General features: G+C 42.2%; 5 protein-coding genes across 14 annotated transcripts in view; 4 read left to right on the top strand and 1 right to left on the bottom strand.

Annotated features, from left to right (window-relative positions):
• The window catches only part of LOC141940595 (glutathione S-transferase 3), a 10,043-nt gene extending 3,728 nt beyond the window's left edge, over window positions 1-6,315 (top strand). For all 4 annotated transcript variants that reach the window (XM_074861712.1, XM_074861711.1, XM_074861713.1 and 1 more), the window contains exons 3-7: window positions 855-906; window positions 1,666-1,798; window positions 3,542-3,683; window positions 4,852-4,983; window positions 5,527-6,315. In XM_074861712.1, coding sequence (XP_074717813.1) covers window positions 855-906; window positions 1,666-1,798; window positions 3,542-3,683; window positions 4,852-4,983; window positions 5,527-5,670 — 603 coding nt within the window. In that variant the 3' untranslated portion in view covers window positions 5,671-6,315. The remainder of the gene's footprint in view (window positions 1-854; window positions 907-1,665; window positions 1,799-3,541; window positions 3,684-4,851; window positions 4,984-5,526) is intronic.
• A 4,231-nt stretch (window positions 6,316-10,546) lies between these two features.
• Window positions 10,547-24,126, top strand: LOC141940594 (glutathione S-transferase-like). Of its 3 annotated transcripts, none has more exons than XM_074861708.1 (7): window positions 10,547-10,567; window positions 15,514-15,620; window positions 16,337-16,388; window positions 19,868-20,000; window positions 20,336-20,477; window positions 21,477-21,608; window positions 23,837-24,126. In XM_074861708.1, the coding sequence occupies exons 2-7, from the start codon at window positions 15,534-15,536 to the stop codon at window positions 23,957-23,959; spliced, it is 669 nt and encodes a 222-aa protein (XP_074717809.1). In that variant the 5' UTR covers window positions 10,547-10,567; window positions 15,514-15,533; the 3' UTR covers window positions 23,960-24,126. The 3 variants fall into 3 exon arrangements, with proteins under 3 accessions (XP_074717809.1, XP_074717810.1, XP_074717811.1); XM_074861709.1 differs by lacking the exon at window positions 10,547-10,567 and adding an exon at window positions 12,756-12,840; XM_074861710.1 differs by lacking the exon at window positions 10,547-10,567 and adding an exon at window positions 12,826-12,843.
• Window positions 24,127-32,024: 7,898 nt separating this feature from the next.
• On the top strand, window positions 32,025-37,890 carry LOC141941736 (glutathione S-transferase-like). The gene is made up of 6 exons (XM_074864712.1): window positions 32,025-32,143; window positions 33,082-33,133; window positions 34,911-35,043; window positions 35,901-36,042; window positions 36,923-37,054; window positions 37,385-37,890. Exons 1-6 carry the CDS (start codon window positions 32,057-32,059, stop codon window positions 37,502-37,504), a joined length of 666 nt encoding a protein of 221 aa, XP_074720813.1. The 5' UTR covers window positions 32,025-32,056; the 3' UTR covers window positions 37,505-37,890.
• Window positions 37,891-39,733: 1,843 nt separating this feature from the next.
• Window positions 39,734-51,722, top strand: LOC141940593 (glutathione S-transferase). Of its 3 annotated transcripts, none has more exons than XM_074861704.1 (7): window positions 39,734-39,843; window positions 44,332-44,438; window positions 45,517-45,568; window positions 46,539-46,671; window positions 47,761-47,902; window positions 50,385-50,516; window positions 51,370-51,722. In XM_074861704.1, exons 2-7 carry the CDS (start codon window positions 44,352-44,354, stop codon window positions 51,490-51,492), a joined length of 669 nt encoding a protein of 222 aa, XP_074717805.1. In that variant the 5' UTR covers window positions 39,734-39,843; window positions 44,332-44,351; the 3' UTR covers window positions 51,493-51,722. The 3 variants fall into 3 exon arrangements, with proteins under 3 accessions (XP_074717805.1, XP_074717807.1, XP_074717806.1); XM_074861706.1 differs by having other exon boundaries at window positions 39,753-39,825; XM_074861705.1 differs by having other exon boundaries at window positions 39,761-39,878.
• Window positions 51,723-55,362: 3,640 nt separating this feature from the next.
• On the bottom strand, window positions 55,363-63,812 carry TMEM14A (transmembrane protein 14A). Of its 3 annotated transcripts, none has more exons than XM_074861702.1 (6): window positions 63,786-63,812; window positions 62,390-62,475; window positions 60,558-60,659; window positions 56,973-57,060; window positions 56,692-56,790; window positions 55,363-55,976 (listed from the first exon to the last, which is right to left on the bottom strand). In XM_074861702.1, the coding sequence occupies exons 2-5, from the start codon at window positions 62,463-62,465 to the stop codon at window positions 56,715-56,717; spliced, it is 342 nt and encodes a 113-aa protein (XP_074717803.1). In that variant the 5' UTR covers window positions 62,466-62,475; window positions 63,786-63,812; the 3' UTR covers window positions 55,363-55,976; window positions 56,692-56,714. The 3 variants fall into 3 exon arrangements, with proteins under 3 accessions (XP_074717803.1, XP_074717802.1, XP_074717804.1); XM_074861701.1 differs by having other exon boundaries at window positions 62,390-62,523; window positions 63,786-63,811; XM_074861703.1 differs by lacking the exon at window positions 56,692-56,790 and having other exon boundaries at window positions 62,390-62,523; window positions 63,786-63,811.
• Window positions 63,813-69,455: the final 5,643 nt, after the last annotated feature.

Raw genomic sequence — 69,455 nt, 5'->3', positions numbered from 1 at the left:
GTCAAACATTGGCACTGTATTAGCGTGCCTAATCTTCTGGAGTTTCCCTAGTGTAGCAAGTCTTAATTATTAACATAAGTAGCACAGGTGTTCTGAGAGATGTTGACTGAGGAAGGATCCTTGGGAGTGCATAGCTAGGCATCTAGGGATTGGCAAGCTCAATCGTTTTCTAGTCTCCATGGTCTGCACTGACTATAGACCTGTATGGCACATGCAAACATGTACATGTAGACATCTAACTTTGGTGTCTTAATCTTGAACTTAATTCCTCTGTAAGTAGTACTGATTGGACCAGCCATCCTCAACCACATTGACTATAACTATGTCATTCTGATCACAGTCAATTCTGTGTCTTTTTATTTCTCATCTAGTGAATGATTCATATTTAGGTGTCCTAAATATGCTTCTGTATTAAACTTCCTGGGGGCATGATACTTTTACATTATTTTGTAAAAGCTTTCTTTTAACTTTCTAAGAATTTGTTCCCGTCTAATCAAAATATCCCACAGAGAGCTTTTTTCCACATACCAGAAAGCATTTTAAGGACAGCCTAGTCTGCATTGTTGACTGTCTCACATTAAATTGCCTGTTCAATGCTAAACAAACCATCCTTACTCCAGTTCTTATTGCTTTTCTGCTAGGGTTGCCTTTAGCAGCATTTGTCAGATATAACAACAGTCCAAGAGGTTTTGGCAGTGCTTCTGCCCTTGATATTTTCTCCCTTAGAGCCATGTAGAGCCAATGGAAGGGACATGATGTATATTCTCTTCCTTTTATGATGCTTATAAAGTTTATCTGTTCTAGAAATGTGAAAAGACACTAATTTCCTCTTCTTGGTCATTCTCTTTTGTCAGTTTGAGGAAGAGTTTTTGGAAACTCGAGAGCAGTATGAGAAGCTCCTGCAAGGTGAGTCCATGTGAAACCTCAAGAGGAGTGTGATCAGACTTTACTTAGTCTCAGAGAAGATGTGGGAAGAGAAGACTTTAAGACTTTATGTGACTTTCTTTCCACACAGCAGAGAGGGGAGTAAAACTGAGAGCTGTGAACAGCTGCAGAGGCTGATTTTTTTCCCCCGTACGTGGACAGATGCAATTGAAAATTGCATGTCTTTCCAACTGGAAGAGTTTTCCAGGCCTCTGGGTTGTTCTGTTCTCTGTTTGTCTACATGTCCCACAAACTTACCCTGGGCTTCAGTAACTTGAAAAAATGTATCCTAAAACTTCACTGAATGTCCTGATTTAGCTTAAGATATGGGTTATAAGAGAAATTTGGGAAACTGACATTTGCTTCAACTGTGTTTTAAATAATGGACCAGAATTTTTGAAAATGTATTTAGAATTAGACACTTTGTACTCAGTTGATATGTTTAGTGTGATTGTCTCCACTGTACTTCAATTTCAGCATAAAAGCTGCTGTACACAGTCCTGACTGCAACTTCAGTGATTTTTTTTTTTTTAAAGCAAGGATGCTAATCCACAATGATAGTGTTCTGCAGTTTAATTTGTCTGCACCACTGTAATTTATGGTTTGCATAGAAGAACTCCAGTTTAATGTAATGACTACTCACAGCATGCTCGCCGTAAAAGTAACAATCTTCTGAAGACAGCAAGAAATCCAATGTGGAATTACTAGATCCAGTAGAATAATGTGTGGCTTTCCCCTTAGGTGGGTCCCTGATGTTTCAGCAAGTGCCCATGGTGGAGATCGATGGGATGAAGATGGTGCAGACCAGAGCCATCCTCAGCTACATAGCAGCAAAGTACAACCTCTATGGGAAGGACGTGAAGGAAAGAGCCCTGTACTGTAACAGTACTACTCTTTGTGAATTTGTTATAGTAGCTTAGATACATATAGAATTAACTGCATACTTCCATACCCAGAGAATCACCTGTGTGCCTCAGTGACACACAACTTGCACTGAGACTGGCAGGCCACAGTTAGATGCAAGCCAACTGATTCGATTATTTTTGCATAAAAATATGTGAGGCAGGGATTTATTGTGCTTTAGTAAGAGATTAACACAGCTTGACACAGATATTTGAGAGGTGACTGGCCTGTAAATGTTGACCTGCTTTTGTAAACAGAAATTTTTTTGTAAAGCGATGGTTAGTTTTTAACTTTTGGCTGCAAAATAAGATCTGTCATTGATGTTATCTGTGATTGCATGATGTTCCACAGCAAAGTGCATGGTTTAGGTCTTTGGGAGTTGGGGAAAGAACAGCTAAAAGCTGTTGAAAAACTTCTGGTTTCCTGTGAAATTAAATCCAGGTCTTCATGTTGTGTCTGTGTGAACGAGAAAAAAAATGTGATTGGGCTATCTCAAGATGTAGCATTTAAATGTCCATTTCCTATTGTTTTTCAAAAGAAGGAAAACTAAAGGTCAACTAGTAAAGCTTCTAACTTTAATAGATACTTTACAGTAAACTGCCATTAACCGGTGCAATTGAAAGAATTAGCTGAAGCAGATTCGGGGAAGTGACAAAAAGAATGAATATTCAGACAGGAGCCTCAGTCTTAGCTTATCAGGTTCTTTGTGTTGTTAATAAGTCATCATTTCCTGTAGCTTGCATTCCTTGCATACCCCTTCCTTCAAATAAAATTCTCTTCCATCGAGCTTTAGATTTAGCCCGGAGTCTATTCCTGCTGTTTTAGCAGCAAATATAAATGAAGTATATTTTTTGATTTGTTCTTGGGCAGGGGGAAGGAAGCATCAGTGTTTCAAGGAAGACTTGCTGTGATTCGCTCCAGGTTTAAGTGCTTTGGATAGCTGGTCTTGTACAGTGTGGAAGTGAAGTTTTGGAAGGCTGGATAGATGCAGGCGAGAAGCTGGCATACATTAAGGCTTGCAGGAATATCTGATAGCTTCTTACTGCACATAACATGTCTAATCCTTACAGAGGCTTTTTCAAGAAGCTGTTGCCTGACAACAAAAACTGCATTAAACCTTATTACACAGCAGGAACTCAAATCTCTTATGACACAGAATGGTTAGAAGACTTTGTTAGACGATTTTAGCAGATATTTTATTCATATTCTTGAGGACTTAATTAATTGAGTCTTGTCTACAGTACAAAACCTTCTGTCAGAGCTCTGGAAAAATGGACAAAAGGGATGATCTGAAGAACTGCTGTACTAATAATTTAGCTAGATGTGGAACCTGGTACACTTCAGATTTCACATTATTAACCTATTTGGTACCACTTGGACTTTGGATGAAATCCTGAAGGTGGGATATATCTGGACAGCTAAGCCAGTTGTGGTGCTGTGTGTTTCTTTGGTGATTCTGACGTGACCTCTAACACCAAAGTTAACCTTTTTTAACTTCTGTACAACCCTGTTTAATCCTGCACAGTGAGGCGAGTAAAGCCCAACAACACTACAAATATGAGGGAGACTCAGACTGTGACTATTTTTATAACTGCAAAAATAATTTTTATGAGGGGGGTGGGAAATTCAACTTTTACTGTCACAACACAAATCTAAGAAAACTGCTTATGAAGGTGCCTTCTTATTTAAGGTTTTTGTTTGCTTTGGTTTTAAGGATTGATATGTATGTTGGAGGAACTGATGACCTCATGGGCTTCATTTTGATGTTCCCATTCTTATCAGCTGAGGATAAAGAGAAACAACGTGCTGTTGTTGTTCAAAAGGCAACAAGCAGGTATTTCCCAGCATACGAAAAGGTACGTAGGAGGATCATTTCCTAACATTGTTCTAGAAGGATAATGTCCCCCTGCACTGCTGGGGGTGGAGGAGGTAGAGAAAATGGGGAGAGAAGTTGAGGCTGGGAAGATGGGAAGGGTGGGGGGAGGTGTTTTAAAATTTAGTTTTTATTTCTCATTATCCTACTCTGATCTGATTGGTAATAAACCAAACTAATTTCCTCAAGCTGAGTCTGTTTTGCCGTGACAGTAATTGGTGAATGTTCTCTCCCTGTCCTTATCTCTACCTACGAGCCTTCTGTTATATTTCCTCTCCCCTGTCCAGCTGAGGAGAGGAATGATAGAGCAGCTTTGGTGGGCACCTGGTGTCCAGCCAGGGTCAACCCACCACTGGAACTTGCATTGCAAAGGCAATGCCATTTTAGAATAGCTAATTGTCAGCTTTGTTTAACATTTCAAATACATCTATATGTTTTTTTAACCACAGTAATACACAGCTATCGCTGCTGTCTTCTAGTCTGAGTGGTCTGCTGCTTAAGCCATACTGGAATCTTGGTGTTTCTCTAACTGATCCTTTGAGAGATAGGACCCAAGAGGTGTTCTCAATGGAAATTAATACACACAGACAGGATCATCTGGCAGAAATAGCTGCTTTTCTGTTTTAAAGACTAAAGGGAAGACAGTTTCCCGCTTAAATACCAGCTCTCCTATAGATGGCTGCCAGGGTTCATTCTGCCCTAGATTCCACTTGTTGCATTCTAGCCCCAATGCTTTAGGCTGATCACTTCTCCTTTACATTCTCTGTTTTCCCATTGAAGCTGTAACTACATACAGAAAAATTCAAGATTTATTAGGCTGAAAAGGAGTGAATACCAAGGAGGTATCTAACCCTGTAGTCCAGTACATGGGGTTACCTAGAGCTATAGGAAGGAAGGATGGGTAAAAGAAACCCTGGGATTCTAGATTGCCACAGTGAGGACTGCTCATAGATATCCCGTAAAATGATCAGTGACTGCAGGCACTGGGCCCACATCCCCCATGCAATTAGTATCCCTAGTTGCATGGGAGAGAAAGGTGAAAGGAAGAGGAGACAGTAAGTATTGTCAAAGAAGATGTGCCTGTGCATTTTGAAAACATCAACCTCAGCTGGCTATTCACATCCGAACGTTTTCATTTATGACACTTCTAGGTTTTGAAAGACCATGGGCAGGACTTTCTTGTTGGCAACAATTTTAGCTGGGCAGATGTTCATCTTCTTGAAGCCATTTTAATGGTAGAAGAGAAGAAGTCAGATGTGCTCTCAGGCTTTCCTCAGTTACAGGTACCTTACACTAACAATACACTCATATGTCTGGAAATGTGATAAATGATATTTCAAAGTCTATTGTGTGTAGGTAATTCCACAAAACAAGAGCATTTGTTGCTCCTCTTTCACTATAGTCTTGCTCTTCTAGCTTTGGAAAGAACCTTGTAATATGTTTCATCTAGAGAATCTGTTATTTTCTGGAGTAACCCCTGTACAGATCTGAAGAAATCCACCCTCCCTTTTTTCTCTCCCCTCCCCAGTTCTGTGATACCTTTAAGCAGAAGATATTTGCTGGATCACAAGTAGTGATTTGAGTCAAGTACACATCTAAAACCACAGATAACTGTTTCCACTTCATCCCATATCAATACAAGACATATCAATATCCCCTATCAAGGTTGGAGTGAGGGGGAGTAAAATTCATCCATGGCTAAAAACTGTATTTCCTGTCTTGCCTCCACGTACTTGTTAAAGGATGTTACACAAATCAGTAAAATTGTTTCTTCTTGTGTTACTTTCTGTTCTTTAAATACCATGTATTTACTGTTTACCTTTTAGGCATTTAAAGCAAGGATAAGCAGTATCCCCACAATCAAGAAATTTCTAGAGCCAGGAAGCCAGAGAAAACCTGTTCCTGATGATAAATACGTGGAGACTGTGAGGAGAGTTCTCCACATGTATTATGACATAAAAGCGAATTAGTGTGCCTGGCTAAAACAACAGCTGTGCTCGGTCTGAGTGAACTATCAGATTGCACATGTGCAGAGAGAAGGTGAAGGGGTGTTCAAAAGGAGTTTCAATGGGCAGTATCTCGTGCTCTCTCATACAAAATACAGTAGGCGGGTATCTTTTATAACATTGTACTACTAGCCTGGGGTTTTTTTCTTCATTCTTCTTGAGATTTTTCTGGTAACTTTAAGCAAGTGAAATGGCAGCAAGCATGCTGTCCTCCTGGACACTTTTTGGAAGAGCAAAAAAGAAAGAAATGTGAGTTGCTGACTGACAGCTTCAGCATGTTCTGCTACTTCTGAGGACTTTCTTCTGAGATCCAGATCAGATTTTTGTATTATGATTTCTTCCAATTCAGACCTTTATTGTTTTTAATATCACCGTAGGCAAATGAAACAAGTGGTTTTTAAAAGAAAGTAGGAGGGAGATATTTCTCTTGCCAGTTCTATTGGACATCAGTGACTTCTCTGAAATGTCAGCATTGTGCCTTTACAACTAAGCTGCACTTTTCTTTTATTACTGAATTAGGAAACAAAATGACTGCCAAATGACTTTTTTTTTTTATGTAACTGCTGTATCTAGATGATCTGTTCTAATCAAATAAACTTTTTATTTTTATGTGGTCATGTTGTGTTGTGAATGAAAATTGGGGCCTGCAAACTTCATTTCTCCTTTTCTTGGAGGATAAATTCTTTATACTTGATGTGAAGGGGATCCTTGTTAACCCATATGCCTCATGCATGTAAATTGTGAAAGGCAGATTATCCCACCACAGATCGTTGCATAGTTTTATACCTTGCCTTGTGGACTTGTACCACCTAACTTGCACCTACTTTTCTTTGAGGTTGTAACATCTACTCCTAGGAAACTGCCTCCTCCCTCATTATCAGCCCTGAGTCACCATCTAATGAAGCTGATTTTACAGGCTCGTGTGGGCTTGTCATTAAAATTTTTCCCACCCCTATCCTTAGAAATTGCATTATTTTCAATTTTAAGCTTTTAAAGCAAGAGTAAGTAACATTGCCACAAATAAAAAGTTCCTCCAGCCAGGCAGTCAATGAAAGCCACCACCAGATGGAGAACCTGTAGCATTAAAAAACAGGTTTTTTGACCAGGAAATGAAGCCAGGTTCCATCTGCTGTAATTTTTCAACCACTTTTCCTACTTAAACCTTGATTTTTGTTCTCCTAGATTTGTACAATCTTGTACATGCAACATGAACAAATGAATCTCATGCTGAAAGCATCATTGGAGAGCAAGCCAAGTTACAGTTCATAGTTATATGTTATGTGGAAGAAAGGTAAATGTAGAGTTAGAACATTACTCATAAGTGTCTTTAAAACGCATACCTTTTATAATTTTGAACATGCTACCAAACAGTGAATAGTGTCTTAAAAGTGGGGTAGTATCCCGATCCAATGTCAGGAGAGGTTTTGACTTGCGGAAACAGACCCTACAACTCGAATAGAGTTATAAAGCAGGTATGTTTACTCCGATGCCAGGGTGCAAGGGGATTTCTCCACAAAGCTTGCACACCCACCGCACATTTTACCAAAAACTTATAGAGTATGGATATACATATTCATTGGATTACATAACACAAACATACATATGCATGAGTAAGGCTGGGTTAGTTCGAAAGGCTGGTGTCAGCAGTTTATGTTATCTTTGCACCTGTGCATTGCCTCCTAGGGGGGCGTCTTTGGGTTCTTTGGGAGGAAGGCTCGTAGTCTTTCTCACTTTGTACTTTTCCCCGGAGCATGCACAGATTCTCTCGGCCAATTTCTTGAATAACAAGAGTGTTTTTCAGCCAGTTTACTCATTCTATCTAAGAGAACCAATGGAACTTCTACCGTCCATATATGGCTATCTTTACTCATTACCAAGACCCAACTAGTTAGAGCACGTCTGTTTCCCAAGGACAAAAACATGATATTTTGCTGAACACTGCAGTTCTTGGTAGATTTTCACAGTAAACTGCTTTGTTTCAATGAACACAGTAGTCCTTGGTAAAATTCCACAGAACAGCCTGGGCAAGCAGGATTCTTAGCAAAATTCAAAAATACTATAAGTAATACTATAAGTTGCTATAAGTAAGTAAATAAGTTGCTAAGCAGTTTGCTATAAGTAAATAAGTCTCAAAACAAGTAATCATTTGTCTGTATCAAACAAAAAATGTTTTACAGAATGAGAGCTGATTTTAAATTTTTTCAAGTGACCAATTTTTATCTTTCTTTTATTGCAAAAAACCCCTTTTTTATGGGAAAAAAAACCCCAAATTGTTGTCCAGCTTTTAAATTAGTCAACATCAGACAAAAATAAGATTGAAATTTCTGCTTTACTTCTTTATACCCTCTTTTGAAAATAAAAAGATTCTTTAAACCTAAGCTTAAATATTAGTTTTAGTTGTAACAGTGCACATAAACTGAGAGTCTTAGAAAGTTTCACAGCACACACCAGAAACCAAATAGAGGAAACATACACTTACAGAAGTTTCTATCAAATATGAAGTAATTTTAAAATATTAGTTATTTAAGATAAATCTTTCACAATAAAACTTGTACTACTAAGGTTATTTTTCAGTTGGCTTTGAAGCCTTGATCTTGCATATCTTGTGGCTATATAAATCAATAAAGACTAAACAATCCTAATAATAACATTCTGTAAACTGGCTCTCCATTTAAGCTCTCCTCGCCAGCAGCACAATGGGTGTAAATCAGAATTAGAATTACTGTTTTCAGACTTTTCTGTGCTGGTGATCTGGATAAATGCCAAACAGCTTACAGAAATGTGACTGAGGGTGAATAGAGGCTTGGTTAACCTTGTCCTTGGGTGGTCAGTAAAGCTTCCAGGACAGAACCAAACAGTTGTTGAAGGTTTGCAGCAAGTCTGGGCTTGAGTGATGCATGACTTCTTCTAACTATTCATGAGGACTCTAATTTTTTATCACACTGGTGACATGCTTCAGTTTAGGAGCTAGATAAGCAGCATGGGGAGACTTCTCCTAACCCCCCTTGTTTAATTCTCTAGTGGCAGTTAGTTATATATCCTGGCCCCACCTCTGAGAGGGTGCTACTGGAAGCTGGAATCAGGCATGGTCCCCCAAGCCAGCTGCTTAGTGGTTTGTGAGGATTGCAGGCAGGTATGTTTCGAGAAGTTTGGACTTGTCTAAGCTACAACACAATGAAGTGTGTCCACAGAGCACAGTGGGAACTTGACATGCCAGGGTATGGTATATGTGCTATTTAAAATCTGACTTTGCCCAACCCAAGATCACTTAAGTGGTACCTGGGCTCCATGCCAGCTGCCTGAATACTCATGGGCATGGCTTAACAAATTATTTTTAAAAGAAACTTATTTTCTTTCCTACTCTAAAGGTTTACAGAACAGCTATTCAAATTATAGATAACAGTAACTTCATTGATACAATATCTTTAAATGTCAAAGGAACTTTATAATCACATTATGAAAGGCTATGCTGGAAGTAAAATAAAAAGAGAACAAGGGGGAAAGTCCTTCTGGCAAACAGGAATGTGTGGAAGGGGAACAACAGTCAAAGTTGGATGTGGCCATGTTCAGCAAATTCAAAAAGCATCGGAACACTTTGTTTGCCCACTCATCCCTGAGCCTCAAATGAAAGACCTCTTCCCCCCCTTCTCTGCCATCAAGCCTATTGCTGCCACTGACAGCATTTGAGACTGCAGAAAGGACAAAGAGACCAGAGTTACTTGCATGCACTTCTGTTGTCACTGTTCCTGAACCAACTCTTGCACTCAGGTATGTGCTGATATGAAAGACCTCAGAAGCAGAAATAGATTAATTTTGATTCAATGCTGCCAGCATGGACAGGTATGAACAAACGCTCCTTTCTAATTCAGCTATCCCTTCCTGCGTGTTCTGCACTCCTACTGTAGCCACATCTACATTAGTGGTTCAGGCATATGGGGACCATTGGTTGGCACTGCTGCCAGCTAGCGTGGTACAGCATGCATTTACACCACACTCCTAGCTTCCAAAACAGGGTGCCATACCCACACTGCACACTGGGAACAGTTCTGGGCCTATGCTGCACTTCCAACCCATACTTGGGAATTTTCTGGGGGGTGGTAACCAGGTTTGACATCGAAACAATACAGAAGCATATATTTAATGCTGTGCTTTATTCACTAAAGTATGAACCTGAGAGAGAGTTAGAACTAGGCAAAGTGTAAAGAAGCAACATACAGTTGTTTTTTGCTGACACCATCAACCTCTGAAGCACATAAACACAAATTTGCAAGAAGCCTCTAATGGCATCCCCTAGGAGAGAAGCATCCTCTAGGAGAGACTGCCAGCAATTGCCAGGCAGAGAAACCATAACAAAACTCCAACTGTGAGGAAAAAAGAAAGTAGCAGCTTTGTGGGGATTTCCTCAAGATAGTTGCCTAAAGATTTTTGTCCTGAGATCCCCCATCCTGAGGTGCTGTGTTAGTACAGCCATGGCTTTAGACTGATAAATACAATTTTAATAACAGCATGGGCTCTATGAACAGATCTGCAGATTAGCTGTATTGACATCTGCTGCAGGGGTGTAAACATGTGGGTCTATGCTAGAGGTGAGAACTTGATCTTTGGCACCCAAATCCCATTTCCCATCTGCTATGCCATTCTTATGTCTGTTCACATTCACTTTCAGTTTTGGTATTTTCACCTGAAATTACTTGGATGGCAATTTTCAGATGTATGTCTTTAAACTGAGTAGTGCCAGCTTAATAGCAATGAGAGATTTTCTCTCTAATTGGGTATGGCTGGAAACTCCCCCAAACTCCAAAGTTTAAATAACCCTGGAGAATCTGCCTGTGCTGGGTGGAGGCTGAGTTAAGGTCAGAAGGTAAGTACTAACTTAAAAATTCCTTTTTCTTAAAGTGTTTGAGCAGCTATAGTGAAGCTACTTACAAATTTATTATGGCATCTGCTAGGCTAATGTAAATTCTCTGCTCTGTTTAGTTCATGTGCCAGGTAGACTAAGCATGGCTCAGTAGTCACTCACCAGGTAGAAGCTGCAGGAGAGAGAAAGCAAGAGAAAGACATTTTTTAACCAGGAAATGAATTGTGCAGTGCAGTTCAGAGCTGAGCAAGGCAGCTGTGAAACCGCTGAGGGGACAAAATGTGGGAAGGCAAAGGTAGGTGGGAGTGCAAGCCTCTAGCACCGTGATGGTTTCTTCTGGATTTGAGCAGGAAAGCTGGCCCATTTGGCACGCTGGACTCTGCTCCCAGCTCCAGGGCTAAAGGGCACTTCACACTGAACGCAGATAATGCTCTTTCTAAAAGACCATCCCCTCTTGAACAGTTCTTGCATTGCTGAGAAGAATCCTCGGAGAAATTCAGGACAGGCATGTCACTAAGGCTCACTAGGAAGTAGGAATGAACTATGGAGTTTAGACAAAAGCAGTAAAAACATTTATATATAGGCATATTTTGTGTTGAGATCTTCCCTAAATATTAATTAAGGCTAAAGGTAGTGCATGCAAGATGTGATTACTTATTTGGCTGCAGTATAAATTCCTGGCATAAACCAATTCTTCAGCAGTGTCTGGGCTACTGCAGCAGCCCCAAAATACCCTGGATGGTGATACATTTTTGCTATGGGAATCAGGAATTGCTTAGGTAAAATAGGAAGGTTATCCATGTCTGCTCTCCATATTCTCTGCAAGTCTTTGGTTGCTTGTACCTTTTGCAAGAGTCAATTTCTTCAGCAGGAACAGTCAAACATATCTTTTCAGGAGCAAGTAACATCAGGTCAGACCGCTGGACTGCTTGTAAGCCCAGTGGTTCATACGGCTGTCATGCTGTGGCTTTAGCAGCAATATCTGTTAGACTATTTCTTACCTCTTCTTTTGTCCTTCCGCTGGTATGGGCTGGCTGATGAATGATAGCAAGTTTTTCTGGTAATTTGTGGAGCATTTGATATTTTACTTCCACAAGAAGTTATAAACCCACGCAGCTTTCATAACTGCCCAGTAGCTTGGCATACTCCAAATGCATTTTGAGAATCAGCATAAATATTTACAGTCTTTTCTTTGGCCAGCTGATAGACCTTTGCTGATGCAATTAATTTGGCTGCTTGTGCACTTGGTTAGAGACTGAGTGGTGAAGCCTCCACTACTTCATTCACAGTAGTTATTGTGAACCTGGTTGCCATTCAGATAATATGAGGACCTGCCAGCAAATAGTTATAGACTGGGATTTAGAAATGGCACATCTGTTAAATCTTTTTGAGTCTTTTCACAGGTGCTTACTACACAGTCATGATGTGGAGTTCCTTCCCCAGGTGAAGGGAGTAGAGTAGCAGGATTCAGCATGTTAGTTACCATCCCAGAGGCTATTCCTTGCCCTTCTTGTACAAACAAGGTAAATGGTTTACTGTAGTCTGGCAGTCCCAGGTCAGGTGCAGCTTGCTTCAAAAGCTTGAATGTTGTCCAATGACCTTGTCTGTTGTTTAGTGAATGGGTTTTCCAGCATCTTGAGCATCAGTTGGTATCAGGGGTTTTGCCATTTCCTCAAAAGCAGCTATCCAGGGGTGGCAGAATCCTGCAGCTCCTAAAAAGGCTTACATTTGGTTTTAGTAACTGGTCAGGGAAGATTATGAATGCTTTAACATGGTTTTCAGATAAACACTGCTCCTCTTGTTGGAGAATGTAACCCAGCTATTCTACACTTCTCTTATAAAAATTGTAACCTCTGTGGAGAGGCCCAAGGGCCCTTTTCAGCTAAGGCGAGCAGTAAGGAATGGGTGTCAGCTATACAAGATTCCTTGTCTATTAATAAATCATCAACATATTTGTCACAAACTCTTCATAAACAAGAAACTGTTCATAAAGAGGATGTCTCAAACAGCTCGAGTAGGATGCCCTGTGGGGGAGAAGCAGAGCGAGCTCTGCAGAGGTGGGGCGGTGAGCTGTTTCTCTCCCTCTCCCTCCTGTTGTTGCCCAGAGACAGAACTTGCCTAACTGCACAGGTACAAGCCAGAGGAAAAAACCTTCTGGAGCAGCCTATTGAGCATGCGTAAGAAAGATTATATAAAGACAACACCCCATGCGTGTCTGTGTTGACCCATCACCTACGGACCAAGTTTGTTACTCTAGGACAACGCGGGATCCAAGGGTGGTGATTCCCCTTTTCCTATCCCCTCTTCTTTCTTCTCTTTCCTCTTTCTGCTCTCTCTCTCCTGCTTACATATATTCATGTATATAAGTTTTGTATGAGTTGCAACAGGTTGTTAGGAAAATAGTCTCATTGCCAAAGTGCCTTTATTCTCTTGTTGCCAAATTGTCTCCACCCATTCACTAAAGTTGTCAGTTAATGAAGTTATCAGCAAAATTGTTCCTCTGAGTCATTGTTGTGACTTGACCCACCCTGTGGCTCTGCCGAGCAGAGACAGGCTCTTCCACCTGCAAGCAGGCTCTTGAGGAATTCAAAAGATTCACCCCCCTCCTAACCCACCATGTGGGACGAGACAAAATTGTATCAAAAATGGATCAATTTTTTTTTTAAACACAACATCCTGCAAATCTTTTACCAAAATTTTAGAAAAATAGTGGAGGACTGAGTGAAGTCCTGAGGGAACCTTGCCTTAGCTCCACCTTTTCCCAAATAAATGCAAAAAGGCATTGAATAGGTATACTGATTTAAGGTAGAAAAAGTTGCCCTATCTCCAGTAAGTCGAGGGTTGTATCTGCCCACCTTTAGGGAATCTCAAGTGTCAATAGACATATAGGAATGGGCAACTAAACTGAGCCCTCAGGGCAAGACTCAGGTCCAGACCCAGGCACCTGAATGTATGTGAGCTACATGTATCAGGTCCCTGTATAGTCAGTGGAGATACATTCAGTGGATCTAAAGACTGAGGAGATTTTATCAAAAACCAAGGGCTTTTTTCTGTCAGAAGCTTAAGACAATTAAAATCTACTTAGAGCTGACAGTTATTCTTAAATAAAAAAGAGATAGGTTTTTATTCTCCATTTGTCACTGTTCATCCCACATAATTTAATGCCATATAGAATTTCTTGCTCATGTAAAATGAGACCTAAGGCTTTTTACTCCCTCTGCTTTTGTTCTGCAAACAATAGATAAATTTTCCAAGAGGTTTAAGTTTCATATTCTTGCAGTCTTTGGCTTTTTTAGTTAAATGAAAAGTCTTACTGCGAGTTTCTGCACATTACAAGTTGGGGCGATGTGTGTTGAAATGATATGGATGCAATGTATCTGAGAAATATGATAATAAGAGGCACTAGTTAGCTGTTGTAAACTACATAGATAAACTGCACTGCCATATAGTGAAAGCTAGTCACACAACCTGCAGAAACTAATAAAACCACTGTCTTAGAGGCAAAGCATTGTAATTAGCAACAGCTATTTGTACTTTAGAGCTGGAGGTGATAATTTTTTCCTCTATGTGTATTTGGATTATACTGTCTAAATAACCCAAAATATCCCTATTTATTGTAGTAACATGATTCAGTTCTTACCAGAATTGCTCAAGGGAGAACCTTCAATCTGATTGCTCTTTAAAATCAAGTTTTGGCAAAATATGTTCCAAATGTACTTTGTTTTAAGTACACTTACACAGCACTGTGACTTGAAGAAAATACATCAGTAGAGCATACTGAACCTGATTCGAATGGGAAATGTCATGCTGATGCAAAGTGTGACAAACATAATGTTGCAGCTTTGGCTTTTAGCTCTGAGAAAACTGGGGTTGTCTGTAAAATTATTTTTCAAATTGGGCACTCTACTCTGGTTTCTAAGTCATTAGGACATGATTAGAATACCCATTTTTAAGCTTTTTGTTCTCCCAATCATTAGTGCATGATGCTAACATCTTTGTGAAGGGGGAATGCTAGTCCCATTTTTTTTTAGTAATTAGGGCAGTGAAGCACAGGGAAATTAAGGCCTGGATTTGCAAACACTTATACCCAAAAGTGTCAGCACATACTCCAGCTGGTTGTCCCTACACATGAAGCAGCTCAATATAGACGTGCTGTCTCTGCCTCACACTCCGTTGCTCATGGTGCAGGGAGAGGTGCTGTTACAGCAAGCTGCAGACAGCCTCCGATGTGCCAGTCCCCTGGGCACGCAGGTCTCCCGTGCCCTCGGGGATGCTTTGGGGCGCACCTGAAGTCAATGGAGCTAGGTTTCAGATCGGGCTTTGAGGGACACCTCAAGGCTGCCGTAAGCAGCAAGGAAACACGCTGTAGCCATTCAGTAGGACTGCCAAGGAAGCTCAGCCTGTTTCATGGAATAAAGGGAAGATTAACAGTTAATTTGCCCCTACCTGAGGAAGGAAGTGGATGGCAATTGAAGATGCAAAATACACTCCTACGTCTGGCAAACAAAGTTAGACAAATTTTAGCCTACTAGTAAAATATGTTTTCCTTTTCTTCTTTTCATCTTTTCAATAAGGATGATGGGAATGGGGATGCGTAACTTCACTAAAAATCCTACCACATCCTCAGGGGCTTTGTATAATTGTCTTAAAATGCACCAAGGTTCCCCCTATAGCTTGGCACTCATGCCGCTTGTTTAAACCTGTCTGTGTTTGCTTATAATCATAACAAACCTTCCTAGTAGGACTGGGGAAGGCTTTACAGATCTGCACATCTTTCCTTTCCTAGCACATGCTGTGTGGTGTTACTGTTCTATCTCTCATTTTATTATTTAAAACAGATGGAGTTTAAACTTCAACAGGCATAGTGGGAACAAAAGGCTCTCTTCCCTCAAAATAATGCTACTGACACCAGTTTTATGAGACACTGTTTTCTGCTTAATATTCTTCAGGGAACCAGGAGCTCAGAAGCATGTCAGGGAAGCCCAGACTTACCTACTTAAATGGAAGGGGGCGAATGGAGCCTGTACGATGGTTGTTGGCAGCAGCTGGCGCGGAGGTTAGTTGACACTTGGTACAGCATTCCAGACTGGTGTTTTCAACTGGCTTCAGTAAGGAACAATTTAACGTGCACATGGAGGATAAATGGCTTCAGGAGGGTGGCTAAACTAATTTGCCTGGTGGCACTGCACGTTTGTAACTACCTTGTTTGGTGGTTAATATTTGGGATGCAAACTCAGTGGAGCTTGGAGTTTATTACAGCTAGTATCAGTTCCCTAAAGTAATTAATCATAATGGGTCAAAATGGGGATTTATTTAAAGGCTCTTAATTAATCTGAGTTTTCCAGCTGTGCAAAACCACCTTAACTCCGTCTTACTTAGTTTGCAGATACAGTGTGTATAAACAAAAAAGAGTGTTGTTGCCTTACACACCGTGGGGTAGAGTTAGAAATAGTTGCTTTACTTTGTGTTTCACTTGGCACTGGCTGAAACCTGTCTTCCTCCTGTAGATGTTTGTACTCTGTACTCTCTTTCCACCCACAGTTAGGCTATTTCAGAATTAGTGCCCTGAGGTAGCCAGGCTCTTCTGCTGCTCCTCAGCTGCGAGGATGCATGGGGGATCTTCAGGACATCTGCAGCCAAACAGTGCAGTTGAAGATCCAGCCCATTATCTTTTGCTCGGTTCGGTTATTCTGCTCATGGTTATGTGCAGTCACTTACAAAAGAAGAATGTTCAAATACAGCAATGTAACACTATCCTCTCTCCTTTTCCAGTTTGAAGAAAGTTTTTTGGAAACAAAAGAGCAATATGAAAAGCTAATCAAAGGTAAGAATCCCGATGCCTGAGGCTTAGTCCCTCAAAAAATTGCTCCAATTTAGGTAAATTTGTGGCTTAAAATTAGTTTATTTAAACCAGTGCAAACTTCTAGGTGCACACCTAGAATACTGAAATATTGAGTAACCTGTTCTTTCCAGTGCAAAACAACTCTTATAAGTGAAAAGCCATAGTTTCCATGACTGTGTTTATCGTAGTACATTAAACAGGGGTAGCAAACATTCCTATTTAATGCAACTTTTATATATGCTGTTGAACTGTTAGCATGGTTCCTGGTGCATTTTTGGTCCAGGGCAAAAAGCACTCCCCAAAGCAATTCCCAGGCATCATCTGGGAGTTGTCCTAGGCTAAGGGCCATTTCCAAGGTGTCATTTAGATGTGACCACCATGCTCTACAGTTAGAGGGAGCTGAATAGAGTGAATGTGGTCCATCTGTGTCAGCTGGTTTGAGCTGCTGTTGACTAGTATAGAGGTACCTGTACATTGGTTCTGAACATCAGTAAGATAAGCCTCTAAATGAAAGGCTGGCATGGGACCAAAATCCTCAGGAAAGCCTTTGTGCAAGGCTCTGTGTGAACACACTAAAGCAGGATAAGCCTGAGCCATGAAGCTTCCCCCAGTTAAAAAGCAGGGAGCCAGCAGGGAGACCTGTGAAAACTCTGGCATGGTCAAAGCAGCAAGCTACAAAGGCTTCATGTCAACCTTTGGAATGAGACCAGTTCCCAGACATCAGTGCATACCCCCACCCACTGCCCTTGATATTTTGCAAGATGAAATCCAGCAGTGAACCCCTCTGCAGCCACCCTGGAAGGAGAAGACTTTGCTGCCAGGGTGGAGGAGTTGGGACTATGAGGAGCGCTACAGGGTGCACCTGTCCCGTAGTTTACCTGCTGCCCAAGATGTGTAAGAGAAACCTCACAGCAGACTGAGCTTTCCAAGACATCCTAGGAGACTTGGAAAAGGACTTGGCTGATTTTGGCTGCTGGCTCAGAAATGAAAAGGTGTGTTTAAAGAAATTCTGACAGGAAAACTAAAATGAACAAAAATTTTTAAAAAGTGGTATTAAGAAGATCAGAATTAAATTTGCAGGTCTAGCTGGCTGGGAATCTGACAATATGGGAGTGCAGTGCGGTGTAAAGACACCAATTATAGCTCTAAATATGATAGCTCAGGTACCAAAAGCCCAAATCGGAATTTGCTTCACAGGACTAAGTAATCCAGACAGAGTGGTACAATCCTGGATACAGCATCCAAGCTTATCCATATCCAGAGAAAAGCATTAAATGGTGATGAAAATGGTAGTGAAGTTTTATAAAGAAGATCAAGGTCTCTTTTATATATATATATAAAAACCTTAAGAGGGTGACAACACAAAGAAAAAGGTGGGGTTTAATAGGGTAGGTTGAGGAAACACCAATTAGTTAACTGTTCAGATGAAGGGACCTCTGGAATGCTGCTGGTAATGAAGGCAGGACTGAACACAAATAACCCCACATTACACCTCCCTCTAATTTTTTTCTCTCTCTACCAACATGCTTTTTGCCAGGGTATCCTGTGTCTAGACACCACCACTTTGTTAGAATGGTCCAGGCATAACTTTGGCCCATGCCAGCTGATGCTCTTCTAAACAATGCCCCGGTAGTGTCCAGGATGAAGCCTGGGCCAGGGGCTGGCTGTTCCCAAGAGGCAGCTTGCAGACAGACAGCTGTTTTGGAGGCTGAGAGAGTTAAATAGCATCGGCCTGGTCATACCTGTACCCATTGGCCTGAGAGATGACTAGTTTGGCTCAATCTGTGCAGCCACAGGTTACCCAAGTTGCTACTTGGGTATCAACATGCTCTGCTGGTTGGTGACAAATAGTAGGTCTAGAGGATAGTTTTTTCATGTCTGCTCCACAGACCACCTTCCAACAGGACAATCCAATCTGCAAAATGACTGGCAAACTGCTTTTAATCCTGCATATATATTCTAAGATGTGGTTATGTGAAGTATTTCTCACTGTAAAGTGAGGAGAAGCAGTCTGCTACTGGTCATGAGAGAAATCCCTCTTTTCTGTAGATAAGAAGCAAAGCATGGATTCAGTTTACTCACATTTGCTGCACCACTTTTTGTCAAGGGCCAGAAAATCAGATTTTATTTGTCACTTCACATCTTTCTGCTGAAAAATATCCTTGCAGAGCTGTTAGTTTTCACATTCTACTGTGAGATACCAAATAATATTTCTTCCTTAAACTGCAGACGTGTGTTCTGGAAAGACATGAAGACACATGATCTTTCTGTGAATGTTTACAAGAAATAAACACAGGCTATTCCTTGCTGCAGAGAGAACTACTCTTTAAATTTAAACTGAATAATATAGAATGAGTGAAGAATGTTTATTAATTCTAGACTAGCGAAGTATTTTAACAGCTCTGTGGAGAAAAAAGCAAACAGACGTGTCTGTTAAAATGAACCCTTATACCTGAAAGAAGAATGCATTGAATAGATTAAAATTGAGCAATTAAAATAAATTATTAACTTTGAGCAATGCAAAGTGGCAGCTGCCTAGTTGGATTTTGGAGTTTTGCTGTGATTTTAACAGGGCAGGACTGTTCTCTGGATGCCCTTAATGTTATGTAATTGGAGGAGGGAGTATCTCCAAAGACAGTAAACTAGTCCAGCAGAAAACTGGTCTAGAAAAGATTGATTTTGCTATGCCGAATCTCTGTCAGCTTAGCTCTCAGAGCTGCCTCACTCAAGGCTCAGACAAATGCTCCTACCAGAACCAGGAGAAAATGGGACTACAAAGATGTATCTAAAGAGGCTTAAATTGTTGTGGAATGACAGTGAGGATAGGCCTGTAATGAAAATCTGTGGGGACTGTCAAACTCTTGTCCCTGGAGTGACTGTGTAAAGCTTACTTAAACAGCACTTGCTGTCACAGTCCCTGCCTCTAACTCTGTACCTTCATGACCTTTAAAGTGGCCTGACCTCTTCCTTTATCCCAGTTTCAGTCTTGCTGCTGTACTACCCCTCTCATTCTTTCAACTCATGTGTCTATGTCCCTGAGAGTGATCTGCACTCAAAATAACTGGATTTTTTTTTTTAAGTTCAGATTTAACACAGAACTTTATTCTCCCCCGATCCCTTGGGTAGAAAGTGCTGGTTCAGGCTTTTCCTCCCAGCATGAGACAGGGTGGGGAAGTGCAAAGGAGCAGGCGGTGCCAGCTCCCATCAGCCAGTGAAGATTTGGCAATGCTGTAAAGCAACGGCCCAGCTGAACTGTGATGACCTTGCTACAGAAGTGTGATGCAGACTGGTCAATATTTGATCTTTCCCACAATGTTAGTTTTCTCCATGGAGCTTTACAGTTAGGGCAAGACATCAATGATCTCCTACACTGCAAAAGAAATGTGCTCAGTCTCTTGGTCTCCTGTAAAGCTAGTAGCCTAGGAGGAACTGACAAGCTTTCCCTCAACTTTCCACCCTAGATGGAGTCCTGATGTTCCAGCAAGTGCCCCTGGTTGAGATCGATGGGATGAAGATGGTGCAGACCAGAGCCATCCTCAGCTACATAGCAGGGAAATACAATCTCTATGGGAAAGACTTGAAGGAGAGAGCCCTGTACCGTAACACCTCCTTTCACTTAATGAGCAATCTGTTATTTGATAGCTGCATTATATATAATAAAATTCAATCCTGTTAATCCAGTAGAAAGGTTAACACAAAAAAAAGCTTTTGCTTAGGTTTTAACCACTGCTTCTGAAATGCTGCTGAACAGAAACTGGCTTTTACTCCTTTTAAGAAATATTTAGCTTTAGTTTATGTTTAGTTTCAGCTGTGAAAATTGGCACTATGGTGGTGTGGTAACATAAAATTCTAATAAGTTGCCTTAGTTAATTGGAAAACAGATGAAATAACTTCTGTTCTCTTTTCTGCTGTCTTCCCCTCACCAACAGGATTGACATGTATGTGGAAGGAATAACAGATCTGATGGAAATGATTTTGATGTTTCCTTTCTCTCCACCTGAGGCAAAGGAGAAAAATCTTGACTCAATTAACGACAGGGCAATTAACAGGTACTTCCCAGTCTTTGAAAAGGTAAGTGACAGTGAGGATGTGTCTGTAAGACTTGTATTTACAATTATCAAAAAGTTTCCCCAAAATAAGATGATGTTTGTAGTGCAGGTCAGTTCCAAATCCTCAGCTTTCTTGGCTCTCTCAGAGAAGGGGAAATACAGCAGCAAGTTTTCTCTGTTTGTTGGCTTGTGTTGTCAGGGCTGTGGTATCTGTACATCTACAAACCAATATGTTCTCAGCTATACAGCAAAACTTTTCACTAAAATAAAAGCAAGCATGTATGATTTCTTTTTCCCTTGAGGGGATAGTTCCACACTTATATTTGTTTAGAGCACATCGCTCTGCTATACTTAATTTCAGTTGGAACATTTTCATTAGAAGAATGCAAAAATCTCTTGCAAATAAATCAGGTAGAGAGGTCAGGAGTATTTTAGTAAAACAGTCATAGATTTCTGCAGATCACACTTCTGAAAACAACAAACCAAACCCATATGACTCAGGTGTCTGACAACATTTCTCACTTTTGTAACACCTAGTTTTGATGGAAAATGGTAATAAAGGCTAAACATCCTAGAAGTTCTTATGACTATAATAACTTTTTCCCAAAGGCAGGGATTTTCTTTGGTTAGCTATTGTAATTCTGCATTTCTAAGTTTGCTTCCTAGTATCGATGTTGGACATAACTTTAAACTAAATACTTAAATGGCAATTTTATAAATTTTCCAAGTTACTATTTAGTTCTTCCATTATCCCTACTGTTACTAGTCTACTTAAGAGTGTGGTTTTGTCCTTGTTCCCACTGCCTATCATCATTCATCATTACGGAGTGACTGTAGCTTGTAGTTTGTGTACTACAAGAGTTCAGATTTTTTCCCACTCTTCCAGTTTCCAGCTGAAAACTCCACCCTGAAATTTCAGATATAATTGCTGTGCAGCTTTACAGTTGTGCTGTGAGGCTTAGCTGCCAGGCATCGTATGTCCCATTCTCATCAGCAGCCCACATTCTCTTGTATTCTACAGGTTTTGAAACAACATGGCCAAGACTTTCTTGTGGGCAACAAATTCAGCTGGGCAGATGTTCAGCTAATTGAAGCTATTTTAGCAGTGGAGGAGAAAATACCTGCTGTGCTGTCCGGGTTTCCTCAGTTGCAGGTAATTTTGTTATTGAGCATGCCTGTATTCAGGAGCTAGAGGGCAACCCTGAGGTGATCATCTCTCCATGCTATGTAAATCAGGAGTCTGGGCTCTTGAGGAACTGTCACTATCATATGTTTGCTTAACACCAAGCACAGAGGGAATTGATTTAGTTGGTTTGTTGTAAGGCACTGTGTTTCTGATTAACCCTCTTCAGGTATGCCTATCCCTCTTTGAGTGGTATATGCCTCCTCAATAGAAATAAATTAATGTCCCAGGGAAATCACTCATCTAAGATGCTCTGTTTTCATTTCCCTGCTTCCTGTCAGTAGATGCTATCTAATCCAGCTAACAAATTAAGTCTGAGATACAGTTTGACACGTTAGAATAAGGTAGTGTGCCATTTTCTGTACTGGATGGTATTACAATTTTAGGATCCCAGTAACCTCACTTCACTTCTGCCTTCTACAGTATAACTAGAAACTCAAGTCTTAGCATTAAGCCACAGGTTTCCATCAATAATCAACTCGATAGAAACGAGGATGAATTCTCTGCCTTTGTGCCATGTACAAAGTCTGAAACCATCAGAAGTGAGGCACTTCTGCTGTGAGACTTGACCAGAAATCAGAAGCCTCCAGGCATGCAGCATGCTATAGAGCACAGTGCATGGGCAAGCCTCGGGCATGACCTGCAGGAATCATTAAGAGTTGAGATACAGTGGATCCAAGTAGGAAAAAAGTAGATAGTATTCAGTAGTCCTCCCACGTGCCTGTAATCATGGTAGTAAAGCAGTGTAGGCACTGCAAGTTCAAGTTGATGATGCAAGGCTTGAGGTCATGCTTCTTTGTCCTTATAAACTGTTGAGAGGTGCACTCAAAGACTTTGGCTTTATTGCCACTAACAAAAGAAACAGTTCAGCATTTGACTATCACAGTTAGGTTTCTCCCTGGAACTGATGAGGTAAAGGGCTTTGATTTTTTTTTTTTTAATTACTATTTTTAACTTTTAAATCTCAACCCCAACAGTTTAAGCCTGAATTTAGTGTGACAGAATGAGGCACTTCAGCCACAAAGTGGGCAGTAACATTTGTCAGATTTTATTCCATATGCAGTTTTGCAGCCTCAGGTGATTCTTGCCTCTAGCTTCCATCTTCTAGCAAGATATATTGGCCACCAGGTGTGGGCACAGTACTGTTGAAGCCATGCCTTGAATTATGGAGAGATTCCTTCAATGATAGAAGGGAAGAAGTTTCTAAAATTGCTGGTTTCTTATTTCACAGTTTTTACTTTTCTTGCTCCTTCTTGTACTTCCCCCTTATCCTTCCAGTGCCTGTAAGGAAGAAGAAATTATGTTCATACATCTGCCAGCAAGAACTGGCTGTCACTCTGTGAAGCTCCTCTGCCTTAGCCCCATTGTTAGAAGGTTCTTGTGTATCTAAGATTGCTCAGCTAACTGTGGGGTCTCCAGCTGCTTGCAGTCTTTATCAGTGAGTCCCCTCTGACTGTACAATGAGATGTCTCAGGATCCTTGACTCAGTTGCCTTGACACAGGCATCTCTTGCCTAGATGCCCAGCTCTTCCCTAATCCTAGTCCTGGCTGCCAGCCACTGCTCCAGAAGGGAACACGTCTCCCTGAGGGGCTGTGTTATATCTGCCAGCCTCATGTAGATATTTTGGCTACCCTAGGCTACAACACAGTATGAGAAGCTTCTACTGAGTTGAGCCAAGGACAATTCCAGCCATTTCACCTTTACCCATGCAATCCTAGAAATGCTGTGACAGTGGGACAACAGTGGCCACGTTAGATGCAAAGAGAGCTTAGATACTTACATAATGTAGTAAAAATGGAAATCATGTTAATGCGTGGTCTGTGCACATGGTAGTTTGCACCATCAGAACCAGCAATTAAAAGAAAAAGATCATGAGCTGGGTTAGTGTATTTGTACCTTCAAAACTATCCCCTGGTGCTCCTGGATATTGAATTTTTGCCTTCGGTTTCTTTCAAGCAGCAGAGATTTAGATATTGTCTGCTCCAGTACTGCCTTCATTGGTGTAAGAACAGGCTTTCTGTTGCAGCTGGATCCTCCTCCTGCTGGACAGAAGGAGACTGAGTAGATGGCATGCGATCTGAATGAATGTTAGGATTTCTTCTAGCAGCAGGGGGAAGCAGTTGTTCTGTGCAAGGAGCACTGTTTGCTACTGGAGTAGCTGGAATTTCTCTCTTACTCTGTTGTTTTTATTTTTTAGGCTTTTAAAATAAGAATGAGCAATATGCCTACAATTAAGAAGTTCCTGCAGCCTGGCAGCCGAAGGAAACCCCCACCAGATGAACGTTATATAGAAACTGTGTTGAAGATTTTTAAGAAATGAATGCCTTGTTACCTTCAGTGAGACCCAAAATCCTGAAAAAAAACCCAACGAAAAAACCCAAACCCCGAACCAAAGGAAATAGGGAGGTCAGTAAATTAGATCATTGTAGCTAAAACCAATGTTAAAAACCCCAAAACTGAAATAAAGCATTCTGATTACTCTGGCAATGTGACAGCAGATTTGTCTTTATTGATATCAAATGCTTGTTAAAACATGAAAACAAAGAAGTATGGAAGCAAAGAACTATTTGTAGGGTAAGGAATTTATTAATTTGGAAAAAAGACCGATGCAGTGTTAGTATCATCAGAATGTAACTTCTTGAAGAGATATTTTCTGGATGAAAATAGACTTCAGAATAAGAGCTATGGAAGAGAAGAAAGAGAGAAGACTCACTGAATCACTTATTCTTTAAAGTAGGCTTGTTTCAAGAGCAATTTTGGTGAGTAAGTACTTACATTACATTAGTTTTACAGTATTGTGTGAGCGAAACTTCTAATTTAGTATGTTTCCTTGGTTGTTACCAAAGCCAAATCTCTTTGGTTTCTCACACTCCCCAGGTCTTGCCTAGGAACCAGCTCTTATAATGTTCCATTATTTTCTTCCTCTACATTTTTGATGTGATTCTTTCAGGCACCTTAGTTCATTGTTCCCAATACATTGGAGTCTGTGCACCTCTTCATATGATGAACCTCTTCAAAGGATGGGGAGGGCAGGGCCACATCCTCAGACAAAATGATCACTCAGTTCAGTATTTGTTCATGCTTCTTTCTGTACATTCATCTGCCAATTTGAGGGACTCTCAGCTGCTTTCTAGCACCAGTTCCAGACACCAACAGACAGCTACATCTTTGTCCTCATAAAACAAGAAGCACCAGGCTCCCTTCCCTGGCTCTGAGGCCACACACACACTATTAAACTCTCTTATTACCCGAAGCTGTGTAACCACATCCAAACGGCCTGTTGTGGCTGAGCCCTGGCATAGACTGTCTGTGGCTGGGAGCCATCTGGGCGAGAGCAGCGGGAACAGACCAGTAACCCCTGAGTGAGCCCCTGTTAATTCAGTAACACAGACGGCGTCTTCCAGTGCCCACACCCTGTCACTGCCTCATGTTTGATGTGATCTTTGGAGAGCTCCAGAGGGAAAAACCTGAGCCTGAGCTGCCACTTGGCACGGAGTGAAATGGGGGCAGCCTAGGGGTGCTGCTGCTTGGGCAGCACTGTGGGGCACCACCTGCCCTTGAGACAATGCGGTGGGACCGGTGACCCCAAGGTGGCCACAGCTCCTCCCAGCGAGGCCTGTTTGCAATGGCGGAGGCGCTTCACAGTGGTGATGGGGAAGGGAGGAGTGGGGGCACAGAGCAGCACAGGCTTCATGGCTAGGACAGCTCAGGTGCTTTAAAGGTGTAATAAAGTTCTCTAAATTTCTCTAAGCAATCTCACCTTGTGCAGGTAAGCTCACTAATAATTTAGTGAGTCATGTTCATTATCTCTATCCTAAAAAAACTATTTAAGGTTTCTCAACAGCAACTTTGGTCCAATGTGACCAATGAAGAATATGCCATTCCTCCATGTCTCTCTTATGCAGCAGACTACAAAAGGACATTTCTTTATTTATTTTTCAGCATTTTGTCAGAGGCAACTTACTCTTTTACTACTGTGTCTGATACAATTGTGTAGCTTTTTGGCTATGACCTGCAAATGCTGAAACTCATCTTCGCTCATCTGAGGGCAAGTGTGTGCTTATGCACATAACTCAAACAGTGAGTGCAAGCGAACTGTGTACTAAATGCACCTTTATGCTTCAAGCATAAATAGAACTGAAGTAGAAAATATTGTGAGTTATTCACATGTGTGTGTAAGATAGGGCCCTCCTGTAAAATTTTATTACTTTTGCAACCAGAATTTAAAAAAAAAAAAAGAAGTGTGTCCCTTAGTGTTGGCAAGCTAAATGAGAGTAAATCTTCTGAAAATAAGGGTGCTGGAAAAAATGCTAGCATACCCTATTTGCAGCTTAACCCTGTGAGAGGTACAAAAACCTGTTAAAAACAATTGCATTTCCCACTGGTATAGGACACACATTGGCTTAAACTGTAAGGGCAGAGAGCACAAGCAGTTTAACAATCCATACAGGAGAAACAGCTAGCAGAGTTAAGTGGCTGGCATCTCTTACTCTAGGATAGTGCAGACCTGCAGGTCAGATGTTGAAATGGTCAGTGCACCTTCACATTAGGCCATAAGTGACCTTAGAGTGGAGTCATGTTGGTTTGTATCATGTTATTGCTTGAGTGGGCTTGGAGGGATACTTGCGGAGGAAGTTAATTCCTTAACCCTGCTTTCAGAGAGGAGGAGTCTGAAATCATTACTAGTAGTGATCTAAGAATCACAGAAGTGTCTAGGTTGGAAAAGACCTCGAAGATCATCCAGTCCAACCATTGACCTAACACTGACAGTTCCCAACTACACCATATCCCTAAGTGCTAAGTCGACTTTACTCTTAAACACCTCCAGGGATGGGGACTCCACCACCTCCCTGGGCAGCCCATTCCAAAGCCTAACTACCCGTTCTGTAAAGAAATGCTTCCTAATATCCAGTCTAAACCTTCCCTGGCACAACTTGAGGCCATTCCCTCTTGTCCTATCACTTGTTACTTGATTAAAGAGACTCATCCCCAGCTCTCTGCAACCTCCTTTCAGGTAGTTGTAGAGGGCGATGAGGTCTCCCCTCAGCCTCCTCTTCTCCAGACTAAACAACCCCAGTTCCCTCAGCCGCTCCTCGTACGACATGTGCTCCAGACCCTTCACCAGCTTCGTTGCCCTTCTCTGGACACGCTCGAGTAATTCAATGTCCTTTTTGTAGTGAGGGACCCAAAACTAAACACAGTAATCGAGGTGCGGCCCCACCAGTGACGAGTACAGGGGTAAGATCACTTCCCTGTCCCTGCTGGCCACGCTATTTCTGATACAAGCCAGGATACCATTGGCCTTCTTGGCCACCTGGGCACACTGCTGGCTCATGTTCAGCCGGCTGTCAATCAAGAAGAAACCCTTGAATTTCTGTACATATTAGGATCCTTTCTGTGCTGGCTGATGGAAAACTGAGAAAAGAAGAGGAAAGATGCTAAAGAGAAGGTTTTCGAGTGTGAAATGCTCTGAAAGTACTGACATTGCCTGTCTGTCAGTGGCATACTACTTTCTATTCTTACACACTGACTGTCTCCATGGGCAGAGAATCACATCCAGAAAGGAGAAAGGTGCAGGGGCTGGAAGTGTGAAGGAGAAAATAGGGAATAATCATGGGCAAGTGAGACAATTTGGAATTTGCCAAGAAGACAGAAACTAAGATTACAAACTAAGCATGAGAGAGAAAGGAAGCCAACTAGAGGGAACCAGAAGGAAATCTGAAAGCTTAACATGCTGTTATGTGGAGAGATAGTTCTAAAAGCAATGGTGAGCAGGTAACACCCCACTCAGAACCTTCTCTTTATCTGCCTCATATGGAGATGGCAGGAGCTGCTGACGTTAGCCAAAAAAAGATGACCACTAATTTTCACTGAATATCACAGCGTTGTTTTGTTTTTGCTTCAGCAAGGTCTTGCATTTGTTATTCAAACCATCATGTAAAGAACTGCTGGCAAGAATACATCATGATAAAAAAAATTCAAGCTCAGTAGCCCTGAGAACACCTGCCAGCTTCTAGGTAACCCACTTGCTCTTCAAAATGTTTGGGGAAACACCTAATGCCCTTCACATACCTGAAGCTAAGTCAGGATGAGGATCACTGGAGAAAAGGACATTTTCTTTCTTTCAACTTCTCTCTTCTCTCTGCAAGGCTATCTTTTGTAAACATATTTTTGGGTTTATAAGACAGTCATTGTGCACTTACGCTGACAGGTTCAGGGCATAATTCAGTGTGGAGAAATGTTTCATGGGACATAATGTGTGAGCTGCACTTTTCAAGTGTGCTGAACACAGGCAGCGCCAGTTTGGAAGAAAACAACAAATGGGACCTTTGTTTTAAATAGTATGAAACACTGGAGCTGCACTTTATTTCTGCAGCGAGGCAGGACTGGGTATATCCCAACAGGTCTCATTAGCCACAGATGAGGCTCCTTTCTCTGGAGTCCCTATACCCCCTGCTAATACTGCAAGGCACAACAGTTTGTGCGTAGATCTATTTCCCTTGCAAGTACATTTTAAATATTGGCTCATAACATTGAACACAGCTTTAACCCAAATTGACATAAATCTGATGTTTTATATAGAGAGGAAAGTTCACAAAGCCCGATGACAGAAAACATTTTCCAATGCTTTGTCGAGAAATTAGTATCATGTGTGAAAAAACAATTTTTTAATGAAAGAAATATTTATACCTTATTTTTTAAAGTCAGACCGTAAATGGAAACAAACTGGTGGGCAACAGTAGCAGCTGGGGTGAATACTGACTCCTAAGTTATTAGGGTATCTCTGACATTTCCCTTTCTTTTATCTCCTGGATGGTCAATATGAACCAGGACACTATTAAAAGATTGGATGCCTTCAGGCATGCAAGATACAGATGACACTTCTGTAGCATTTTCCAAATACTTTACAAGCTCAGTGAAGTGACATTTCCAATAGTCCTATTAGGAGACAGACTGTACTGTATTTTTCACTTTTATTTAGGCTAGTAACTGTGTTGAAGAGGACTTGCCTGAAATCTTGATGGATACCTCTGATAGGGTAAGAAATGTCAGTGTTGGGATAAATCACCCTCTGAAAACTTCTACTCCTCTCCTCTACCCCTAAGGGAAGCTTGAAGGGACTGGCTTCACCTAAACTTTGAATTGCCTCAGTTGAGACAGCATCCTTTCCAGTAGTTTGGATATCAGCTGTAGCTCAAGGGCATGGTAAGGGATTCCTCCTGAATTTAGACCTATTTAAAGGAGACTAAACAGCTAGACTAGATGCAGGTGTCTACAAAGTTAGTCTCCCAAGTTGTCTGCACTATGATTAACTTTCATGCTTGAACTAATGTTTTCTTACCTTGCAGTTCTCTGACACGGCAGATGTCAAGTCCTTGTAGGAGTAGTCACTAGACCTGGGATATCTCCTAGAGTTTATCATGGCCAGGCCTACAAATGATTAATCCACCCAAGCTACCTAAGAGTGAGTTTGGATTTGTGAAACACCACCAGACGCACCTCGGTGCACATTATGCAGGGAAAGCTTCATTCTCCCACATTGTCCCAAATTCGGGGTCATAAGTCATGTCTGTCCAACAATGCCAGAAACACTGTTTCCAGCAGTGTAGTTTGATCTTCTACTCTTAAAAAACACTGTGCTAACAGCAAAAGTCAGCACTCCCGGAAGCCTAGCGGGGAAAGCAGTCACCTCCCAAGCAAGCAAATAAAACATTCTTATGAAGAGTTCTGTTACATTATAAAATATGAACAAATTACTTCAGGCTGGATGTTAACACAAAGCAAAATGTAGGCAGCTTGTGCTTCTACAGCGATACTAAGAGTGGGCTTCTGCTGCACTTAGCACAGACGGCTGGGGCTCTCCATGACACCTCTGCAGGGCTGGCCATCATGCCATGGCATATGCCACAGACCCCTGCTCTCTGGAGCAGCAGCTGGAGGCCAGTGGATGCCCTGGAACATGCACAGTGGTGTGTACACCACTGCACAAGTGACTGAGCCTTGCTGCAGGCTTTCAGAGGCTGGAGAGAAGAACGTCCCAAAATGTAAGAAGGGGACAGAGGGAAATAAGAAAGAAAAGAGACCAAAGCAGAAGGCAGAGGCTATAGGATGTGCTGTCAGTGAGGAGTCCCCTTCTGTGAAGCCTGACTCTCCTCACGTGCTGTATAGGGTACAGAGTGCTCCATTTGGGGACTAGGCACCTCCTAAAAGACAAGACGTTGCAGTGGTGACCGTTTTGATGCTTTGTCCTCCTGTGGTTTTACCTCTAAATAAATAATTAAGCTTATTTTATTGTCAAGCATGGAACACATTGGTCTAACAGGTACCAGCAGGGGAGACTGAGGGGATGAGGATCATTTTAAGTCACACAGCAGCAAAATACATCTACAGGAGGGACCTGAAGGAGAAAGTCCCTGTACTGTAACAACTCATTTTTTTGTCTGATAGACTACAATTCATACAACCTCCCTGTGTAATACGAAAAGACTATCCCAGCTCACAGTTATGTTCAGGGTGATTCAGCAGATTTTTATATAGCACGTTGACCTTGCCTGCAGATGATGTCTACGACAGTATCAACCAGCTAGATTAGACAAGCAGGAGGTGCATGGGAGTTTATGCTGTATTGGCTCTTGGAAGTCAACAGAGTTATCAGAATAAAGCAGCCAGAAGTGCAGAGGGCAGTTTGTCTTCATTCACTGTCTCCTACACTTGTCTTTGGCATGCATTTTCACCAGGTCAAATTCAGGGAAATATTTTTGACAGAAACAGAAAAAAAACTTCTATGTCCAGGAATGAAATCAGCAGAAAAAGTGTCCTGAAGATTTATCCCCCATTGCTAAGCAAGGGAAGGAAGCTTATGAAGGATTCAAGCTCAATTAGTTGATGTGACTTATGCAAAGCATCAATCTGTTAGAAGTAAAAAACCATAAAATATTAAAACAAAATTTGGATTGCTATCACAGTATTTTTTTAAATCATGGGAGCTTTTCAGCTGTTCTGATTATTTTTAACTAGCAGATTACCAAACAATGAAAATAGGAACCATACAGTTTTATGCTGGCACAGAGGTTCCCAATGATCGTGACCTCTCGCAAATCTTACATTTGTACATAGTAAGCATTAGTCAGGAATTTATTTTCTGTAGGTGAGAAGTGACTAAACAGAACTAATTGTTTTTATTGGTTTAAGAAATAGGAGTTACCCATCAGCAGAGAACTGTTTGCAATTCTCTTTGTGGGAGGGGCTACAGACCTATATAATCTCAAGGCAAAGCTACTGAGAGCTTAAAGTGAGTTACACTGTGTACAAGGTAAGCTTTTTAGATTTTGGACATTCATAGGGAATTAGAAACTTGAAACTAAGTTAGTGAATGGGTTTTGTGGATTAAATACTTGTATGTACTTTCTTTACTAACATGGTTATGTGCATCAAATGTTAAATTACTAATCAATTGCTTTCTAGCTGTACAGATTTAAGAAAAAGAAATGTAGCTCTCAGAAGTGTGGAGTGCTTCCTCTCCCCCCTTCTTCCTATTGCTGAGAAGATGACATGTTATTTACAAGGGGAATGTGGGGGGTTTTTAGCCGTTTTTGCTGCTGTTAATGCTTCATCTTTATTGTTGACATGGTGTTAATAACTGAAGCCAGTATAAACTAGGCACCATCTACACGTTTGCTGCTGATGTGCACACCCTAGTTCTGAACGGGGTGGATGACAGTTTGTCTAGAAACTGTTGTTACTTTAAATTCCAGAAGAGTCAGAATTGGACCAAGCAGGTATTGCACTTTGGCTCTCCCTGTGGTAAAGGCAAATCTAGTGTTACTAGAGACAAAATTAAATTCCATGTCTTCCAGTGCTTGCCTAAAGAAATGAGAGGAGCAGGGAGTGTTGTAAATGAGATTGAATGATCACAATGGGGGAAAGAAATCCTTCCTGGCACTTTACAATGCTGCATAATGGCTGCTGGAGAAAGCACAGCAATTGCTCAGTTTATATTGTGTATCTGATTAAACAGTAAACTGTACTCTGAGATAATGCCAAAATAAACAGAGCACTGTATCTATCTCACACACCCTGCTTTTTGGTCAGAGCAGAACACTTTGAGATGCAAATGGGTTTGATTTGCTTGTTCTCTGACATGGGCCAATTGCTCTCAATACAGAGTTTTGCTTAACTAACCTGCACATATAAAAGACATCTTAAGGAAGAATGATACAATGCAGCCTCTCAATATAGTCTTTTACCTCCTTTACTAATTGATGAGAGTCTTGGACCATAAATCATTGGTTTCTAACAAGACAACTTTGAACAATGCTTGAGAACCAGTTAGGGACTCAAAACCAGCATTCAGAATCTTTATTTTGCACAACTTAATTCTTTATTCCAGACAGTAGGAAATCAGGCACGTGAAAACATGTCTGGGAAGCCCAAGCTGCACTACTTCAATGGACGAGGCCGAATGGAATCAATACGGTGGCTACTAGCAGCAGCTGGGGTTGAGGTTTGCCTTTGTTTTTTATACTAAGAGCACATGACAAATATGTATTTTTACTGTTCCTTATAAAAACTGTGACTGACCAGCAGTTTCAAGCTCTGCATTTAGTGCACTGCTGACCAAGCCAACCATGACCACTAGTTTACCCTAAGCAGGGGGGCAAGTTCCTGTTTCACTTCCAAGCATCATGTGCCAAGCCTACTGGTAGCACCACAAATGCCTCTCCCCTGTAACCAGTGAAAGAAAAAATTTAAAACCACGGCAGCAGGACCTAGCTTCTTATCTTCTGATCACAGGGGTGAGCACTTTCAATTCTGAAGGCCTTCAGTTAAATCCCAGTGTCCAAAATAGCAAAAAATTGCTAGGCCTACTACACTGTAGCTTACGCCTGAAGGTACTGTACAAACTACAGAGTAATTGGTTTTACCTCTAAGGGGTTTTGATATTAAAGTGGAGAGGCAGTGTGGGGATCTCTGTGTTTTAAGAGCTGTGAGTTTTTGTCATGGTGATGGTCAATGTACCAGAAAGCTGCAGGGGGCACATGATCTTTGTCCTTCCTTTTGCCAGCTTGTGGCAGAGGAGCTATACCACAGTCCTGCTGCTGCAGTGTGAATTTACCTATCCTCCTCTCTCCCTGCACCATCTCTTGTCAGCACTGACAACAGAAGCAGCATGGTCGGCATAGTCGTTTGCTCAGTAGACAGGGTTTTGTGCCTTTCAGTCAGCTCAGCTTTAGCTTCACAAAAATATGAATCACATGTGAGAGGGAAAAGGAGAGGATGACAGGGGCAAAATAAATTTTTAAAGATTCACTTCCAAATCTGATTTATTTTTTTAAAAACCAAATTCCCCTAAACAAATTTCTTTGTGCTCTCATTGTCTCATGGAAAACAGAAGCTAAAACATGCAGTGACAACACAACTTTTCTTCTGTATTTCCTGCAGTTTGAAGAATGTTTTCTGGAAACAAAGGATGATCTGACAAAGTTACAGAAGGGTAAGTTTCCTTCACTTTTTAATAATTAGATAATAATAATAACAATTAGAATTGTTTGTCTTAGAACACCTAAGAAGTCTTATGTCTCTTAAAAAGAAAATCTAGACTGGACTGTACCACAGATGCACACTGCAGTGTGTTAGATGGTATCATCCACTCAGTTGCTTCAGTCTTCACTGAATCACAGAAGGGCTGAGGTCAGAAGGGACCTCTCGAGATCGTCTGCTCCACCTCTCCTCTTCAAGCAAGGCCAGCCAGCTGCCCTGGAAAATGTTCAATTGGGTTTTGAGTATCTCCAAGGATGGAGACTCCACAGCCTCTCTGAGCAACCCATGCCAGTGTTCAGTCACTCTTACAAGTAAAAAAGCCTTTCCTTAAGTTCAGATGATTGACTCTCCTTTGTTTCAGTTTGTGCCCATTGCCTCCTGTCCTATGACAATACAGGTTTTTGTCATCAGGTCATCTTGAAATTCATTAGCATGTTAGGTTGCCTACAAAGTTGTTGTTTTATAATCTGTATGAAACCAGAGTTCCAGATTTCTGAGTTTAACCTGGATCTCTGATGTGTTCCTGTTTCCAAAGGCAACTACTCACCTTGCTATCGTTATCTTCCATCACTGTGAACACGATATTCATGTTTCCTTCAAACCAAATTACATGTCTGTGCTCTTCCAGTTCACTTGGCTTTTCAAAGAAGTCTGAGCTAGGGTTGTCATTTGCAGCCCTGCTCTCCTTTAGGAACAATGGCTTGATCCCCTTGCCACCTGCTGGCTTTCGAAAAGTGTTTTGAGACACGAGCATAAATGAAAATGTGCCCTTAATAGCAGTTTCTTTGCATAATTGCCTTACAGCGGATACAAAGACAGACGTATCTGATCAGTTATCTGAGTCAAGAAATATGATTCCATAAAGCAAATACTCTGACTCCCTTCTCTGATCAGTTCCTGGAGGTATTTTGACTTCTTCCTTGCTAGAATAAGGCTTCTGCAGACTAGTAAGGGATTTACATGGCTACAGTCTCACAGCAAGTGATATTTGGCTCTTGCAGGAGTCTCATGAAACCCACGCTTTATTCCCTGCTTCATGCCCACACAGATGTACGCCATTGTATAAAGTCAATATAGTAGTCACAAAGACGTAATATGCATTTATATTCACATTATATGTTGACAAGCCCTTAAATAGTCCAGATTTCCATAACACTTATCCAAAGCATGACAGAAACTGGATGTGTCGGATCCTTCAGTCCTTCTCATCTGTATTAACCTCCATGAAAACCACCTGAGTCCAGGCCATGCAGTGCAGGACTTGTCTTTTTCAGTGTATGACTGCTAGAAGTTCTGTATTTGGGTGCTTCCTCAGATTTGAAGAAACTTCAAAAAGCTGATCACTATAATAGTAAGTTATTAACATGTCACTAAGAAATGGTTTTTGGTTTCATGGTAAGTGTTTTCCATATCTTGTTGTGAGAGTGAGGAAGACTGCCACCGAAAGGGTTGTCAAGCACTGGAAGAGGCTGCCCAGGGAAGTGACTGAGTCACCATCCCTGGAGGTATTTAATAGACTTGTAGAAGTGGCACTTAGGGACATTGGTTTAGTGGTGGATGTGGCAGTGTTTGGTTTATGGTTGGACTCAATGATCTTAAGGGTCTTTTCCAACCTCAGTGAGTCTATGATTCTAAATAAAAAATAATACATGTGGCTACTTTGCCAAACATGCACTAATGGTTCTTATTCAGAGACTGAATATCTCCTTGTCTTGTCGCTTTTTCCCTAGATGGTTCCCTGCTGTTTCAGCAAGTGCCAATGGTGGAGATTGATGGAATGAAGATGGTGCAGAGCAGAGCCATTGGCAACTACATAGCAATGAAGTACAACCTCTGTGGGAAGGACCTGAAGGAGAGAGCCCTGTACTGTAACAGCAACACCTTTGTTTGTTAGACTACAGTTCATACTACCTCTCTGTGTAACACAATATCCCAGCTCACAGTTAGATTCAGGGTGATATAGCAGCTTTTCATGTAGCACGTGTTGACAGTGACTGCGGGTGATGTCTACAACAGTAATAACCAGATAGATTTGACAGGCAGCATGGTTCAAGGGAGGTTATGAGGATCAAAGGTCAATACAGTAATCAGAAGGAAGCAGGCAGGAGTGCAGAGGGCAGACTGTCTTACTGACGTTTCTTTTCATTTTATCCCGCAGCTGTCAGCAGCAGCCATTTTCACCACATCTAATTCAGCGAAATGTCTTTGATGGAAACAAAAAATCTTCTCTCTCTAATAACCAGGAATTGGAATTAATAACTGGCTACTAAAAACAGGGTTCTTAGGGCACATGGTTTGACCTGAGTATTTTTAAATACTTTGAGTTAATTAGCACTAGTAAACACATGTCAAGATATTTGTTAGGAATTGTATAGACCCACTGTTTAACTTACCACCTCTGATTGGATTTTTAACACAAGTTTGCATGACAAACTTGTATTCAGGTTCAAAAAAACTTAAGACAGAGGAGTATCACCCCGGTGAAAAATGGTAGGGGGGTAGTCTTTTAGTTTTTGGTTAGGCAGTTTGCACTTGTCTTTCACCCACACTTCCCCCCTTCCCTGCCCCTCTGCCATAGCTACTGCACGGCAGGGGGAACTGCTCCTAGCTGGGTAGAAGGGGTGGAGAGTTCCCAAAATCTCAGTGGGGTTATGTCCATAGCTATCGTGCTATTCAGACCTCCTGTGTTTGACTTGATCAACTGGATCTATTCCTTTCAGAATTGATATGTATGTGGAAGCAGTAATAGATCTGAACGAGTTACTCATGACCCATATTCTTCAACCAGCGGATAAAAAGGAGCAACATTTTGCTACTATTGTGGACAAGGCCACAAACAGATACTTCCCAGTCTATGAGAAGGTACGTGGCAAAGATGTAGTAGTTTAATTATTGTTTCCCTGAAACTCCATCTTTGAACACAAACAATTTTTATTAAGGAAAACAGAGAAGAAAAATTATCACCTAAATATAAATGCTGTGGGTTTAGTGAGGCTTAGATGAGGATAGAAACAGGACACTACAGAGGGAACAGAAGGCACTACAAATTTGGGAGAGATGCAGAGCTGCAAAAACCCCGAATACACTGAGCTCCCCAAATGTCCGTGTTTGAATCTGTGTGTAGTTTCAGACAAAAGACACTATAGCATGGCTTTTACATAAAGTGTCCTCCTGAACTGCAGAACCCCCTCTACCATAGACACTGTGTAAAAGCATTACAGCTCCCTCTGTAACAAAAGGGAGGATGGATTAGCTGGGTGTCAAGGCAGAGGTGGACTGAGGCACATGTGACACGTGGAGAGCTCCCAATGCAATATTCCCGAAATTGAAGAGGAAACAAGTGAGAAGGGAGCTGCCCATAATTTGAAGGAGTCCAAGATACTCATACTATGCTCTGGGCTGAACTTAAGCCTCTTGTAAATTTTATACAGGCATTTGCAGTGATGGTTGTATCTCATAAAGTTTAGCTTTCAACATAGCAGCGCTGATTACATGAGCTACAGAAGTGAAGGCAAGAAGGGTACAACTGAACTGCCAGAAAGAAATGCAGAAAAGAAAGGACTGATAAATTATGCCTAGGATGACAGTGTGGTCAGATCATTCATTTTTACTACAGATGTTCATACTGCATTTCCTTCTTCCAAGGAGAACTCCTTGCAGCGTATGACCTTGCTTTGAAAGTATCAAGTCACACAGAGAAGAAAAAAAAAAAACATCTCTGCTTCTGGTTCTCTGTTTTTAGGTTTTGAAAGACCATGGACAAGACTTTCTTGTTGGCAACCAGTTTAGCAGGGCAGACGTGCAACTACTTGAAACCCTTTTAATGGCAGAAGAGTGCAAGCCTGATATACTTGCTAAATTTCCTCTTTTGCAGGTAATTGAATGGACAGTTCTAATGGACAATGAATCAAAGCAGGACCACTGATTTAAACTGGCTGAGAAATATGGGAGAGTGGGAGGGTGAGGAAAGAAGTGAAAGACAAAACCAAAATCAAATATTCTAAGTACTTTTAGCCAGCCTCAAATACTGGTGGCTATTGCCGCCTTCTGTCACTATAGCCCCAAAAAAGCATAATAGGGTGAAGCATATAGATTCTTCTACAGGATCAACCCATAGTGTTACTTTTAGAGCACGGATAAAATCTAAATGTCTGACAGTTACCATGGTTCTTGAGCACAATGCTGTTTTGGTTTTGTTTTGTAGAGTTTTAAAGCAAGAATAAGCAATATCCCCACAATAAAGAAATTCCTGCAGCCTGGCAGCCAGAGGAAACCACCACTACAAGAAAAAGATCTACCAAAAGTGATGAAAATTTTCCACTGAGCAGCAACCTAAAAATCACAGAAACTCTATTTTATTACCTTTGTGTTTGCTGATAGTGGCAAAGTGAAATTAATGAAAACAGTGAAAAGGTTTTTGATCTCTCTTTCCTTAATTACAGGACTGTTTTTAGTCTATGCAAACGCTTCCAGAGTAAATCTACATGAGCACACCAGCAAATGAAATAGTTCACTGAATTAGGGGGTACACTGGACCACACAGGATATCTTAAAATTCTTAAAAGAATACCTGAAATGAAGTCTTACTATTGATACTCAAAACCAGTTTGTTCAATGACTTCTTGCTGCTACTTATATACCCAAGGGCTCTCTGGTTCTATCTTTCTGGCATTCTCAAGAGTGGCTGAAAAATAAAGAGCTTAGCCCAAACAGCTGGTGACATATCTTTTCTGGGAAATGCCAGGAAAAGCCTGCAGGTTTTGCTTTGATGGGGATGACGGGTTTGGATTCAGCTTTCCTCTGAACTTGGAGTATGCTGGGACCAGAGGTCCTATTCACCTCTGTTTTGTCACCAGACATTTAAACTCTTGTACTGTAGCTTCATCAATATATCCTTTAACAAAAGGTCAACTGCAGCAGCTAAAAGCACTTTGCAGACTCGACTGAGAAACAAATGCTTTCAACTGTAAAGTTGAAAACTTATTGTTTGAGGATGGAGGAGTCAGATTGGTGTCAGGTGCTAGTGAGGCCTTGAAATGTAGGACTTCATGTTGACTTATGTCACTTTATATGTTAAATACAACTTGTACATTACAATCACTTAAATCAAGCTCTACAACTGAGAGGCTAGCAAGACAGTTTAACACATAAATATGTATATTATTTAAACACCAAATCAACCAAATATGTACATGCAAACACCAGTGTCCTGAAACCAACCAACGCTCTAGTACTGGCAGTTTTAAGCTGGGCAAACTCAAGGCACTGAAACTCTTGCTAACGCCTATAGTTTCTTTCTAAGAAATGTCATGTGACGGGAACCAGGTTTTAGCATCAAGAAAGGAAAAAAAACGATGTTTTTCTGCAGCAGAGCATGTGTTAAGAGCTGTTTCCCTCCCAGGTCACTGAAGCATGTGGGCAGCACTTGCAGCTGCTGAGTGCTGTCAGAAACTAGAGTCAGAAGCTTTGACCACGGCTGCCAACTCCCTGCCATGCAAGCTCCCCTGCATAGCCAGGCAGCTTTAGGAGCCTGCGCACAGGCACTGGCCTTCAGTCACGCAGAGGCAGAGCCCCTGGCACACCGACAGCTCCGCAGCCCTCACATGGGGACTGTGGCCCAGGCCTCTCCCCTCGTCACGCCATCACTGTGACCCCATTGCTGCTTCGGGGGTCTCAAAGCCTTTCTCCTGCCCCCTCGTGCCCTGGCTGCCCTGTCCCTCTGAGGTGCGGCCTCGGCACCCTGCTGACCCCACAGAATCACAGAATCATCTAGGTTGGAAAAGACTTTGAAGATCATCTAGTCCAACCATTAACTTAACATTGACAGTTCCCAACTACACCATATCCCTCAGCGCTATGTCGACTCTACTCTTAAACCCCTCCAGGGATGGGGACTCCACCACCTCCCTGGGCAGCCCATTCCAACACCTAACAACCGGTTCTGTAAAGAAATACTTCCTAATATCTAGTCTAAGCCTTCCCTGGTGCAACTTGAGGCCATTCCCTCTTGTCCTATCACTTGTTACTTGGTTAAAGAGACTCATCCCCAGCTCTCTGCAACCTCCTTTCAGGTAGTTGTAGAGGGCGATGAGGTCTCCCCTCAGCCTCCTCTTCTCCAGACTAAACAACCCCAGTTCCCTCAGCCGCTCCTCATACGACATGTGCTCCAGACCCTTCACCAGCTTCGCTGCCCTTCTCTGGACACGCTCGAGTAATTCAATGTCCTTTTTGTAGTGAGGGGCCCAAAACTGAACACAGTAATCGAGGTGCGGCCTCACCAGTGCCGAGCCCAGGGGTAAGATCCCTTCCCTGTCCCTGCTGGCCACGCTATTTCTGATACAAAAGCCCCGAAGCCAGCCCAGGGGAAAAAGCCGTTTCACAAAACTTCAGGGACAAGGCCGAGGTGGCTTTTCCCTCAGCTACGCTTCTAGGGCTTAAAGATGAGGTGTAAGAGCGGGGAGCTGGCCCTCGGCGACTCAATTCGGCGAAGCGGCCGCCGCCAGGCCTGAGGGAGGGCGGGGGCGGAGGCGGGCAACGGGCACACCGCCCAGCGCGGCCGCTGAGGGGAGGAGCGGCCGCCTCCCGGCGGGCCGGGCCGTGAGGGCAGTCCGGGCGGAGCTGGCTGGGCCGGGGGAGCTATCGGCGGTGCGGCTTGTGTGGAGGGTACTGGCGGCAGCGGGCTGGGGGCCGTCGCGGTGGTCGGCATCCCGCGGAGGAGGGGGTGGGGGGGTGCGGCGGAGGGTGGTTGTGAATTTTGCCCCGAAGCTCGGCGTGTGGCGGCGGGGTGTAGGGGCTGGCAGCTGCTCCCCGGGCAGGAGTCCGGCCCGCCGGCCGGCCGCGGGACCGTGTGCCGCCCCCAGCCGCTCAGCACCGGCGGGTCGCGCCTTACCGCCGCGGCCAGGTGCGGAGGGCAGGGCCGGGCCGCGCTGGGCCGGGCCACCCGCACAGAGGGGAAGGAGCCCGCCTGCGGCGCTGGAGGGGGGCCAGCCGGGGTCTCTGCCGGGAGGGCGAAGGACGGGGTGCGTGACAGACCGGTTTTTACTTCAGGAATATGCTTGAGAGTCCTGCGGCGCTGCTCGTGTTTGTCCGGGGGTTACTCCCCACCCTCCTCCTGCAGCAGGGACCGACGCCGGGCGGGGTGGGTGTGCATAGAGGGAGTTCGTGTCTGGCTCTGGGTAGGATCAGCAGGGAGCCTGGAGAGGAATTGCTGTTTGGAGTTAAAGTTTTAAAACGTCTCGGGGTAATTTGCCTTTCACCTCGTTCAAACGCGCCTCCTAGCTTGGGTGGAGGAAGGAACGCTTCTTGAATCCAGACTTGGCCTGAGTCCCGGTAGAAGCCACATGCTGGTGAGCAATTACAAGACCGTCTCAAGATTGAGCCGGGCTTCATGCAGTATGGGGCCTGTGCTGTAAGGTCATTCTGCTTGAGCAGCCCCGTGTGAGTTGTGTTCAAGGAGCAAAGTGTGGCAGAGAGCTGCTTTGAGGTCCACAGGCAATTAGGAAGAAGATTTAAGATCTTGCAACAGATTGTGAGCTTGCTGTTGAATACACTTACCTGTTTCTCACTGGAAGGACGATGCCTGAATTGTTTTGGACAAAATAGTGTGTTTTTTTTAAAATAAGTGATCACAGTGGTAGCTGTCACTCTGACAGCTGCCTGGCTGAAGTCCAAGGAAGGTCCGATGTGCAAGAACAGTGTGATTTCTTTTCAGGTCCATTATTGCTATTCAAGAACGATAATTTAGCAACTTTGCTACTCTTTCGTGACTCACTGCTTTACAAAGAGATATTCATTGCAGAGCAGTAACAGTCACCAAAGTATAGCAACGCTATGTAAGCATTCAGCCTAAACCCCAAAGTCAGTCTTTAAGCAGTGCAGTTCCAGGGAAATCGTAGAATCACAGAATGGTTTGGGTTGGAACGGACCTTAAAGATCATCTAGTTCCAACCCCCCTGCCATGGGCAGAGACACATTCCACTAGATCAGGTTGCTCAAAGCCCCATCCAACCTGGCCTTGAACACTGCCAGGGAGGGGGCATCCACCACTTCTCTGGGCAACCTGTTCCAGTATCTGACTACTCTCACAGTAAAGAATTTCTTCCTAATATCTAATCTAAATCTATCCTCTTTCACTTTAAAACCATTACCCCTCATCGTATCACTACCTTTCCTGATAAAGAGTCCCTCCCCATCCTTCCTGTAGACCCCATTTAAGTACTGGGAGGCCTCTATAAGGTCTCCTCAGAGTCTTCTCTTCTCTGGGCTGAACAACCCCAACTCTCAGCCTGTCCTCATAGGGGAGGTGCTCCAGCCCCCTGATCATCTTCATGGCCTCCTCTGGACCCGCTCCAACAGGTCCATGTCCTTCTACTGGGAGCCCCAGAGCTGAACACAGTACTGCAGGTGGGGTCTCACGAGAGCAGAGTAGAGGGGGAGAATCACCTCCCTCGACCTGCTGATCACACTTCTCTTGATGCAGCCCAGGATGTGGTTGGCTTTCTGGGTTGTGAGCGCACATTGCTGGCTCACAGTCAGGTTTCCATCCATTACTACCCCAAGTCCTTCTCCGCAGGGCTGCTCTCAATCCACTCATCCCCCAGCCTGTATTTGTGCTTGGGATTGCCCCAACCCATGTGCAGGACCTTGCACTTGGCCTTGTTGAACTTCATGAGGTTTGCACAGGCCACCTCTCAAGCCTGTCAAGGTCCCTCTGGATGACATCCCTTCCCTCCAGTGTGTTGACTGCACCACACAGCTTGGTGTCATCAACAAACTTGGTGAGGGTGCACTCAATCGCACTGTCCCTGTCGCCAACAAAGATGTTAAACAGCACCGGTCCTAATACCGATCCCTGAGGAATGCCACTCGTCACTGCTCTCCCCATGGACATCAAGCTGCTGACCACAACTCTGACTGCGACCATCCAGCCAGCGCCTTATCCACCGAGTGGTCCATCCGTCACATCCACGTCTCCAATTCAGAGACAGGGATGTCATGTGGAACAGTGTCAAATGCTTTATACAAGTCCAGGTAGATGACATCAGTTGCTCTTCCCTTAGCCACCAGCGCTGTAACCCTGTCGTAGAAGGCCACCAAATTTGTAAATTTTTCTTACCCGCGTAAAAAGCCTCAACCCTTGGCTAATCCACCATAAGCAACTGTGATGAATACAGGTTATGTTGATACCTCAACTTTTTTGGCACTTGCTCTGCTTTTAAGCTCTTTGGAGTGGAGCACTGAGCTGACACTGGCAAGCAGAGCTCTGGCTGGGCTGATTTTTATCAGCTCTACCTCTGCTTCAGGGAGAGACTAGAGAAGCTTGCTCATTCTCCTTCGCTAGCCTGTCCTTGTAGTGTGTTTCCCAGCCTTGATCCCGTGTGCTGGAGGTTAGAGTGCTTGTCTGGTCTGTGAGGGTCCAAGTGCAGTTCTCTCTGATGGAGTGGTGTTGAGACCATCATCTACTTCTTGAGTGCCAGGGAATGAAGTATTTTTGAAGTATGGAAGGTTGAGAGGATTTGCACTTAGTGTAGCGTAAGTCACACACTTACGGGAACTAGAAATGGAGTGTAGGTCATGGTCTTCTGTGTGTAGAGCCTGGCAAGGTGGCTGTGATAAGGCACTTGTCTAAATGCCTTATGTGCCCTGTTGCTATTCAGCTATTAGGAATCTAGTTAGGCATCCAGCAGCTCTAGACTAGGTGCCACCTCTAAACTGTCAAGATATAATCAAATTTTATTATCAAGCACATATTTATGCATCAGAGGAACTTTGTTGCAAGAGACTGAGGTGTCTGTGGATATAGGCATTTCTGGGCTCAGCTGCTGAACAGCAGTTTTGAAGACCTGTATTTTGGACTGGGGCACCAGGTTTCTCTTGTGAGTCCAGCCCCTAGTAGAGGAATGGCTGTTTGCTATAGAACCTATTGAAGCTACCACCCAACACAGAGGACTTCAGTGGAGAAGGCCAGGGATGTGCTCTCCCCTCTCACTGTTGTACTGTTTGTTTGTGCCTCTTCATTCATGCTTTTGGAATTACAGCCAAAGTTTCCACTTTGTGGCTCAGTTATGTGCTGTGAAGTCTATGCAAGAATAAATAAGCCTGCCTGTAAACAGATAAAACCCTGGCTTAACGATGAAGCACTCTGCTAGTCTGTGACTGTCTTATTAAATCTGCTTCATTCTTCCAGGACCCATTAGTGGTAAGGGTACAGTGTTCGCTTTGTTTCCAGCACCAGGCAAGCTCACATCAGCTGCCGAGTTCATGCTATGGCATGTGACTGCATTTGTTAGCGAAATTTGAAAGGACGAAGTGTTTCATCCCAGTGCCATCATCTGGTGGGCTGACTTCAGCCCCCAGCTGCTGGGGGCATTGACCAGGTCTTAATCAGCCCAACAGAGGTCATTGTCTCGTTTGTTTGGTTTTGATTTCAAAGTTAAGTTTTTAGAGTCAATAGGATATAAATCCCTGTTACAGTTTAACTGTTTGATCATAAAATTGGAATGGGTCTTGAAGTCAGTCTGCATTCTCTGTAATGGATATATTATGATTTGGCTAATGGTCAAAACAGAACTAGCTGAATATGGAAGTCAGCAGGTCAGGTGAAGTATATGCTGGAACATATATTGCTGTTACAAGCTCGTATTCATAAAGGCACAACAGCATGGGGCTCTGAAATGTCATAATAACAGAGGTGAAGATAATGCCGGTGTTTCTTGGTTGGAGTTCTTGAGAGGCAACTCATTTGATATAGTACATTTTCAAGTCTGGTATGACATGGCTGCTGTCACAAAACCCAACACCTACTGAAGAGATTGCATCACAACTAGTTTAAAAATTTATTTATTCAGGAATTCTGTTTTGGTAGTAAAACTCATGAGCTCTAATATTTTTAAAGATACGTATATGATTTAGTAGATGCTTATTACATTCTGTCATGATTCCTTTTTGAATAGCTGCATATTACCCTGGGAGTGTGTACTTTTTTTTTCACTAATTCACATGAAACATGGTTGCATCAAGCCCAAGTATCTATGTCTTGATTGCCCTTCTACTTTCACATTCATCCAGCTGTATTTAGTAGTTTGGAGTGGGACATTTTAAATGCTAATTTAAAACATGCTTCCTGTAAGATTGTCTTCTTGAATTTATCAGGAAACAAGAACTCTGAAATCATGGCGGGGAAACCCAAGCTGCACTATACCAAAGGAAGGGGGAAGATGGAGTCAATCCGATGGCTGTTAGCAGCAGCTGGGGTTGAGGTCTGTACCTTTTTTTTTATAAGATGATCCGATAAACCTGTGATTAAAATAAGTTGGAAAGTTTTCCCAGTTATATCTATGCTTAGAGATATGCACAACATCATATGTTGTGATGCAGAATACTTAGATTCAGTGATGCACTCTATCATGTTGTATTTATTTGATGTATTCCTTGAGCAACAGTTGCCCAGTTAAAGGATTTTAACATACAAAGAGAATTGTTAAGTGTCCTTTTTCAAATGTACTTTAAGCTGAGATGTTAAGTTGTTGCTAGAGTCCCAAACTGTGTGTCTCTGGCTTTTTCTGAGTGCTCATTAGTTCTCTGTGTCTCATGATTGTTCTTCACTGAAAGGCCTTGTGTGCCACATGAAAAGCTTTAGAACATTATCTCCAACCAAAGTGCTTTTTGTTCTTTTGGTGAGGACCTGAATAGGATAAATCAGCAAAGCTGCCCTGAAGGCAGTGGGGGAGATTCACATCGGGTGAAAACCATCCTAAGGCATCTTAATTTCTTCATGCAATTTTTGATTGAATACGGGTACTTTGGAACTGGTTTCCCAGAAACTATTTATACTACATTGGAAATAAAAGGCTTTTTAAATGGTGCTCACTTGTGAATGTTGCTGACAGAGAAGCTGCAGAGCACGAGTGCTGAGGAAACAAAGATCTTGCCCTCATTCAAATGTCCTTCTCATTTAAAAAAAAATACCAGCAGGGGAAAAGAGGAAGATAAATGTTGTGTAACAGAGGCACAGCTTATTAAACATTTCTCAGTGTTTCACATGGCATCAGCTGAATGATTTTGTGTCTGGTAATTGTGCAGGCAAGTAGACTGGTCTTTATAATGAAGGAAGCTGTTTTTGAAGTGTAAAGCATAGTACATTACTGTGGGGTTGGGGACACTATAGTCCTGGGTTATTTGCTGGAGCAGAGATGAAGAATAGGAGTAGGGGGTCAATGCAATCATGAGAAGTATGGGGAATAGTGTGGAGAGGTGCAGTCTTAACTTCAGACTCCCTTCCACTTCCCCATTGCCTTTGGAGTGACACAGTGTTGTTTTTCTATCTTTGCTTTTCAGTTTGAGGAAGAATTCATAGAAACAAAGGAAGACCTAGAAAAATTACGTAATGGTGAGTCTGTAAACTACCCTAAACATAAATTCACACCGATATAACAAACGGACAACAGGTGAGATTTTTGTAAGACCTCCAATACGATGTGACCTGTAATGACTTGCGGAAAACAGACCCTACAACTCGAATAGAGTTATAAAGCAGGTATGTTTACTCCGATGCCAGGGTGCAAGGGGATTTCTCCACAAAGCTTGCACACCCACCGCACATTTTACCAAAAACTTACAGAGTGTGAATATACATATTCATTGGATTACATAACACAAACATACATATGCATGAGTAAGGCTGGGTTAGTTCAAAAGGTTGGTGTCAGCAGTTTATGTTATCTTTGCACCTGTGCATTGCCTCCTGGTGGGCGTTTTAGGGGGTCTTTGGGAGGAAGGCTCATAGTCTTTCTCACCTTGTACTTTTCCCCAGAGCATGTGCAATTTCTTGAATAACAAGAGTGTTTTTTCAGCCGGTTTACTCATTCTATCTTATCTAAGAGAACCAATGGAACTTCTACCATCCATATATGGCTATCTTTACTCATTACCAAGACCCAACTAGTTAGAGCACATCTGTTTCCCAAGGACAAAAACATGATATTTTGCTGAACACTGCAGTTCTTGGTAGATTTTCACAGTAAACTGCTTTGTTTCAATGAACACAGTAGTCCTTGGTAAAATTCCACAGAACAGCCTGGGCAAGCAGGATTCTTAGCAAAATTCAAAAATACTATAAGTAATACTATAAGTTGCTATAAGTAAGTAAATAAGTTGCTAAGCAGTTTGCTATAAGTAAATAAGTAACTAAGTCTCAAAACAAGTAATCATTTCTCTGTATCAATTAAGAGAAGATTTGAGAGACCTGCTTGCTTGCAAACGCCTTCCTCATTCAGAACTGGATGTGTTACCAGGTCTCTTTCTCAGATTCAGTGTAGTACTGCAGCAGTCTGAACAGTTTGCTTCTTTTTCTTCCCTAGATGGAGTCCTGATGTTCCAGCAAGTGCCCATGGTGGAGATCGATGGGATGAAGATGGTGCAGACCAGAGCCATCCTCAGCTACATAGCAGCAAAGTACAACCTCTATGGAAAAGACCTGAAGGAGAGAGCCTGGTATGTTAACAGTGCATACTGTCCTTACTAATACTCTTCCATGATTTTTAATATTTATGAGAAGAATATTGCTCTGAAATATCAGCATGTAAAGGTGCATGCATATCTGCCAGTGCTTTGTCTCCTCAGATACAGGGATTGGGTGAATGGACTTTGAGATTGATGAATGATTGTTAATTGACAACATAGTGAGAAGGTTATGGCCACCTTCAGGCTCCTTTGATTTTACAGAGACCAGAGACCAGAAGTGCATTAAGTTTCTGGGCAACTGCAGGACCTTAATACAATAACAAAGGCTAAGTATGCCTTTTCTTTTTTTCTCCTTAACATGGAAAACAGTAAGAAAAACTACAGCTGCCTAGAAAAAAAAATGAAGTCCCGTTTTGAAAATGTAAAGAATCTTTCATAGCTAATTTTAAAAAAGGTATGTTCAGTGGCTTAATGCCACTGAAAGCTAAACCAATATTTTCCTAGTATTGCTTTACTACGTAAGCTGTGGATACTTTCTATTGTCATAATTAAAGGGCTAATGCAAAAGCAAAAATCTTTGTTTACTCTTTCTTTACAAAAGAAGTCATGCAAAAATTCAGTTAAGTCCTTAACCTAACTGACTACCACTTACTGTAAAGGGTTTATTCTGTGATAATGGAGGGGCAACTCCAGAGATTGTGGGGATTACTGGCATGTCTGAACTGGCAATTGTCAGTCATTTTTGGCACCCTTTCATGATTAGACCTCAAAGCTATTTTTTTTTTCTCTAGCGCGGTTTGTATATGTGGTCTTTTCTCCCACAGCCTAGATGAATAGGTTAACAATGGAAAACAGTGTGAACTTCACTTTAAATACATTAGTTGTAGACTCTTATTTATAGCTTGCTTCTTGGAGACATTGTGAGCCTGTTTATAAAGATCTGTGCTTTGAAAAAACTGACCTGGAATTAAAGTGGAAGAACAAGAAAACAAACTAGTGTCTCATGTTACATTCACTAATAAGCATTTTACTCGGTGATCACTTCGGTATTGTACTTCAGGAAAATAACCAGAATGGAATGTTCAAATGATAAATGTGAAATAAAAATGTTTGTTTCAGGATTGATATGTACGTGGAGGGAACAACAGACTTGATGGGAATGATCATGTATCTCCCTTTTCAACCAGCTGACACAAAAGAAAAGAATCTTGCCTTAATCATTGAAAGAGCTACAACCAGGTACTTTCCTGTTTATGAAAAGGTAAGTGATAACTCACCAGTAGTCCACAAAGACAGTAAAGTGGGGTACAGGTTTCCACCCTCTCCCCACTCCCCTGGCCCCACACACCTACGTTCCAGAAGGCAAGACAACTCCAGAACTGTATGATGGAGCCAGCATTCAGCAACGTGAAAGGAGGGCCATGAAATAATATTTGACTGGTTTCAGTACTGAGTATCTTTGCTGTCTTCTTTAAGACTCCTCAAAGAGCAGATCCTACTTTTTAAACCTGGCTTAGTGGCTGATAGCTCCTAGCATTTTACATAAATACACCATTTAAATACCTGGGAAGCCTTCAGAACTTACTGCCTGAAAGTCTATATACTCTTGTTGTTCAAAGTTAAATATAATTGTGCATTGAAATTAAGGACCTAATTCTGTGATCTTTCTCAAACCCATGGCTTAAATGTATTATACTTACAGATTATTTCTGTCTTTTTCTGAATCTCTATTTGGGCATCCTTACATGTGCACGACGAGGCTCTGCAGACAGATGTATCTAGCTTAAAAGCATAAACCAATTATTTACTCCCTAGCATGCTCTTCCTCTAACGAGCTGCGAGGTAAAGCACTAGTATGCGTGCCACCCCCCTAGAGCACATGAAGAGTCTTTCTTGGCTGGGCAACAGTTGGTCAGGAGGGGACGGGTTGTTCTTTGCTGCTCCCTGGAACATAGCCTGGATGTTACTGAGTTGCTGTTTTGTACGAACTTGCTGTTTTTTCTGTTGTTTTGTTTTTCCCTTGAAGATATTTTAAATTTTTTTGGTGTTAACATTTTCTGTTTGAATCGAGGCAGCAGTGATCCTCATCTCACTCTCCTGCTTCTGTTTGTAACTTTACCTTTTGTACCTTGTATGGTTATACTACACAGACTTTCGCACAGCGCTTTTTCAGGGCGTAGCAGTGTCCTTGGAAGTCTGTGCCAAGGGTTTAAAGCTGTGTTGTTTCAGGGCTGAGCTGGCTTTCTAGCTTGAATCCTTGGTTCACAGGCAGCTGAAGTCCATTCAAAAAATACAGGACTTGATGCAATTTCATGTGCCTCTTTATCAGAGCCTTAAATTGCACAAGCAAAACCCACAGAGGCTGCAACTGTGAAAAAAAATGCCCATGAACAACGTAAGCCAGCACTTCTGTAATCAGAGTTTATATAGATCCACTGTCATACCAATGGAAGGCTGTGCTGAGAAAGCTTGATTGCACACATTAATGTTTCAAATATTTGAAGTCTGATAATGTAAGTATTTAAGATACTAAAAAATAAAAAATTTAGACACCGGTATTCTCCGAACCTATGCTTAGGTGTCATAAACTACTGTTACGATATGTTTTAGTGTGTATGCTCACTAGAGGAAAGCCTTTAAATAAACTTCGTTCTCTTATGGTAAAGACACAGCTAAACTTTCCTGTGATTTTTAGCCTAGTTAATTTTGTTAGAGTGATTAGTAATTTTCTTTCTGTAGCAGCTGTTTGTCTGTTGGTTCATCTGAGCAGTTTGCAGTCCATGTGTTACACAATCCTGACAGAAAATATCCCTAACTATGAGTGTTCACTTGAAACGCTCAGCAGCCAGGTAGAGTGGCAAAAGGTGATATGAAGCACTGCAGGTAGCTGGCTCTGATGCTCTGTTTGGGCGTTTCCATATGGCTTTGGTAGACAAGCTGTGGTGGATTACATAAAGGTATCACCTTTGCCTGTCCAGAGGTTACTGCCTCTTTTATAATAAAATTGGCAGATAGGACTAGAGAAGGAATCAGCTTCCAAAGTCACAGACTGATGTCCTAGTTTTAGTGCACATTTGTTAGTTAAGTATAGCATTAGAGTAGCTTGGGTCCAGACATGTTTCCTTCTGTTGCTCCTGCTACAAGAGTGATAGTCTTCAGGAAAAAGGTAGGCTGGAGAGCTGGTAACTGCCCTGAAGCTGTGCTGCAACAGTCACAACTTATTTATTACAGCTATCAGTAGCTTTGGCAGGCTGTGATTCTTGCATCAGCTATTTTCCATGAAAGAATGCTTCCATACAGGATGAAGGGTGGAAAGGCTGTGTTCCTTCACACCTGGCCTATTTCAAACTATAATCAACAATCTCAAATTTTGCTGAAACATCTGGGAGTTCACTTGACTTTTTTTAAAAAAGTCAAAGTATGCTACAGGTAAACTGTCCTGACTACCTCTTCCAATTACTTTAGTCCTGTTTGTTTTGTATGACTGAAGTCTTTCTTGTGGTACTGGACTTGCTACAGCTACCTGGTGCAGTGGGTTAGAGTGAGCGATAGGTTCACACACACTCAAACATGAGTTCTAATTTAATTTTTTCCATGAGAGAATATCTATCTCTTTCTAACTTTATAGGTTCTTGCATGGATTTGCTCTGCTGTGTGTTTTTGTAGAAGTTTGTCATTAATGAAATATCTAGATAAAATTGTTACATCCTATATGACTTTTTTTATTCGTTCATATTTTGTAGGCCTTAAAAGACCATGGACATGATTATCTTGTTGGTAACAAATTAAGCTGGGCAGACATCCATCTGCTGGAAGCCATTTTAATGGCAGAAGAATGTAAGCCTGATATCCTGTCTGCATTCCCTCTGCTACAGGTTAGTAATCATCTGATCTCAGTATGGAAGGTAACATAAATTTCACTGCCCAGTTTTAAAAGCTAATTGATGTTTAAATCTTTTGAACCATTGTACTGTGTTACTGACAGTTCTCTGGTCTACTTCTGTTGACTACAACCTGAACACAGGCGCGCTGCCCTGCCCGCAGAGCTGCTGGGGGCTCACTTTTCTCCAGCTCTACTTTTCCCAGCTGTTCTCAGCTGGCAGGAATTTACTTACTAACGCTACCAGTTTGTAACTGCTACTTGTATGTCTTCAAACACAGCAAAGAGCATCAGGAGGGGAAGTCTGCAGCCTGTTGTGTCTGCAGTTCCTGTCCTTCTCTTTTTGCTAGCAAAATTATATTTTGAAGAAATCATATACAAGAGCTGTTAAGTTTCTTATGTCTTGTGTTCCATGGTGCTTTGCACTGAGGTATTTCTGTCCTTGCCTCTTTTATTGCCTGAATATAATTGCAGAATTTGTATTCAGGCTGTGTTTTTTTTTTTTTTCTTTTTTTTCCCTTCCATCTTTACTAAATGAATCTTAACTCTTTTAATATTAATTTCTCTCATCCCTATCTGGGAAACTAAGGTAGACTTTATAGCACCAGCATTGCACATCAGAATATACACATCTGGATTTTCCAAGAAGACTAATATGTGGTAGGTGTATTTTTGCCTTTTTTTTAATGGAAAATGCTGAGTGCTGAGCTGACTACAAGGAGCTACTACCTTTCTCTGTTTAAGAAGTATGTTTGAGAAGTAAAAATCCAAGTCACCTGATTTTTAAGCTATAAAGGATGGAATTATAATTTCCTTACTCTCATTGGCTTTACTGCTGCTTCTTACAGGCTTTTAAAGGAAGAACAAGCAACATTCCAACAATCAAAAAATTCTTGCAGCCTGGCAGCCAGAGGAAACCACCAACAGATGAGAAGTTTGTTGCCGTTGTGAGGAAAATATTCAATATCTGATCACGTGGCTGCTGAAGATAACACAACTGTAGTATATTACCAGAGCTGTGCCTTGTAAGTGTAAACTGCGTAGATGTATTCTTCTGTAGCTTGCATCCTAGAGCCAGTGACATGATAATTGTTGAAATAGAATACAGTTAAATTAGAGTAAAAGGCTAATTTGGATTTGTTGAGTCCAGAAAGTGGTATTCCATGGAGCAGTTATGTGAAATAAATATGCTGATACTTTGTGTTTGTGTAATTACAGTACATGCCTGATAGGGTAACATGTTTCAGCTGTAAATTCCAGAGTACTGTAGAAAGCCTCCCCTCCCGCCCCCCGCCCCCTCCCTCTCCCTTTATAAACTGCAGGAAAGGAAAGACACTCCATAAAAATGGGGAAGTCATTTCAATTCAGCCTAGAATCTTTTGGGTTTGCTCTCTAGGTGGTCTCTTAGATCAAAGTTTACTGTCCCCCTGCTGTGTCACTGCTGTGTCTGTACTTTCAGAGCTGCAGTTTAAAAATTAAATAAATAAAAATTAAAATAAAAGTTAAAACTCATGATCCTTGTCAATTTAGGGGCAAAAGTAAGAAATTTGTTTAATCCCCACATGAATCTCTTAGAAGGGATTTTGTTCAGTGAAAGATCAAAGACCTTGTGTTTAATTAGGCTGATGTGGTTGTGAGAAACGCTCAGTTGCCAATTATCGATAGCTCAGACAGGATGCGGTGTGAAGCACTCTTTATTACGTTCTTGCAAGACCGGGCGCCCCCATCAAGTGGACGCGCCTACCAGCCATCATGCAATGGTTTATATCCCTTTCTCCGAACCGCCAGTTCCCTCCCCTGATTCCTCATTGGCTGAGTACTACAGGGTGTACAGACTTCCCGAACCGCCTACCGATACGCCCCTTCATGTATGTGTTCATACGTCGCATGTTCATGGAAATGAACCTTGGCTTTCTCCAGGGCGGAGAAGTTAATATGCATGAGCTCATCACGCAAGCCTACTAAGATGGAAAAGTTTGCCCCAAGTCTTTCGGTATCTGCATCCATCTAAAGCCAGTTCCAAGTACTGGGTCATCACAGTTGACAAAAAGACCACTTGTCTTCTAGCCCTAGGCCAGGGATTTCAATGGTTGTGAATTGCTCTTGTTGATTGCTTTGGTGAATCGCTCCTGCCCTTCCCATCAGGCTTATTATGCGAAAACAACATTCTTTCCCTTACATGGTTTTCATCCATTGAAAGCACATATTCCCTTGCACTTCTTTTTGCTGCTTGGCTAGATGGTCACAGTGAGGAAAATGCCACGTGGCTGGTTTTTTTTGTAAGGTTTTACCTTCTCCAGTCACTTCCCAAGTGGTTGTGAAGAGAACTGCACTGGCTGCTTACCTTTTCAGTAGAAGAGTTAGTTTTATCTCAACAGTGCTTAAAGCATTCACTACTATTTCAGATTCATTACCCTAATTTCATGGGAACCATCACTGTTCCCTTTAAGAACAATGCCACTAACTATTCTTCTTCCTTGCAGTTAGTTGTTTTCCTTAGTAGGACTTGAACTGATTAGGCAGAGAAAACAAGTCAACCAGTATATATACAGAACTGCTGCCCAGCAAAGTTAACTCCTTTTCTGATCTGTGCGTAAGAGCCACATAATGCATCTCAGAGGTACAAACCTGAAATGCCCCAATCACTTAGGCACTGCCCAGGTGAGCTCCTAAGTTTTACATTAAAATTACCAGGGTAGCCAGAAGCAGTAGTTTGCTGTGCCCACTGTAGTACTGAAGTTTCATTGAGCTATACCTCTGTTCCAAATAAGTGCTGAACCATCACAGAGACTGGCACAGGACATCACCTTTGCATTTTGTGAGTCCTCAGTCCCACAGGGATATGTTGGACTTGCTGAGAAGGCCGCTTGTTTGGGTGCTTGGGAAGTTCAGCTAAAGCTTCTGGATTACAGTTGGACTTGGAGGCTAGCCCCAGCCCCCTGCTCCCATGGTGTAATTCAGAGAATGCACAGAAGGTTCAACTCTGGATGTGCTTAAAAATGTAATGTCTTACTGCATTTAGGATCTGGGGTAGCAGCATATCAGCACTAGGTTGCCTAAACTTTTCATTGGACCTTAATCTAAGGCAGGATTCACCTTGTCTATGGTACAAATACCCAAATCAGCATTGCCCACCCAAGCCTGTTATGGTACATGGCAGTTCAATCCCTCTGATAGGCCTTGAAGTTCCACTTCAGGATGAAATGAACCACATCTGATGTGTCCAGCTGTCATCCCAATCTGAAATCTGTAACACACCAGCTCAATCACCTGTAAGCCTGGCAACACCTGCAGGTGACTGATACCAACATTTGTTAGCAGAAGATTCCAGGGCAGGAGGCTGTGGTTTGGGGTTGGTGGGGGGTTTTTTTGCCTTTTTTTCTTTTTTTTGGTCAGTTGTGCCTTAGTCATCTGAGCTGCTCACAACACCTTGTCACCACCTAAGGCCCTGCCCAGAGCAATAACCTTGGTATTCCGCTGAGATCTGATATATGATAGCCTTTATAAGCAAGCTCTGTATGAAAAAAATAAAGCAAAATTTGTCTTCAATAGTGTACTCACCCATATTCAGTTTCTTAATGATTTGGCTGCACATTCCTGTGCATCAGAAGATGGTCTTAGCCAAGTTTTGAGACCTGGGAATATTTAATTATTTCCTACACAAACCGAAGCGAAGCAACTTCAACCCCTGAATAGTTTATGTTTGAACAGTCTCCTCTGCTTATGGTGAGGACTTCAGCAAGATAATCTGTGTAAGACCACAACGGCAAACCTGTTAGAGACTGAGAGTTTAGAACCTATTTGTGCAAGATGGTGAACCTTCCTCAGCTGTGGCTCACGTCAGTGGGAATTTACAGCGTGGTACATGTTTCAAACAGGTACTGAATGTGGTGGTGCAATCCTTACCTCCCCCCCCCCCCCCCTCCTTGTTGGGCTGCTTGGTGCTACGTGCGATTCCACCCGAGATAAGGGCTGATAACATTAACGAGCCTGGCTCCTTCCCCCTGCCGATTGCTCCGAAACGGCCATAACGGCCCATCATCTCCTAAAGGCCTGGCACACCTGTGCCTGGGATGTGGTCAAATGGGAACAATAACAGAGTTGCACATTCATGAAGTTTTTGTGCAACTACTGGAAGGCACCAGATGGTATCTGACAAAAGTCAATTATCTTGGACCCTATAAACTGCGACCACCAGGGAGACCCTTTGAGCTCTCCTGGATCGCAGCGGGCCTGTGACCAGCACCTCCCCTGAGCTGGGACGCCTCTCAGGTACCAAACCCTTAAGGTGTCATCTGCTCCAGACGGAAGGCCAGGGTGAAGTCCCCGCTCCAGTCTCAATTATCGCCCGTTGAGGAATGCCAAGGCATTGTGAGTATTTGCTCTAAACTCGAGAGGGAAATTTTCTTTGAGCTAGCTTCTCTTTCACCGTCCTTTCTGTTTATTGGGGGGTGTGTGTGTGGGTGTCCGTGTGTGTCTGTGTGTATGTACCCTTGTTGCTGTGTGTGTATGTCCGTTCTGTGTTCATTCCACTGAATCCAAACACCTTTGTTTCTGTATGTTTGTCCGTATTGTGTATGTGCATGTATATATAAAGGTACCATTAAGTAAGTTAGTGTGAATCTTGTAATTTTAGAATCTGTGAATAAGTCGCTTTTCTTCTTTCAATATTTCTCAATAATTTTGTAGTAATAAATTGCTGTTAGTTATTAATAAACCTAGATTTCTTACTAAATTGTTACCATGTCAAAACTTTCATCTCCGACACTGAAGTACAAAGCAGATCACCAGACTCTTCCACTACAAAACAGCTTACTAGTCTGTGTAAAAAACTGAGAAGCTTTGAACATTTTACGTTTTATTTGAACACTGATAATAGTTTTTACATTTAAAACCAGTGAAACAAGAACGTGTGTTTGAAAGGAAGGTGGGTTTTCCAGTGCAACACAGTACAGGCCTGAGCCTTTTGATTAGTATTTGACAATATGATTAGAATTGATTACTTAATCTCAGAAGCTACAAAATTATGGTTCAATACAATATACCTTTTTAGCATAATCATGTATTTATATATATTCTTATTCCAGAGATACAGTGCAAGACTAACTCAATTTCTTGGAGTGCTCAGCACCCCTGAAAGAGATCAAACTTAGAGAAAGATCCCTTGAGTTAACAGACTACTTAAATGGAAATTTATCAAAATAAATCATCAACAAAACTCTTGTTTTAGTTTAAAAAAAAGCTTGCAAAATATCAGCAAATGTCAATAATCAAATAACAGGTACAGATCTTTTACAGAAAAGATAAATGCAATTTAAGACTTGTGTTCAAACTTGTCTTTCAAGTATGGAGAGCTTGCCTCTTTGTTCGGTGGGTGTGGCAGTCATACTTCAGTTATTAAACCTCTAAATTCTACTACAGCAGCATGAAAACAAGCCTCAAAATCATCAAAAGGCTGCAAAAAGAAAAAACAGAACAAAAAACAGAAATATGGTTGTACATGAACAAAACCAGTGAAAGTCATCATTAAATAACAGCGCATTCATAAATACCTGACACTAGAGCTCCTAGTAAGCAATCTTTAAATCTACAGCCTCAGTGTCTGTTGAAACACAGTCCACCTAGGCTTGAAAAGCAATCTACAAAGGAAATAACATTTTCCAGTTTAAGTCCTGATTCTTAAATTTTGCATCTGATTTTGCATTGACAGTTTGCATCTGATTTTCTTTCTTCCCTGTATGTAATTGGAATAAAACAATGGTGTTATATTGAATCTGGTAACAACAAAGCAACAGTTATTCCTTCAGAAGATGGAGGTTCTGACTTACAGTTGAAAGATGTTCTAAGTTACAGACTCACTGGGAAAAAAAGTTTCAACTTACTCCATAATTTAATTCCAAAATAACAAGTACAGAAAATTCTGTTTTCCAGAATGCCAAAATAAACAGCAGCAATAAAGCAGTCAAAATGGTTAGAAACATCATAATTTGCAGTAATCCTGACCAAAGTTTTTAGGTCAGGTCAAAAATGTCCTAGTTTTCAAAGGTGCTGCACTTTCAGTAGTTTTGGATGCAGCACTTCTAAACCAAAGTGTTGGTCTTTTCTAAGATGACTGTTTTGTATGAAATTAGATGACTAATGCATATGTGTTTGAAAACACTGAGGCTTACCTCAGGTTCTTCCAAGAGCCTTATCAATATGCATTAATATTTAACTGCAGATCTCTCCTTTCTGTGCTGAGAAAGTCAGTCCATATCAGATGTATCCGCCTAGTAAGATGAAAAAGCTGTTCACTGGAGATAGGACTGTGACCTCCAAACTAATTTCACTTAAACCACACAGTTGCTGGAGGATAGTAATTTCCACTGATACTGGCTTGAATCAGATGTCAAATGGCAACTATTTAAAAATCAGTGAAATCTTTATATTAAGATCCTCAATATATGTTTACCTCAGGCATGCTACTAGTCCGGCTGGCATTAATTTCTTGGACCTCTTGAACCTCATTCCCATTATAATGGTCAAAAGAAAAGCTGAAACTGTAAAACACAATTCAATATATTTATGTTCTCACTTCTCCCAGTGGACTGTTCAGGAACATGGAGAGTTATCAAAGGTCATTGCTATGTTTTGCTATGAACTGTAATTTAACAAAACATTAGATCAGAGATAGGGTCTATAAAAACATTCTTGCTTTTCCAAAACACTGTTGTGATTTCTTTCAGCTATAAATAAGGTTTCCACATGCAGCAGAATGCTAAATCCTATTCCACAGATACTAAGTAAGTTTGTCAGACAGTGAATTCTACTCCCCCATATCTACATTCAGGGAGATACAAATAAAGTAGGAAGAATCTTCATCGTAACAGTAACATGTATGCTGAATTACAGAAACAGTGTCTCATAAATCCCACCACCCTAGATCACTGCTGGTGTTTTCTAACTATTCAAGGAGCTAGAGCATCTAACTTTATCTGTTTTCTTTTTAGAATGCTAGCTCTTTATTTGCTGAGCCTTAAAAAATAGATTGAAAGGTTTGCCACTTGTTTTCACTACAGAATATGGCTATCAACGTCTTCATCAGGATCACAAGTTCCCTTGTTTCCTTTTGCTACCAGGGAACCATCCTTGTCTGTGACAAGAGGTGGGCAGCCCCAGAGGGCAACAAATGTAGTGCAAGCAGCAGAGAAACGTCATGAAAGAAACTGCATCTTCTTCCTGGAGCAATTTTACCTAAAAATGGACGTAGCAATGAGCTGATCAGGCATGGGGATTTCATATTGAACTGTGGCTGCAGAGCGCTACATGAATGAGAAAATTGATGAGAATACATAAAACTCTGCAAAGATAGCTTTGTTAAAGAACTGTCACCTGAAATACTTCTCAGAAGTGGGTGGAGAGGCAGGCCTTCTCATGGGCAGCTGGGCTTTACCACTCTTGCAGCCAAAGTGATGGCAGTTACACAAACCTCTTCCCTTTTTTATGGAGCAGTTTAACCCTCTGGCTAATTCTCTTAAAACTCCACTGTCTACTCCTGTGGACAGTCCTGTGCTCACAGGTGTCAAGAATTAGTTTTAAACTCACTCCAGCATTATAAAACAAGTTCTGACAGTTACAAGCATCTTACAAAACTTCACCAGCTACGCATATGGACTCATTAAAGATATCATGCAAAAAAACTACTATTGTGCCCCATTATCCGTTGCCTTTATTTTCTGGTCCCACAGCCTTGATCCTCTCAGGAATGTCTGAAGAGTGGACTATTCCACAGTATGTGTCCTGTCAGAGCCCTGAGTATATTTACAATTAATTACAAGCTACAAAGCATGTTCACTCTGTAATGTTATTTTTTCCAGTTACTAGTATCTGGCTTTTCACGTGTGCCAAGTGAGTTTTTAAGACATTCAACTTTTAGACCTGATTTTCAAAAGTGCTAGATATTCACTGTTTCAACTTAAATCAGCCAAAGAAACTGAATAAATCAAGCCAAATTCAATTCAGTAAATCAGATTCATATCAGACATTCATTAAATCAGGTGCATCAGCTTGCACTCTGTATAGCACTAACTGTTGCATATTGAAGTCTGAATTTTTACCCCTACTCCAAACACATAAAATTACATTAAAGTATTTGAGAAAGCACAGAGTTAATTTCAGGGGTAGTGGGAAAATGCCTGAAAGAATAATTTATAAAACAACTAAGACAATTTGCCTGGGTATCTGTTTGCTACGTATTCTTTGTATGTAGGACAAGTTACAAGAACCCTACTATCAAAGTCTTGTACTAAAACATTACCTACATTATTGTAGGAGACTTGTGTAGGTGACAAATACTATAGATAATAATGGGTTTGGAGGGGAATTTTTCTTTTAAATTTCCTAACCTTTTAAAAGTTTGAGTACTTGATTCATTTTACACTGCAATTTACTCTACTGGTTTCTAAGTTCAGAGTGGTCACTTTCTTCCATGCACTTAATTTCCTTCTGTCATTTGTGCTCTAGTTGCTTTTGGCACTTCAGGAGGTTAGGCATAAGTGAAAACATTCTGATTTTCTACAAAAGCAATACACATTTATTATGGAAATCCCTTAGTATTCTGAAAGCAGCAGATACAGTAGCCACCTAAGGTTTTTAAGGTGTGGACCTGTAGATGTTTCCGAGTGTGTCTAATTCTCCCTTCCTCTGAAGTCTTCCTACTGAGTTGTTCTTAAGAACTTTCTAAGGCAGGTGCAGTGAACGCTACCTCATCTGTATTGCTATAAATTTCTATTAAATTAGTAATACACATTTCTCCAGTTGAGCGAAAGTTCTCACATGCCAACAGCTACATGAAATGCACAACACTAACAATATTTTAGTATATCTGACATTTGCAAGTAGATTAGTGGAAATTTTGTATTAGTCCGTTCAAAACCAGGGAATTGGGAAACAGTCAACATTTAGTAAGTTTTAATTAGTCTTCTTTTCCACAAATTCCATATCCAAATTAGTGATTTAATTGACCCATAAAAGTACAATACTGTATGCTATTTAAAAGCACCTCACACTGAATGATTACAAATTTACATATACTTAAGGCTATGTCTTCATTCCAAAAAAGGGGTTTTTTTTAACAGTGGGATAACTTAATCTGAGCAAGGTCATGGTGACAAAACTGGAATATTCAATTTTAGGCCATCTAGGAGCAGATCAGATATGCCATTACCACCTTTACTAAAGAACTCAGTGGGAATATACTTTGCTAACACTTCTATTCAACATTTTTTTGAAATGGAAATTTTTACAACTGTGGCTGGTGTAAAGCACAAAGCAACATGAACAGTATACCATAAATTTGAACTAAGTTCAGAAAAAGCAGTCGTGTACTCACACAATCTGCATTAAATGTATTTTAATTGCTTTTCTGCATGTGAAACCGCAGCCTAAGCCACCTTTGCTAAAACCATCAGTGAGACAAGCTCCCAAGAGCTCTTACTGCAAATCAGTTGTGCGAGGTTAATGTCCCCCTTAGAGACTGCAGTTCCTTGCCTCCATGAGGGTTTCATGGCAAACTAGCTAATGTGACAGCCATTGCATAGCTTGTATCCTGTCCTTCCTAGCAGCAAAGGAAAAACACTAAGTCAAACTACTTGGTTCACTGGGAGATGATACATTACGTTATAAAAGACTGGATCCCACACCTACTTTACCTCTTAAATTACATTCTAATCTGTAGCACTAATTATTTTATTCCAGCACTCTCCCACATTTCTCAGCTGGATTTCACAATATCAGGAAATGTCAGGTAACCATCTAATAAAAGGAGGTGCTGCCAGGTGGTAACACACACCTGCTGGCTTTGTGTGATGATCTGCCTTACTTTGCAAATGGTTCCACAGTCAAGCTCTTGAACTTTGCAAGCTAAATTGAACTCTATTTAAAAACTAACATTTAAACCAAAGCAGTACTCAAAATTTAATAAGGGAGAATTTTGCATGCAGTTTAGGAAACTGCTTTTGTTTGTTTGCTTGCTTGATTACTATAGTAAAACACTTACACAATGATATCTTCACATTTCTTGGATCACGTGTTACACAGTAAGCTCCATAACCAGCCACAGAACCAAAGGTGAGACCAGCAGCTAAAGACACTTTACTACCTGCAAGAAACCATTCAAGTGTTATTTCTCAATACAATGTCTCTAAACTCAATCTTTACACAGTAGTTCTCTCTCTACACAGTATTATCCAAGTATTTTAAAAATAGAACTGATTTTGCCACAGTGCAGCTAGCTCACCCACTGTGAATAGAGAGGTAATATTTCTGTAACTGGGCTTGGCATGGTACTAGGGGCAAAGTTGGCTAAATCAGAGGGAGGATGTAGTTAACACCTGAAATTTGGAAAAAATGATCTTTGAAGCACAAACCTAAATTTGGCTATTTTCTCTACCATCTATACCTTTAGAAGCATTTTGATAATTTCTTTGGACTGTCTGCTGATTTTAACTATATCTTACAGCACTTGGGAGTCTCTAAAAATGGTGGAAATGTGTCAATATATATAAAGGATAAATTGGACAACACATGCAGTCATAAGCCTTTCAATGTGACATCACTCCTGGACAAAGAAATGGTATTACCAACATCACAATTAATAAAGCATTAAAAAACAATTAGATGGCAATGAGGATGAAAATATGGCTTTTGAAAGTAACTTGATATCTTCTTTTGGTGCTATTACAAAACCGGTTCATAAAGCCCAGAGTTTCAGTAATATACTTAGGTTTCTGAATAGGTATTTGACTCAGTACCATATGATAAAAACCAGCACAGCAGGCATTATCTGGATTAAGTTGATCCCAAAATGTTTATAAATTAAGAATCTGGGCTCCCAGATGTCATTTAGCTCCCAGTCCTGCTATACTGAATATTTTAATCAAGAATTCGCAAGAAAATAGAAATCATTACCAATTAAAAAAATAATCTAGATTTGCCACAAGGGCTGACCAACTATTAAAGAGTGAAGAGAAGAAGCGAATGGGATAGTCAGTAAGTGCAGCTGGGTACAAACAAAAAAATACAGCCAGTGTTTTCAGAAAGTCACATATAAAGCCTGTAAGAGTAAAGCATGTGCACACTATGCAGGGAAACAGTGACCCTAAATCAGAAGAACTGGGATGAATAACGGCCACAGTGAAGGAGACTGATGCGCCGCTGGGACGTGCGCTCTGCCAAGGGGGACCAGCCTGGAGATCGCGCCCGCCCATCCTCGGTGCCACTGTGAGCTCTGCCGGACGCTGTGCCCAGCCCAGGCAGGGAGTGGCTGGCTGGGAAGGACAGCAAACATGACTGAAATATGCATTATAGCACACGATAACCTAAAACCTGTCTGATTAGCTTAGAGTGAAGATGTACAGTTCCCACAGTAGGACATAATTAACCAACAAATCAGAATACATAAGTAAAGGGTTTTCTTTCCAGTGGGCATCTGGAAATCTCAGAATCAAGCCTGGATGGTGCCTCCATGGCAAAAAAGCTTTAAGTAAGGATCTTCTACTGTGCTCAACACAGGAATGATTAAAGGAAATGAGCAGGCCCGAAATACACTGAAGGTCAAAGATAACATGACAGCCCCTTTTTGCCCTGTAAACAAACTCATCAGTTAGATTAACAGAAAAAAGTGACCACTTAAATGCTTAAGTTAGCCCAAGTAAACCTCATGAGACTCAGCTCATTTATAGAGTGCAGGATGGATTTAAGATGCAGTTGTGTTCATTATAGCAAAGTTTTCATGTCTTGCACCAATTTTTGTTTTTTTTTTTTTTACAAAGCGTAGCAGAGAGGAAACTCAAATGCTTCATTTCCCAATCCTGCTGTACCAGTGTTTACCTTTACGAGTGTAGCCTACAACACCTCCAACAGCCAGCAGTGCAGCATATGCAAAACCAATCCAGTCAATAGCCATGGTCCCAACTCTGGAAAAGAAAACACTTTGCAACTGAAGACAAACAGATTCCTTCCTCCTGGCAAAAAGAAATAAATCATTACTTGAAGCGTTCTAAATAACACAACACTTTTCTAAGTCATGTTTGACTACTGTGTCAAAACATTCAAAAGGTGAAGATGTGTCTGTTGGCTATTGTATCATCTTTTCACTAACTGATGCCCTTCCTTACACCTCGGTATCTAGGTATATCATATTTCCATTAGGGGAAATTGGGATTTTGGGGATATATGTGGCACGCAGTTTTCCCAGTCAAAAATACATGGATGCAAGCAAAAAGCTCAACACCACCCAGTTCTGTCGCACTTGTGGCATATGGCTGATCTGGGCGTACGCTATGGATACATACAGGTCTTCTGAGTGCACAGCTTAGTGCCCTTGCAACCAGGCTGTACTTGGTGTACTTCAGGTGGAATGTCACAGGCCCTGAAACACCAGGCAAAAATAAGAATTTTCAGAGGCTACCCGAAGTTTCTTGGTAGAAACCTACGCTGTCTTCAGGAAGCCATACATACAGAAGCTTTATCCTATCTCTCTCCGTGCCCCTTTTGTTTCACATTTAGATTTTAATGCGTTGTCCTAAACTATGCTTCTGTTCTCCAAAAAGCAGTTAAGTTACTGTTGTAATACTGATCCTTACTTCCCCTGTTGTGCTTTGTAAAGGCACGAGTGGCAGTGCTTCGCAGCCCAACAGCACTATAGCCGCTCTCCTACCAGTCGGTGGGATACACCTTTCCCCTCCTTCTCCCAAGTTAGGTGTATACTTAAGGGCATCTCTCTAAGTGAGCAGGTGTTTCCTTGATCACAGCGTTAAAGGGGTGGCAGGAAAGAGCACACACTCAGCACTTCATGTCAAACCTTTAATATTAGAAAGAGCAACTCACAGAGAGCCCCCCCCAGCTGTAGCCCCCTCGGAAGACGGGTGGCTTTAGGGAGCCATGGCACCCCCGAAAACGTCGTCTGCAGAGGCAGGGGCCAGGCTCAAAGCCCGGCCTCTGACCCACCCGGCCTTCGAGGCCCATGCGGGCGGGCCGAGGCCGAGCGCGGCCGGCCGTCCTCCCTCGGGCGGGGACTTCCACTTCACCGCCGGGCCCTCCAGACCCGCGCCCCCCGCCCCGCGCAGCGCAGCGCCGCGCTGGCTTCCCCCGCCCTCCGCAGCGGACCTCCGCCAGAAGGCGGGTGGGTGCGGAGGGGAGCTCCCCCGCGTCCCCCTCGCCCTCAGCCGCCCGCGCAGCGGCTCAGCCCCGCCGGGGATGGAGCCCCTCCGCCGCCCCGCCGTACCTCGTCCCGCCGCGCCGCGCCCGCCCCGCCGCCCTCCGACCTCCCCGGCCCCGCCTCCCGCGCCCGGCAGGCACCGTGAGGCGTCGAGGCGCCGGCGCCGCGGTCCTGCCTCACCGCGGGCGGCCGCCTCACCGCCCCCTTCCCGGCTCCTGCCCCTTGGCGGGCCTGCGCCCGGGCGGGGGGAAGGAGGGTGCCTGCCGCCATCATGGCGGCGCCGCGCCGGGGCCTGGCCGCGCTGCCGCTTGCGGAGCTCCTCGGGCGGGGGCAGCGGCGCTGCGTGCCCTCGGCTGAGACGGGAGACGCGGCCGCGTTGGCGCAGGGCGAAGGGGCTTCGCCCCGTGTTTGTTGGGGCTCCTTGGCGGCAGGGCCCAGCTCCGGGGCTGGCGTCTCTTGAGACTCCTCGAAATGTCCTCAGGCGGCTCCTCTGCCAGGGCTCCACGGGCAGCGGGAAGGCCCGTAGCTTATTTTATAGACTTTTAAGCCTCAAAAACCTTGCACTGCCATGTTGGGTATGGAAGAACTCATGAAAGAGAAAGAAGTCATGTCTGCAGAGCTGTTTGTCCCCAAAGGATGTGCATCCCGTGAAGGTCTGGGCAGGGGCTGGGGCGAGGGTCTCTTGCCAGCACCGCCCCAGAGACCCCAGTGACAGGCACTCCTTGCTGTGCCAGGCACCCCTCTGCCCACTGCCCCTCACACAGGGTGGTTCCTCTCTCCTCCTTGCCTCCCTCTTTGAGAGTTGCCTGCATGAAGTTAGGTGAGCAGACACATAGAACATTGATGTTGTTTGTCGGGGGAAACCAACAGGCACAAACCCCAAGAGTCAGGTACTACACACGTACCAATCTATGAAACTGATTGTCGTGGTTATTTTAACGCCTTGACTTACTGTCTGCTAGGCCTGTTTGCTGGAGCTATTCCACTACAAGCTATTTTTGTCTGTATCTTGTCACGCTCCACGGTATTTCTTCAGCTTTCTCTCAAGTGAGCTGTTCTTGACCAGCGTGGGACATGTCCTTCAGCAGCAGTTGGGGGGTGCCTGCCCGTGACATTCCTCACGCTTCCCTTGTTCCCACAAACAGGCTGAGCATAAATATGGCCACAACAGGGAGAGACACACAATGCCGTGTGATGGGACTTGGATACCTGCCTTCTTCAGGGGTCACTTGAAAATCCCTGCCAAAATCTTGTGTTTCCTTTAGATTTCTTTGCTTAAAGGTGTGGGAGTTTTCCGCTCCAAAGACCTTGCTGGAAAGCAAATCAGTATTCTCATTAGGGTTAACATATTTAATTTCCACTCATAACGTTCCATTTGTTTTTTCTGTTAGCATTTAACTGCTGTGACACAAACCCACTCCATGTGAGCTGTCCAAGTCTGTCTGTTAGGTGGAAAACGGAACCGCTCTCCTTATCTCACCAGCGTCTGTGGGAAGGAAGAGTGAAGGTACAACAAATTTGGAAAACAAACATAGGACGCTTGAGGGCAGGACGGCTCCAAAATGCAAACCAAAAGCAGATTCATAAGCTTGTTCATAAGCAGATCCAGAAATCTTGGATTTCTTTATGAAGTATTCTGAGACTTGTGGCTCTTGAAAAGTGCAGTAAAATAAACAATGGATTAAAGGGAGCAAAACCATGCAATTCTATTTGAGGGGGCTCCAAAGTGCAACAAATACAGTGGCTTGGCACCTCTAGGATAATGACCAGTTGTGGTTACTGATTCAATGATACTCCTCACTAAAGTACACTGGATAACCCTGAAGTCTGGGCTAAATTTGAATTCATGTAATTATATGCTGCTTGTTGTGTTCTCTTCCATTTTCAATTGTGAAAAGTATTTAGTATTGTTTTTCCTCGGCTGTTACTGAAACTGATGTCTGATGTGAAATGTTTGCTGTATTTTACAGCACAGGTAGGCTCCCGTGGGAGGTTTTTAATGGGAGGAGAATTCATTAAATTAGTAGCATGATAAATCAAACCCCTCAGTTCTAAGAATGTGGTATAACAGCTATCAGCAAAGCTAGTGTTAATGTTGCTAAGCGCTTTCCCTTCTAGTTTTCAGCTGTTCATAACTGCCAGTCTGAGTTGAAATTTCCCCTGTTGGGTGTCTGCTTCCAGCTCTTTTATTTTAACTTGTTTTGGTTGTTTTGTTTTGTATTATGATTTGTTTGCTTTGTTTTTGGAAAGTTCCATTTACAACATTCGAGCCAGCTACAAGGATGAATTTAGGGGAGAATACACGGTTTTGTCCATTATAAACATAACCCTTTCAACTGAACAGCCTCTAGCATCTCTCTGGTTTGGACAGATTTCAGATTTGACAAATAAATTGCTTTAGATTCAGGGATATATTTTTCCATCTTCATGAAAATGTAACCTGAAGAAAAAAAGGGTTAAAAATGTTGAGTGGAGGCATTTTAAAATTGTACAGCCCGGTCCCCAGAAAGTTCCAGCCAGGTTGATCATGTGTGACCTTTTGTTAGGCCCCCCACATTCACATCTGAATGCAAGCACTCTCTCCAGAGAAAGGCTGAGCATGTGCCTTGCTTTTCTAGTGTTCTGTATAAAAGAAGAAGCCTCTAAGGGGCTTGTGTAACACAGCCCATCTCCTCTCCTTGAACATTTTTGCTCAGGCTACCTGTTGTTAGAGAGGGTGCTGGCAGAATGAATCACATAAAAGACCTGTCTCCTGCTGTAAGCTGTTTGTGGGTTTGTTGATTTTCCTGTATTAACACTAAAGGCTACTCATAGTTGTAAGCTCCAAGTAAGATTTAAGGCTAACTGCTATCCCAGAACATAATGTGATACCAGAAGGGATCTGTAGAGCAGAAGAGTGCCTCTGAAATACCAGAGACAGAAGGAAAGGTCCTGAGTGAGGGAAAAAGAAGCAGCTGAGCACCCTGAGACAGCTGAAATTCTGGAAGACTGTTGTGCAAAGGATTGTTCTCTTCATCAGGTGAGACTATGGAAAAGGAAGAGGAGCAAAATGCCGCTTTTAAAATGCAGATTCAGAAGCTTCAGGTTTCATATTCTGTAGTTAAATAAGGAAGAAGTCATTTGTCATGTTTGGGTACAAAAAGGTGACTGTTAGAAATAAATTCTCTAAGCTTTCATATATATACACACATGTGCACATAAGCAGTGAGAAGGACAGTGGTGTTAAAGTAATAGGAGGTTGTTTTGAAAGGCTGAGGAGACTGATCTACAGCCTCATTGGGCTGCCTTTATGGGTCATTACCCTTCAGTCCTGAGGTGTCACTTCCTTGAAAATTTAGTATGCAAGCTTAGATCAGGAATCATCCCTGCCAATTCCATCAAATGGTAAAAAGCAGAGATACTGCTCTTTATAATAACCATGAAGTAATCTGACAGAACATATATATTCATAAATAGCCACACAAACTAAGGCCTTTTCTATGAACTAAACATGCATGAACATGGACTAAAGCCTGCAAAGGAAAACGAGATGGGTTCTTGGGCAATGATTTCACAGGAGATGGTGCTCAAGTGTAAGAGCTCACTGCTGCCAAAAGAGCCTCTTCGTTTCTGATTCTGCTTTCCTTATTTTGTGCAGTAATTGATGAGTTTTGCTCCTTCTCTCCCAATCCTCAATGGCAGAGTCAACTCAGTAGCCCAGCAGAAACATAACCAGACAGAAAAATACATAGCTTTCTCATGAATTAGTTCAGTCAGTCATTTGTTTCAGTTAGTTAAGTTAGGAGGGGCTAACAAGCATCAGGGCACAAAGGAAGAGCTGGGACTGCATGACCGGGTGGGAGGCTGGGGAGAACCTCTGCAGGCAGCAGCAAGAAAGAGTGAGATAACCTGAAGCTGTGCATTTCCTGACACTTTTCAGGGAATTTTGCCTGTGAGAAAGCGTTATGGTGTGGCACAGACTGAAATTCTTGGTAAATTCAGTGAAATGCAGCTCCGAGTTATTGTTGGTCAGTGGTATCTCAGGAATCTTCCCAGATGCCGAATCCAACAACCTAGTATTTCTGGAAGCTAGCAAACGCTGAAATAAGGTACATGCCCACAAAAACTACCTGTGGGCACTGGAAGCTGACAATATCCAATTTTACTATGACCTGACAATATCCACGATTTTAGTGTGAGGTCTCCAGCAAAATTAGGTTCTAGCTACATTTGATATTGGAAAGATTAATGGGAACAAAATGCAGTAATGTGTTTGTGTTATGCAGTGATCTGGGAGAGCATATGTAAAACTGTTTCAGCCCACCAGTCATGACCGAAGGGCTGTAGTGGGTGTTAAGAGCGAGTGATTAAACTGCTTCCGGTTCTGATCAGCGTAGCGATTTGGTTTTCTTAGCTGAGTTCTGAAAAGCTGATAGACTCCCTCTCCTGAAGAAATGGTTTTTCTCTTTAGTATCTCAGGAATCCTTGGTCTAACTAAATCCAGATTAGGACCACTAGCTGTGCTCTGCTTCTGAGATATCCCAAATTTCCCATCTTAATAAGAATGTGGATTTTAAAGTGGTTCAGGAAGTCAGAGTGAAACCTCAAGGGACTTCAGAGACATTTGAAGTGGCTTGTTTGTCATTGTGTGATGTTTACAGCTGATTGAAAACAACTCATGAAGATGAAAGTTTCTTGGGACGGAGGAGGGATCTGTGTGTGTGTATGTTTTCAGACCTTTTCCCTAATATTTGTCATCCTGTGATAGACATCAGATCTCTGATACCTCTCACCACTGTGTGGTTGGTACAGAGGGGACTGTTTTCAGCTGCACACACTGAGACACAAGAGTTTTCCAGACAACAGCTCAGTGAAGGACAAGGGTGCAGGATCCATTGCCCTCTTCAAATTCTAGCAGATACACCGAGGCATACCTAAAACCTGTCTATGGCTCAAGGCAGCTTCCTGGGCTGAAAAGTAGTTTGAAGCTAGGAAGGTTTTAGGATGAATGTTCATATATGCTTGCCCTGTCCTTACCCTTTCCTACATATCAGTTCATGCCCACTGTTCTTGCTGTTTCTCTCCTACCCATGGCCATTGACTGAGACAGGAGCATGAGCTGGCTGGACCTTTGTTCAGTTCCAGTATGGGTGAACTTATGGACAGGAGTGTCCAAATCGTAAGTATCCTTTGGATCATTCTCACACCAGAAAAGAAAGGAAAATAAAATACAACATCCTTCCCATAAGGAAGAGGTTTGCTTTTATGGGCTGCACAGAGAGTGGCTCAAGCTGTGATTTTGCAATAACTTCTTTCAATTGCTGGCTTTCCCATTCTCAGTCCCTTCCTTGAACCACCTCTGGCATTCAGTGAACTCTGCTAAGCCATGATGATAAATCATCAGAAAATTTGCTTGCTGTTGACATTTCTGTTCCGAAACTGCCGTCTTGGAGCTCATGTATCGAAGAGGGGAGCAGAAGGCAGAGGGGTAGTCCTGCTCAAACCCACATGCCATACTCCCAGGGGGCAAATAGAAGGGAGTGAAGCTGTGGACAGCATGAGCTTCAATTTGGAAAGAGTGGATATGATTAGGATTTATAAAAGCAAGGCAGTGGGTAGAGTGAATGCAGATTGTTGTTCTCCAAATCCTGCAGTATTAGAACTGGGGAGCACTCACTGAAACCAATAGGAGATTGGTTTAGAAAGGACAAAAGGGAATACTTTTTTTATGTAGCAGGTACAGTGAACTTGTGGAAT

Source organism: Strix uralensis, chromosome 3 (genome assembly GCF_047716275.1).
Source record: "Strix uralensis isolate ZFMK-TIS-50842 chromosome 3, bStrUra1, whole genome shotgun sequence".
NCBI lineage: Eukaryota > Metazoa > Chordata > Aves > Strigiformes > Strigidae > Strix > Strix uralensis.
The sequence above is the reverse complement of the archived record's forward strand: the minus strand, read 5'-3'. Positions and strand labels throughout refer to the sequence as shown.

Bases quoted from the DNA above. Each gene is read 5' to 3' on its own strand.
- LOC141940593 (XM_074861704.1), top strand. From the start codon at position 44,352: ATGGCGGGGAAACCCAAGCTGCACTATACCAAAGGAAGGGGGAAGATG. The intron at 45,569-46,538 runs GTGAGTCTGTAA...TTTCTTCCCTAG, and splicing joins CCTAGAAAAATTACGTAATG to ATGGAGTCCTGATGTTCCAG. The intron at 50,517-51,369 runs GTTAGTAATCAT...TGCTTCTTACAG, and splicing joins CTGCATTCCCTCTGCTACAG to GCTTTTAAAGGAAGAACAAG.
- TMEM14A (XM_074861702.1), bottom strand. From the start codon at position 62,465: ATGGCTATTGACTGGATTGGTTTTGCATATGCTGCACTGCTGGCTGTT. The intron at 60,660-62,389 runs GTAAACACTGGT...GGTTTCTTGCAG, and splicing joins TGTAGGCTACACTCGTAAAG to GTAGTAAAGTGTCTTTAGCT. The intron at 56,791-56,972 runs GTAAACATATAT...TCATCTTACTAG, and splicing joins GGACTAGTAGCATGCCTGAG to GCGGATACATCTGATATGGA.
- LOC141940594 (XM_074861708.1), top strand. From the start codon at position 15,534: ATGTCAGGGAAGCCCAGACTTACCTACTTAAATGGAAGGGGGCGAATG. The intron at 20,001-20,335 runs GTACCGTAACAC...CCTCACCAACAG, and splicing joins GACTTGAAGGAGAGAGCCCT to GATTGACATGTATGTGGAAG. The intron at 21,609-23,836 runs GTAATTTTGTTA...TTTATTTTTTAG, and splicing joins CCGGGTTTCCTCAGTTGCAG to GCTTTTAAAATAAGAATGAG.
- LOC141941736 (XM_074864712.1), top strand. From the start codon at position 32,057: ATGTCTGGGAAGCCCAAGCTGCACTACTTCAATGGACGAGGCCGAATG. The intron at 32,144-33,081 runs GTTTGCCTTTGT...TATTTCCTGCAG, and splicing joins TAGCAGCAGCTGGGGTTGAG to TTTGAAGAATGTTTTCTGGA. The intron at 37,055-37,384 runs GTAATTGAATGG...TTTGTTTTGTAG, and splicing joins CTAAATTTCCTCTTTTGCAG to AGTTTTAAAGCAAGAATAAG.